The 57,939-nt window shown below is 38.2% G+C and overlaps 1 pseudogene; it reads right to left on the reverse strand.

Annotated features, from left to right (window-relative positions):
- Nucleotides 1-2,756: 2,756 nt before the first annotated feature.
- Nucleotides 2,757-20,343, reverse strand: LOC143855450 (sucrose-phosphatase 1-like; annotated as a pseudogene).
- Nucleotides 20,344-57,939: the final 37,596 nt, after the last annotated feature.

Below are 57,939 nucleotides of genomic sequence, written 5' to 3' on the forward strand. Positions count from 1 at the left end.
ATTACAACAACTAACAACAGCCTACTTGCAGATAACTAAAAGAGATACTACTCTCGAAAGGATGTGTCTATCCTTAGCTAACATTACTGTCACATGTTGGCATCGATTGGATGCAAACATTTCCCCCCTGTTTGGTGGAAGCTTGTCCACAAGGCTGAAAATTCAGTAAAAGACTAAATGGCTGTTGAAAAGTGTCCCATTATTCAAGAACTTCCCTACCATTAGGATATGTTCCAGTAAGAATAAATACAAGAGGGTAAGCCATTTTGGGGTAAACCCTTTTGGAGAAATCTCCTTTCCTCACATCGATCCATCTTCGAACTAATTTCTGATTATCGAATGTGCAGACTAAACTAAGAGGGGTATTTTGATTTTCAATGTTCCAGTGACCACATGTTGTAGGGGTAAAGCCGTAAAGGTATAATTTTTTTTGAGCTATCCATTTTACACCAAGGCTCTGTTTCTTTCAATGTAAAATTGGCGTAAAACAAATTTTATGGCCAAGTACATCAGAAAGCTAGGATCATTTTCTCGAGAAGAAACAATCTATTAACAATGAGGACCCCTAAATGAATGGTTTAGAGCATTGAAGCCACTGCATGATCAAATCCTAAGCACAAGGCTAGCTGTAAAGAGGGTACATCAAGAAAGAGAGATGTGGAGAGAGGTGTGAAGAGTGAGAAAATGGTGGTGGAGAGAGAGAGAGAGAGGACATGAAAAGAGGAGACGCAGAGAGAGATGGAGAGAGAGAGGATCACAGCCATGCCGTCCAATCGATGTTGATCGCCGGCGACAGCCAAAAATTGGTTGCTACCAAAAAAGACATTTAATTTCAAAGAAATCATATTTTTCTGATTCCGATGGCATTCAACGAGGATCCAAGTACTTGCATGTGTGATTATGAGATTAACAACAATGACGTATTTAAAATACCCACCTTATGATGAAACTCCACTAGAATACATGAAAATTGCTAAACAAGTAAAGGAGCATCAAGGTAAAGGAGCATCAAGTCCCAACCCATAACGGAAGAAATTGAAATCTTAAACATCAACACTAAAACACAACTTAGTGAAATATTGGAAAAAAATTCATCTAATGTACATGAGGAATTGATAAAGGTACTAAAGGAGTTTAGAAATGTCTTACGAAGACATGTCTTGGCTGAGCGAGGAGATTGTTCAGCACAAGTTAACCTGTTTTGGGACGCAAAACCTAGAAAGCAAAAGCTCACGAAGGGCAAGTTCGGTTGACGTACTTATCATAGAATCCTGAAGGAATCCCTCCCTATTTTCCATCAAAGGTAATTGAATGGGTGCTTTCCATCAAAGGGCATTGAATGGGCGCTTTGTTGTGTTCCACGCTCCAGCATGGAATCTCCATCATTTCCGTTGAACTTCTAAAAAATCTGAACTGGCTTCCTTCGATATTCCTTCCTGCATGAGCGGATTTTAGCTTGAAAACATTCCGAAAATGACGAGCTTCTCTCCTCTCTCTCTATCTCTCTCTCTCTCTCTCTCTCTCTCTCTCTCTCTCTCTCTCCCTCTACATATGGCCTGTTGCCCGTTGCCCACCCTAGCTCACCCTAGGCCGTTGCTGCGCAGTACACAGCCCCGAAGAGATCCACCGCCCCTCTTTGGTTTATCCCTTTTCATTACAACATAACAAAAAAATAAAAAAAATAAAAATAATATATATATATATATATATATATATATATATATATATATAAATTTGTTCCCTATTCTTTTCTATTTTTTTCTATTTTTGCCATGTTGGTTCGTCGGGTTTTCCGAACCGACAAATGCAAACAAACTGAGCCGAAGGTGAGGCTTGAATGAACTCTAAAGATTAAGGAGGAAGTCACCAAATAATTAGATGTTGGTTTCCTCGCAAGACAATACCTAATTTAGGGAAAATCCTACACTCCTAGTGGGATTAAGACTTTAGGACAATTTAAGGCTTACGCGGAAAACTAAAAGAACACTTAACAACTTACCTAGGGCCGAATTAAAGCCTAATTAATCTATGGGCAAAAGCAATAATGAGACTTAAATAGCATACATAATTGTAAAGATTGCAATTAAGCATGAACTAAACCTTATACAAATCAATCAAAGCGATAATGATTTGTTAGATGAATTGATAATAGAAAGATTAGTCCAAAACTAAGCCTACGCATGCAACTAATTAAAAGAAGTAAAAGCTAATGCAAGTACCAATGAAAGTCAATAAGAGCTCAGCCTAGATAAAAATGGCTTGATTGACTAGGTAAGACAAAAGCCGGACTTGGGTGAGGACTCGGCCACGGTAAAATGGAGCCAACTCAGGTGAGTCGATGAATGACATGAAGTTTTCAAACATTGTCTAAAGGGATCACTTTGTGATTTATCTAAAGCCAAAAAAAAATAGAGGTCAGGAACTCAGGATTCCTGATCAATGGGAGTTTACAGGTCATCAGAAATCATAGGCTGCACTTCCCATTAGGGAAATCAGTGCAATGCATGTCAACCACCAATTGGAGTTGGTTGACTTAACTCCGCACAGATCAGCTGTCCTTTTCTGATAAAAGCATATCATTCTGGAAGACGTTGCAAAGATGAAATAACAGAATACATTAATAATCCATCCTCCAAAGCTGTGATTCCAAGTCACAAGTATGCTTGGTGTGGGATAAAATTAATAGAGAACAGAAACTTATTCTATCAGAAGAAAAACAATTACCCGATATTTGACATCGAACAAGAACCCAACATCTATAAAAGGCAGGCAATCTGGTTTCTCGGACCAAAACCATCCAACCATGTCTAATGCATGTGGAACCAAATAAACCCGTTTGCTATCTCGGGTTGCAAAATTACAGTTCGGTCATGTCATTCTAGGCCATTTCACAATTCACATTTTGTGGCCCCTCTTTTTCAGAGGAGAAGAGCCACTTACAGAATGAACTAAATGAATAAATTAAGGCCAGATATGAGGTAGCTCTTCTCTCCTGTAAAGAGGGGTTGCAACAGATGCTCTCATAATAATAATGATTCTTTTCTCTCTTAATGAAATAAATGGACTAATGCATAAAATCTTTTACCTTTGTATTCAGTAAAACACTGGTAAGACAACAGTGGCTCCCTTCATCTGCAAGAAGAGTACATTGGAAGCATTTAGAGCAAGGCACAAAAGCAACTCCAAAATATTAAGAATTAGTATCCATGGTGAAGAATTAATTGACATGGAGAAGGATGCTCCACTATTATAGAAAACTTTAGCTTGCCATTTTTTCATGTTTTCTGGTATTTTTTATAGGGAAATGATTTCAGCACTCCACTCTTTTCATAAGATGCGCGAAAGGATCTTATCGTTTAGTATTTAAAGGGCTTGTAAAAGCTTTTTGAGAACTGTGATAATCGTCTGACAGCCCTTTCAATACTATACGACAAGATGTGTCGCGCATCTTATACAAACATAGGAACGTTGATATCATTTCCTTTTTTATATACTATTAACATGTTTTTAGTTATTTAGTTGCATTTTTTTGGGTTTCTTAGAGTGACCGCGACTGCAGCTTCACTAGAGAGGGCTTGTAAAAGCTTTTTGAGAACTATGATATTCTTCTGACAACCCTTTAAATACTATATGACAAGATGTGTCGCTTATCTCATAAAAACATAGGAACGTTGATATCATTTCACTTTTTATATACTATTAACATGTTTCTATTTATTTAGTTGCATTTTTCTAGGTTTCTTAAAGTGACCGCGAGTGCAGCTTCACTAACAGCAAAAGGTACAGTGGGAGCTACAAATCGAAGGGTTAGGATTAACCTATGGAATCCTTTTTTGGGGCACGAAATATCTACAGTGGGGACAAACACTTGAATGGTTAGATCATCCATACATGTCTACTCTGCTTTACTTTTTGTTGCTAGTGCAGTTGCAAAGAGCACACAATATAAATAGTCACATTTTCTATATCTTAATGCTTTTATAAACTAAGATTCTTATAATCTTATATCTCTTAAACATGCTATTTAAAGTTTAAACACTAAATTTTATCAGAGTTCAATATTTAATGGCAGACTTGCAACAATTAAGTTCATGTTCTCTTAGAGGTTACGGTCCCAAGGAATGTCATATATTTAAGCCATGTAACAGGAATGATAATTTGTTAAGAAACTTTCGTGCTACAGACGTTTGGGCATGCACGTCAGACACATTGATGTGGTTTCAAAGGGAAAAAAGAGAGAAAAAAGCATTTGTTTCATCTCATTCTTGATTTTTAGGGTTAAATTGTACATAATTTATGTAATTTTGATGTACTTATATTACTAGGGCGAGCCTTGGCGCAACGGTAAGGTTGCTCCATTGTGACCTGGTGGTCACGGGTTCGAGTCACGGAAACAGCCTTTCTACAAAGCAGGGGTAAGACTGCGTACATATAGCCCTCCCTAGACCCCGCAATGGTAAGAGCCTCGTGCACTAGGCCGCCCTTTTTTATGTACTTATATTACTCAGCATACTGTTTTCCAGATTTGGCAGATATGTCAACTAAAATTTATGTAGTAATATATCTTTCAATATCATGATACAACTGCCCCCCTTTCCCCTATCTCTTACTTCCCTTGATCTTATGTTTTTCCCTTGATCTGGTTTCTCCACTTGTTTTCCTCTCTTACATTGGTTGTGATCAGCCCGTCATTCCCTCACTCTAGCTTTCGCTCTTTCTCTTTTTGAACACAAGAAGCCTGATACACCATAGCCCACCCCCAAAACCCTTTGAACCTTCCCCTTTCTTTCTTTCTACATAGTTAAACCTTTCCCTTCAGTTTAATACTCTTATTTAACCTAATCATCCCTACCCTTGTCAATCATAAAATCCTACTATTATCATAACCCATTTTTTTTCATACCTAGATTTGATATTAATGGTTTTAAATTTCCCTGAAATTTCTCCGAAATGACCGAAATGTTTCCATTTCCATCCCTACCAAAACGAAATCTACATGATTCCCTTTTACATCATTATTTCCTCGAAATTTTGACAGAAATTCGTCTGAAATTTCCAAAATTCAACCAAAAAAAAACTCTTGCAAATTCGACCGAAATGGTCGGAACGACAAAAAAATAAAATGGAAAGATATTATTTGCATTTCATTTCATCTATTAGTGTAGAGAATGATATTTGGTAGGCAACATCATTGAATTGCACATCAAAGTAACTACATCTTATGCATGGAATGTCAGATCGACATGGGACCAATAATACCTCGTAACTCTATGTGGTAGTGGCATACAGTTAGGGTCTCTAGAAGGGAGACTGGTCATGTACTTTATTATACTTCATTACAACGTACTTCGTTATTGATTGTGTCTATTCTAGCATCTCCCAAAGTTTCATCTTAAAATTTCATCATTTGCACATTTTTTTAAAGATTTAAAAATTTCATCATTTTCATATGTTTCCATACGTTTATGTGATTTCCACCAAAATTTCCACCGAAACCGAAATGTTTCCATTTCCATGTCGACCGAAACCGAGCTGAAACCGAAATTTAAAACCTTGATAAAGTTTGAGACGTAGTTGGGTATCTATTTTAGGATAGATTTTTATAATAGAATTAATTGAGATCTAAATTTGTTATTCATTAGTTAGCTCATTTATTTTGGGGGATTATTGTATGGAGCTTGGATGGATTAATTTCATTTGACGGTTGAACTCTAAAGCCCAGAATTTCCTTGAAAACCCTCGTTGAGTTTGAATATTTATGCTAATTTGGGAATGGATGTTTCTGTTTTAATGAACCAGAACCTATGACTGTGGACCCAGATTTATGTGTCGAGTGACGATGTGTCAAACCCTAAAAATCTAGAAGCGGGGGCACACTCGTATGGGTACTTACATATAAAATTATTGACTGCTAATAATAATTTGTAACAATACAAATATGTCATTCATTTAACAAACTAATAAATCTTAAGATTAAGCAACTATACGTCTCAAAGAAAGATGAGATTATCAAATTACAGTGCACTTATCAATATCATTAGCTATCTTCAGTATCCAATATACATCGACAAAGAGAGACCAACATGATACAATGAATATAACATTAGAAGAGTGTTTGCTTAGTGTTTTAGATTTAGGGGAGGGAGATAAGAGCAAATATTAATGATAAAAGAGGAGGTAGAAAAAATATTCGGTCATAAATAATATTTCACTTGACATGGTACAATAACATCTCGATGCGCCCACATTAAGTCTGAAAGTTAGAAGTACATTTACAAGTGTCGAAAGGAGTGTCAATATGTGTCGACACACGACGACATGCATGTCTTTTGAAAATTCAACTGTCAGCTAAATAATTGGTTAGAACTCATATTGTGCTCCTAAATTACCAGAAAGTAACTTGCAAAACCCGAGTACCAGGAAGTCAAATGAATTAATGATAGGCTTGGTAGGGCCAAAACTGGATAAATTCAGGTGAGTCAATTATAGACTCAGCAAAGTCTTTAACATTAGTGTAACGGTTTATCACAGACATGGGTTATACAAGATGATTAAACATACCAGATCATCAATTTATCATCAATTTTTTCAGAAGGATGACATGTAAAAACTTTGCAGTTGAAAAGAAACAAAATATCAAAATTATTAGATGAACCGAATTGTACCAGTCGTCTCCCACTTATCAAACTTCACTAGCCATGTATCTAAACCAATCTGTGCAGAAGAAAGTCTATTGAAATACAAGGTGACAACCCAAGAGGGGGGGGGTGTGAATTGGCTACTTTAAAATTTGGGGCTTAACTAATTGGACTACTAAAATCAATTTACTAATTAAGCCTTAACATGTTTAACCCTTGATCAATTAATAAAGATATTAAGAGTTAGGGTTTGGATGTTACTTTAAGCATGCATTCACTAACCCTTGTTTAATTAAAACATAGATACATGTTGGGTTAGAGATTACCAATTACCACAATGTGCAAATGAGAAGGAGAAGAAGAAAGCATCCACAAGGCACATGATTTATAGTGGTTCGGTCACAACTTGACCTACTCCACTCTTCCAAGTTTTCCTCCTTGGGATTCTTCACTAACCACTAAGATTCTTCAAAGGGAGAATCTCAAAGCCTTATACCAACTCCTTCTTCAAAGGGATCACACCCTTCTCTGCACGAAGCCTTTCCGAGGACACCTTCCTCGTACACTTGATTTACCTTTCTTTCCGGGCCAAATCGGAGACCCTCAAACATAGAATGAAGCAATAAAAAGAATGAAACTCTCAATGCCTCTTGATAGGCGGATTACAAAGTTGTAAGCTCACAAACTCTCCAAAATATATACAAATGTAAAGTCTATGGAGATCCTCTTGATAGAATGTAAAAATCAAGTTCAAAGAGGTTTAACCTTTCATATAAAAGTTTAAGTTCAAGAAGATGGGATTTGATCTTGCAAAAGGTTGTTGTAGAAAGATTTTGATAGTGTATATATAGCCCACAAGGAAATATGACCGTTTGGGGTAAAACTGTAATTTATAGGGTTGAAAAAGTCAGCCTGCGAAAGCCCCAACGGATCTATTTCCCAGTCACGGCGGTCGACCGAGGCACGGCGGTTGCCCGCCCTTATCGGGCTCTTCTTTTGAAATTCAAAATTCATACTGGAGCGGTCGACTGGCCCAATGGCGGTCGCCCGGCGAGGGCTTACTGTTTGAATTAAATTTTCGCTCAAAACACTATTGTAGTCGACCGGACCCATGGAGGTCGACCGCACACCATACTGGATTGTTTCTGTTTGAAACAGAAACGTATCCGCGGTCGCCCGGCTTTCCCCGGTCGACCGGCCCGAGAGAATTCAAGATGGCCTGGATTTCCAGGTTCCATCCCGCGGTCACTCGGCCTAGCCCGGTCGACCGGCCCTGAGTAAAATTCCATTTTAACTTTAAAATACAGGGGCTTTTGGGTTATGGTCTTAAGGCTTTAGTCCAAGGTTTTCAAACACATTTTTGGGTGTGTTGATGGTTTTCAAAGATGTAAAATGTTAAGTGTAAAATCCATTTTGAAAACCTTTTGAAATAGCATTTTATATAAAATCAAGAGGACTCCAAATACATTCTAAAAATAAGAACCTTGAGTCTTGTTGGAGTGTCTTGGCTCCTTTGCACTTTCTTGGATTTCTTCGGCTTGAGTGAACATCTTGACCTTGTCTTGGCTCTTGTGATATCCTCTAATCTTCACTGCATGTTGTAAGGTGAATGAGGTGTCACCAATGACTTGCTCAACTCCAAGCTTCTTCTTGACACTTGCTTAGGAACTTGTGGGATCTTCATGATGAGCTTCTTTACTTGAGCATCTTCAAATGAGGATGACTCCAATGTAGGTGCAAGCTCTTGGTTTCTTTGATCCTTGATCCACAAGTCATGTGTTGTGTTGAGTTGTGTAATGACGATATAGCCTATCAAATTCTTGTGTAGAGTACAACATCTCAAAGTAACACATTAGTCTGACAATGCTAATCAATTTGTGTTTGCTAGCATCAAAACAAGAAGGTAAGGTGAATGATTGAACCCATGTGCACCCTTGGGCTTACATTCTTCCCCTTTTTTATGATGGCAAACAAATTGATTAGGGAGGTAAGAGATATCAAGATAATGGATATTTAAACATGAATATGATATACACAATAGAGCATAGCTCCCCCTCACTATATGCACAAATATAATTAATATCTGTAAAACATATGGTGCCTATACAATTGGACTAACTAATCAATTCCTAAAATTCTCCCCCTTTTGGCAACAACAAAAAGGTAGGAATCAGCAAGTGAAAGTGCATGTGGGGTGTCAAGATGAATAATAGCTTTGCTAAGCTATGTGCCTTGTATATGATAATACATTGAAGCTCTAAAAGGATGCTTATCAAAGAAAAAACAAAAGTGAATTGCATGATAAGCCAATTTTTTTTTGATCAAATGATTTGGAAGTTAAGCACAGTAATAGGGGCAGTAAACCATGTGAGCAAATCACATTGATCTATATAATCATGAATATATAACCATTGAGTACTCCCCCTATGAATTTGTCAGAGGCCTTAGGTGAAACCTGTGTTGGAGGACACAACAAGGTACAATGATGCAAGGTGAATGATTTGAAACACTTGGGCTTTATTTATATCTTTTGAATGTAGATAAGTATCTATCTGAACAAAGATATGCTCATATCTATGACTTAATCATTTAAGTTCACAAGTTGCATTTTGATGGGGATTTCTTATTATAGGGTAGAGAAGTCTCTTCCTGAGCATGAACATGCTCAAAACCATAACATAACTTTTGAGTTTAAGTTTGTTTGACCCGAAATGATTTATATTTATAAGAGACAAGCTCCCCCCCTGATTATGTGCCATTAATCTAAATCTATTTGACTCTAGCACATAAGCCCATGATTTTAATCACCTTACTCATTTCAATTTTTGCTCCATTCAAATGAGAGAAATACTTTGAATGGATGATTATTAGACATAGGATTATAAAGTTGAAACAAATACGGTCTAATAAACACATGGATACCAAAATAATAAACAATCACAGGAGAACATATCCATGGGAACCAAAAGAACTCATGTATATATATAAAGATGAGACATGAATAGATCCCATATACATGAATGAATGATGGAAGAGACACACCCTCTTCTCATCATGAGTCATAAATAAAAATAAAAAGAACAGGCCCCTTGCTGGGCAGATATTCTATTACATCCATAATCATGCCTCACAAGGCATATCCATCAATATATCATAAAGCCCATACTGGGCATCCAACCATAATACCCACAAGCCTATCTAAGGCAACATCCACATAGTCATATGAGCCCATACTAGGCATGTACAAACTAAAATAAAAGCCCACATCGAGCATAATCATCATCCATGAAGAAAATAAAACATAATCCAAAAGCCCAAACTGGGCGAGAAGAAGGAATAAAAAATATGATCAAGCAGCTAAAAGATGTGATCAACTGCAGCTGCTGCCGAGAAGGTACTGGTCATCTGTCAATCCTGAGGAGGAGGATGAGGTGGATGATGCTCACGGGGTGGAGACCGAGAGGTGTAGTATCTGGTGGACTGACTCCTCTGATAAGTCTGCATCATCTCCCTATGCTGTCTCGCCATAAGCTGCATAAGACTCTCATGATCAGAGGCTCGCTGGCTCTCTGTAGTCGTAAAGGTAGTAGATAGGGTATCAAACCCAGTCGTGAGAGTCTCCAGTCTAGTCGAGATGGTATCTAATCCAGACCTCAAGGATGAGATATCTCTGGCGAAATCCTCATATAAGCCACCGGTAGGAGCCTGATGCTGTGATCTCTCATGTGCTCTCCTCTGCTGCTGTACCTGGGCACTCGTTCGGCTTCATCTACCGCATCATTAATCTCGTCTCTTGAAACTGCACTAGGATCTTCTTGACCAGCAGGTGTAGGGATCTTCATAAGCGTAATGGTGGTTTGGTTGAGCATTGGATCAGGGTTTTTGTAGGGCTCATTTGATATATCAATTTTCCAATATCTTACCAGCTTAGTAATGAGCATCCCAAAAGGTAGTCCTCCGTGTCCTCTCTTAATCGCCTCATCCATATACCCAAAAATAATATATCCTAAATTCAGTTTAATCTTCTGCATAATGCAGTGGATCACTAAGGCTTCTAAGGTTCTATAAACCTCTGTAATGTCGAAATGATTGTTAATCTCATTCTTATTCCAGAAGAAAATTCTTTGACCATCATTGTGTACCTCAATGATTCTACAAAAAATCAGGTAAACTTAGCCCAACAGCCTTTTTGAGATATGTGTTCATCACAACCCTGTTTTGTGAAATCTCAAGATTAGAATAGAAATATTTGATTAATTCGGGATAGATTATAGCATTATATTCAAGAAAGAATTCCCAACCTTGATAAGCGAAGAGTGGCCTGAGTTGGAATTTTTCGAAGTCTCTAAACATCACCCTTTTTCCAGAAATGAGAACACGCTTTGAATATTCTTCATAGCGGTCCATTGCTCTTTTGTTGAAGAAGCCCTCGGTGGGAAACACTTGTTCTTTGGGTTCGGTTCTCACGCGCTTGCCCTTACTTGTGGTGGTTTTCCTTGATGTTGACATTTTAAGGAGCTAGGGTTTTGAGAGGGATGAGAAAAACACAAGAAAAATGAGAGAAAAAATAAAAAAAAAGAGGGATGACGAACAATGAATGAAGAAGATGAAATATGTGTGGATTAGAGAGAGGTATGATGAGAGACAACCAAGAGAAGAAGGAATGGAGTGAAAAAATAAAAGGAAAGACGAAATGAAAAGGAAAAATGAAAGAATGGGGAATGAGAAATGGAAGAAGGGAAGTGGATCAAACCTCAATAGAATCCCTTGATCTTGATGATCTTCAATCGAAAAATAGCTTGGGAACAAGGGGGAAGAAAACCCTAGGAGAAGACAAGAAATGGCGGGAGTAAAAAATGAAACGGCGGAAGCCCTTTAAAAGCAGTTTTCGATCGTCGAGGTCGACCGGGCTATCGCGGTCGCCCGCCGTGACGCTACTGTCCGTTTTTATTTTTCACTCGCGACCGTTCGCGGTCAACCTGGTTTACGCGGTTGACCTGGTTCACGCGGTCGTTCGCCTCGACGCTACTGTCAATTTTTCATTTTTGTCCAGATTGCCTTCTGCGGTCGCCCTCTTATGCTCGGTCGACCGCCACACCCCTATTTTCCATTTCTTGATATTTTTCAAGGGATTTTGTGGATAAATCGATTTTCTCCTATTTTTCTCGCATTCATGGGATTTTAATGAACATGTAAACTCGATCCCTAGGCTATGTGAGGACTCCTAAAAATTTATTTATATTTTTCTATCATTTAAGCTCAAATGGATGAATGGACATATGTTTTCCATGAAGTCATTTTTGGATGCACTAGAAGAATTTTGCTAGATACACAATATGAAACATGTTGGTCTATATTTAGCAATGTTTGACATGTTAGCTCTTCTAGTTGTGGATGCTAAGTGCATATATGTGTGTTTTTGCACTTATATGGATTTTTTAAAAAGATTTTTAATAAAGTACAAGCATAGTCTAGAAGTGTATTTTCTTGTTTTCTATATAGACTATGAGATATATGACATGATCATGAAGCTCAATAAGCAAAGATACATTCTATTAAATACATGACTAATGATATGTATCTATACTTGATTATAAAATGTATGTCATTTAAGCACGAATGATCTAGATACAATGAATGCAACATTGAAATAGTATCTAGAAAGAATTCATATGATATAACAATGGAAGCACAACCCCATATTAATAATTTTAAATAATGAGTTGAGAGGGGAATTTTGGAACCCAAATCCATTTGGTTCTAATCAAATTTGTGTGTGGGAGTGTATCTTTTCTTATCCACACAAACTTGCTTGATTTCACAAATCTAAGCCTACATCTAGATTTGTGATGCCCTAATTTACCACAATATGAACATGAATAAGTGTGGGTAGATGAAGAGCAGCTAGAAACACAAAGAATACATATGATGACAAACATGTTTGTCATTTTCTTCTTGTATTCTTCTTTATTAACTAATTTTATCTCATTCATTTGACTTTCAAAGCAATTTGTTTGTTGAGAAAAATTAGCTTTTAGTTTTTCTTCATTCTCACAAACAAGTTTATATTCTTCATTTAAATTCTTATTTGTGGTTTCAAGGCTTTCTTTTTCTTTTCCAAGAATATTACATTGTTTAATTAAGTCATCATTCTTGTTTATCAAGATTTTGCTCAAATGACTTAATTTTTCATTTCTTTTCAAACAATCATTAACTTCCGATTTCAATTTTTTAATTTATTTTTCTAAATCGGAAATTGAATGTTTGAAAGAATTTTTCTTTGTAAAAGATTTTTGTTGATTATCTTTTTGTTCAAAAATAGTATTTTTATTATTTAAAAAGAGACTTTCATTTTTCTCATAAAAAAAATTTCAAGATTAGTCCAAATATCTTTTGCATTGGAACATGATAATTTTCTCAAGAGCATTAGGACATAGTCCGCAACATATTATAATAATAGCTTTTGAATTTAATGAAGATAATTTTGTATTATTTTTAGTGCAATTCCTTGGAATAGAAATCCCCTTTCAATGACATCTAAGATGTCAAAGTCTATGGATTTGAGATAGACAAGCATTCTAATTTTTCAACCTCTAAAATTTGTTCCATAAAAAAATGGAAGAATTATAGCGGATTGGCCTAGCTCAAAATTCATTGAATTGTCACGGATCTTTATCTCTTGTAGATTTTGAATTTAAAAATCTCTTTAAGAGAGTATGCTCTGATACCAAGTGAAATACAAGGTGACAACCCAAGAGGGGGTGTAAATTGGCTACTTAAAAATTTGGAGCTTAACTAATTGGATTACTAAAATTAATTTACCAATTAAGCCTTAACATGTTTAACCCTTGATCAATTAATAAAGATATTAAGAGTTAGGGTTTGGATGTTACTTTAAGCATGCATTCACTAACCCTTGTTTAATTAAAACATAGATACATGTTGGGTTAGAGATTACCAATTACCACAATGTGCAAATGAGAAGGAGAAGAAGAAAGAATCCACAAGGCACATAATTTATAGTGGTTCGGTCACAACTTGACCTACTCTACTCTTCCAAGTTTTCCTCATTGGGATTCTTCACTAACCACTAAGATTCTTCAAAGGGCGAATCTTAAAGCCTTACACTAACTCCTTCAAAGGGATCACACCCTTCTCTGCACGAAGCCTTTCCGAGTACACATTCCTTGTACACTTGATTTACCTTTCTTTCCGGGCCAAATCGGAGACCCTCAAACATAGAATGAAGAAATAAAAAGAATGAAACTCTCAATGCCTCTTGATAGGTGGATTACAAAGTTGTAAGCTCACAAACTCTCCAAAATATATACAAATGTAAAGCCTATGAAGATCCTCTTGATAGAATGTAAAAATCAAGTTCAAAGAGGTTTAATCTTTCATATAAAAGTTTAAGTTCAAGAAGATGAGATTTGATCTTGCAAAAGGTTATTGTAGAAAGGTTTTGATACTGTATATATAGCCCACAAGGAAATATGACCGTTTGGAGGTAGAACTGTAATTTATAGGGTTGAAAAAGTCAACCTGCGAAAGCCCCAACGGATCTATTTCCTAGTCGCGGCGGTCGACCGAGGCACGGCGGTAGCCCGCCCTTATCGGGCTCTTCTTTTGAAATTCAAAATTCATACCGGTGCGGTCGACCGGCGAGGGCTTATTGTTTGAATTAAATTTTGGCTCAAAACACTATCGCGGTCGACCGGACCCATGGAGGTTGACCGCCCAAACCATACTGGATTGTTTCTGTTTGAAACAAAAACGTATACGCGGTCGCTCGGCTTTCCCCGGTTGACCGGCCCAATAGAATTTGAGATGGCCTGGATTTCCAGGTTCCATCCCGCGGTCGCCCGGCCGCCTTGAGTAAAATTCCATTTTAACTTTAAAAACCTGGGGCTTTTGGGCTATGGTCTTTGGGCTTTAGTCCAAGGTTTTCAAACACATTTTTGGGTGTTGATGGTTTTCAAAGATGTAAAATGTTAAGTGTAAAAACTATTTTGAAAACCTTTTGAAAGAGCATTTTATATAAAATTAAGAGGACTCCAAATATATTCTAAAAATAAAAACCTTGAGTCTTCTTGGAATGTCTTGGCTTCTTTGCACTTTCTTGGACTTCTTCGGCTTGAGTGAACATCTTGACCTTGTCTTGGCTCTTGTGACATCCTCCAATCTTCACTGCATGTTGTGAGGTGTCACCAATGACTTGCTCAACTCCAAGCTTCTTCTTGACACTTGCTTAGGAACTTGTGGGATCTTCATGATGAACTTCTTTACTTGAGCATCTTAAAATGAGGATGTCTCCAATGTAGGTGCAAGCTCTTAGTTTCTTTGATCCTTGATCCACAAGTCATGTGTTGTGTTAAGTTGTGTAATGACGATATAGCTTATCAAATTCCTGTGTAGTGCACAACATCTCAAAGCAACACATTAGTCTGACAATGCTAATCAATTTGTGTTTGCTAGCATCAAAATAAGAAGGTAAGGGGAATGATTGAACCCATGTGCACCCTTGGGCTTAGATCAATCCACCCACACCCGGAATTGTTTTCCTTGTTTATCACCATAGATTGAACCCAACGCATTTATGCATTCATTAAGAGATCGTTCAACTCCTGAGGGATGGACAATTATTCCAGTTGGGCACTGTCAATCACATTGCAAGCAATTAGAAGTCTATAAGTAGCTGCAATAGAACCAAATAGCAATAGCAAAAAGTCAATGTCAACCACATCTGAAAAGGTTGATAAGAGCACTCAAAAAGCTCTGCATGCCAATTTGAGTCAATCAAGGCTTTCTTTAACTCAACGGAAAACTCAGTTTTTTTAGAACTCAAGTCCTTGGAAGGGGAAAAAAAACTCAACGACTCTAGAAAACTCATCAATTGAGTACTCAGAACTTAAAAAACCAGACTAAAGATAGGATTCTATAAACCCAAACAACTAGAGTTGGTACTCTACATAGCTTTGAGTAAGTCTAAAATTCATGTCCTCATCTATGTCACAAATATCATTTTGATAAAACGACAAAATCTAGAGATTTTAAAAATATAGCTATATTTAAATTTTTATCATTAAATAGCACGATATTATCTTGATATTTTCACGATATTTTTATTTTAAATTTTTTTCTTAAATTTTATATATTTATATATTTTTAAATAATTTTATTTTAATCATTTTTTCCGGTATAAACCCGAAAAAAAAAAAATACATCCCGAGATTTTTCCTTGCCGAGAAATTACTGAGAATGATATTTGTGTTATAGGTCCTCATCAAGTCTGAGTCAAGTAACCCACAAATGATGATTTCATAGTTAGCATCCCTTCTATCCTAACCCAAGTCAAACGAATTTAAATTTAAAGCAAAAAGTCGAAAGACATACATAATTTTTTTTCAAATTCTGGATATGCAGCTCAGAGTTTGCAATTTCAGCAAGACGCCATCTCTCGTACAACATGTAAACCTTCACTATTTCATGCCCAGGACTTAAGTTCTCTGGCTTGCATCTTGAGAAGTCTATAACATCTCTTGGGGATGTATTTGTACCTAGCCTAAAATGTCCAATAGCTTGTATAATACCAGCTGCACACTTCTCGGTTGCATGAATTATGTTAGGATTGTCTATGGCATTTTCTTCACGCCATTGTAGTAGTTCTTCCCGTGCATTGCTGACCTGGACATTGAGTAGATGAATGACATCAAGTTGCGTGTACGACAAAAACTTTATAATCCCAGCAGTGCAAAGATTTTATTTATGGAAAAGGGAATCTAAGAGTTTGCTTACCTATGCTAACTCCCCAAAAATACGGTACGGCCAACACCATAAGATGATCCAAACCGTCCATTTGATGGGCCACAACGTAATTAGGTATTGCCCAAAAATCATTTCCATAGGATGATCTCAACCCTCTGTTCTATCTATTTTTTATGACTACCCGTTTTGAGATTTTATATGATGTGTGGCCATGTAAATCAGTGTTTTTCGAAAAGTAAGGTACTGCCCATACCATAGGATGATTCAAACTGTCCATTTGGATGGCCACAACGTAATTAAGTTGTGCCCCAAAAATCATTTCCATAAGATGATCCCAACCCTCTGATCTATAGAAGTTTTCACAAAGTGCAGTCCCTCTATAGATCTCTATAGATTAGAGGGTTAGGATCATCCTATGGAAGTGAGTTTTGGGAAACCACCTACTTACAATGTGGCGATCCAAATGGACGGTTTAAATCATCCTATGGTGTTGACCGTACCGTATTTTTGGGGAGTTTGCATAGGTAAGCTCCCTATGCAAACTCTTAGATTCCCTTTTCCCTTCTATTTAACTAAATAAATTAAAAAGTGTCTTTGTAGCTACTGACCATGACACCATAAACTTCTGGAATGCTAAACAGTTCCGCGTCGTTGCCAGAATCACCACAAACAAGAGTATTTGTTGGTGGCTTTCCATTAGACTTGAACTTTTGCAGCAAATATGCAAGAGCCTGCCCTTTTCCAGCACCTTGTGGTAATATATCCAGATCCATTCCTCCACTGTAAATAATTTTGACGTCTAACTGATTGGCCAAGATACACCCCGCCCACCACACACACACCCACCACCCACACCCACACCCACACACAAAGAGAGAGAGAGAGAGAGAGAGAGAGAGAGAGAGAGAGAGAGAGAGAGAGAGGAGAAATGATATCTTTGTTTGCAAGTTAATAGAGGTTACCAAATAGCTGGTGAAATTGTTGAAGAGAATACGGTCTTAGCAATGCTTTACACAATTCTCAAAAAGAATATTTCAGTTTCATTATTAATTTTTTTCTTTTCTTTTTTAAGGTAAGCAAGACCATAGTTTTAAATTTCGGTACATTGAAACGGATTTTTATCATTTTCACCCTCATTTACAAAATTTACCGAAATTTAAAGATTTCCACCGAAATTGCTGAAATTTCCACCAAAATTTTATACATTTCGGTGAAAATTTTAGAAAATACAAAATTTTTGTCAAGGTTTTATGTGATTTCGGCCGAAACTGGAATTTTTCAGTTTCGGTGGCGGCTGAAACAGACATTTAAAACCTTGAGCAGGGCCTTAATGTTATAAACTCAGCCATCAGTGTGAAGCAAAGGCTCAAGTTCATTTTTCTGTTATCCAAGCAATAATTATCCAGTCTATGTAATAATCTTACCAAAGAGCTTTCATCACTTCTTGGGCATGTTCCTTTTGTACATAACAGCTAACCTTGTGTGGCCGTTGCTCTGTCTCTGACTGCATCAAAGTAAATGAAATTCAAATTACGACTAAAATAGACACTAGCTTTGAAAATCGTCTAATAAGTTAATTATCCCATCTTTCATGCTCTTATTACAAAGATAATAAAAACTGACAGCAACAAGCCTTACCTGAAATTTTAGTTGGGGAAACTTGGCTGTTTCTTCAGTGACAATGTTTCTATCCCATTTCTGATTTAGAACACTTTCCCAACCATCATCCGGCACCATTGATTCGCCGTATGTTATCTTAGTTCCCACAGACATTATAGTTATAACAGGGGTTAACATTGGCTTCTCTTTCCTCAACTGTTTGTAAAGTGTATGTGACCTTCCAGTTGAGAAAACTAGCAGAGAGTCATGCCGGTAATTGGCTTCCCATAAGGCATTAAACCGAAGCAGTGATAGATTCTCGGGATCATGATGATCCACCTGAAAATAGAAAACAACTCAGTCTAAATATCACAGGGTGGATAAGCATGTGCAAAAATCAAAGCATCCAAAGCATCTTGGAGCCATTAAAACCAATGTAAGAAGGTTTGATGGAAAAACATGTACCAAAGAAGAGTGTAAAAGCTTTTGTTTGTGAGCCCAAATCTGACGTAGATCGGGCCCACATCATTACAGAGCTTTGAGGCAATGGGGCCCATTCCACTTCAACACAGATATATAACTTTATTTCAGGTTTGGAGGAAGAACATGAACCAAAGAAGAGTGGAAAAGCTTTTGATCTTGAGCCCAGTCTGACGTAGATGGGTCTCACTTCATTATGGAGGACATAGATGGAATGGGCCCACTCCATTCCCACAGCTATATATGACTTTATTTTTTCTACTGTTAGTATATTTTTGGGCAAATGATGAAAAAAATGCAAAGTTTATTCGAAAATCTTAATAAAGGGTAGTAATTTGGAAATTATAAAAAAGGGGTGTGAGGTGAGAGAAAAACCGTATGAAGACAAATATACCCTTAGTTTAGGTTTTAACCTTTTACACTGTTTTTATTTTATTACTTTCATTTTTAACCTTTTACACTGTTTTTTTTTTTTTTACCTTTGTCTTCTCCGACGAGAGTTCTCACCGCCGGTGGAGAAACGCCCTTTGTCACCGTCACGTCCGCGTGAATCTCGGTGACGCACCACCTACTCGCCGGAAAGCATCCCCTCTTGCCGGAAATCAGCTTCGTCCACTATTCAAAGGTAATTTTTAAACATTTCATCTAGGGCTTTGTTAATTTTGGGTTTTTTTCGTGATGGGTTGGATCTCACGTATCTGAAGCTGTTTTAAGTACCTCTTTGGTAATTTGTGAGAGGGATTTGCATGAGTATGTAGTTTTGAAGCATTTGAAATGCTTTGCAAGGTGTTTAATTTATATGGATTTAGAAATTTTTGGGTTTTAATGGGGTGGAACCATTAATTGTTAGAAACAAAATATTTTGATATAGGGTCTATAGGTTTTGAATGGTTGGGCTTTGATTTTGTGTTTGAAAGGGTTTGATTGAGGGCTTTAAATGGGAATAATGAGTAGAAAAATCAGAGGAGATCCAAATCCCACGGGAGGAGAGAAGAGTATGGGCATGGAATAGTCCTGACCAATTTCCAATCATGTCTTTTTATAAAGTCCCATCTCCTCTGGAGCAATCTATAACCTGGTGCCAAAGTGTGGCATGTCCGTATCCCTCAAAGAGGAGAAGCTTTTAGTTGGTGGGAGCAACAAATAACATGCTAACTTGCAATCATAACCAAAATAGGAAGATCCACCTGGGAAAGTGGTGAACTCTTGTACGAAGGCAGCATAGGTGATGAACCAGTTCTTCATTCACTGTTCAATCGTAAGAGTTGTTCAATTTAAGAGATTAGTTTTTTTTCTCAATCTTTCCGCATGAGATGATATATCATCAGTAGGATGGTTGAGAGGACCACTAACCGTATAACAAGGCGCATCTTTAGGAAACTATATCATATGCTAATATGTCATTTTGTTTAAAAACTTGAAAAGAGAATGGAAGATCGTATAGCGATAAAGGTAGATCCTTACTGGAGATGAAGATGTTAGTAATTCATGTGAGTTGGTAAGCATATTGAAGTAGTGTCATGTTGGTGAAAAATTCACTCCCAAAAAGCATTCAAAATATTGCGGCAGGATCCACCATAGAATCCCTGAAATTAGGGAACTGGTTAATGTGTTGAGTGTATTACATAAAACCGCAAAGGTGCCTTTCTTATATTGGCCTTAATATTCCTCTTTCCAGTATTTGAAACTAGAAAAAATGGGAAAAAAAAGACAAAAAGACATTTAACCAGTAAACATGATAAACTTGATGCAATGAAATGGACGGCGTAGTATCTAAGGAACAAGTGTTTCATGCGTGCCCCTTTCGCACTGTGGTGGTGCTTGTTCGTGTAAACTTACTGTGATACACCGGCCTTTCCATGCTTGTCATATGCTTCACGTTTTCCAGGGTCACTTAGAACTTGATAAGCCTCACCAAGTACCTTGACACATACAACAATATTGGAAAATTAAAAATACGCACCGATAATATAGAGGTCATGTAACGACTGAGAAGATTAGGCTTGAGGGGAAAATATCTAATATCCGAAGGAATATATAGCATAACAACTTGTGACTGTTCCAGCCTGTATGTGCCTACCTGAAAATTATGAGCTGCCTGGGGATCTCCAGGATTTTTGTCTGGGTGAACTGACCTTGCCTGCATTATAAGGACAAAATAGTTAATTAAGTAAAAGAAGTTGACATAACATAGCAAAGGCTTATTAGCAATAAATTATGAGAGTTAAATTTTTTATTAAAAGAAAGATAGTGATGGTTTAGGGAAAATGTCATTCATATATGTGTTGGCCCCAATAAACATGGATCGATTATATTGTGTTGAGGTCAAAAGAGAAAGGTAAGGGGGCTTGGAGATACACGGCCAAAGGGCACGTGTAGAGCTCCACCAAAAACAAAAAATGTAACACCAAAATAAGAACTCTTTAAATGGATCAAAACAACTTACAAAAGATTTCTACACTTGTTCTCCCTTAAGCCTTCACCCTTGAAGCTTCTCTCTTAACTTTCCCTTGAAGTTCTTAAGCTTGCAATCTCTACAACACTACTCCATATTTGTAGACTCAAAAGACTCCTAAAAATAGTAAATACATTAAACCATAGTTGTAGTTCCCATGAGTCATCTAGGAAGTCTAAGCAACTATATAGGAAATCCACATTTGTCTCTATGATAAATTAGCTACACAAAAAGACTTACATTTTCCATGCATAACAAATAACCTAGAAGACTACATAGACTTTCCACAAAACCATACTAATATTAATTTTGATTTACTATTTCCAACAATATGTACAATGAAACCACATTTTTGGGTGAATTTGTTTACAGAAATAGCATGTCAAATCGGTGAGGGAACATGGACTGCTGATATGTGGAGGGGAATATATTCATTTCACAACATTCAGAAGGGAGTGCTAAAATAAGAGAAGTAGAAATCAAATGGAGATAGATAACCAACAGAATTAACAATACAGAGCAACACATAAGATCCTTAGATCCATCAAAAGTATTGAAAAGCTAGACAGGAACCTACCCACGTTAAGGAAGTTAGCAACTTAACATTGAATTGCATAAGTTGAAGGTTCTAAGCAGAAAGAGGTTGTTCTAGCAATTGCGAAGTGCAAATATTGAGAAGAAATTTCAGACTTGGATAAAAAAAGAAGTAAAAAAGAATTAGAATGATGGCAATATATTGCTGTGCACATTACGAAACAACTACTATTTAATGGCTAAGGCACGAAATGCATTTTCATTCCTTGATCATGCAGGTCTGATACCAAGTTATCTACCAAAATAAAGAAGTACCGGGGATGATGATTTCTGCTTATACCCATAATTTGCAAGAAAACAGTAAATCTCTATGCTCATGTTAGTGGTTGCATATTAGGGCAATAAACAAAGGAAGAAGAAAGAGGAAGATGGAGAAAAGAAGAGAGGATAGAATTGTGATAAGAGTACCTATATAACCCTCACTCACGTTGCGTATTTATATACTAAAATTGCGATGAACAATAATGCGCATACACTTATAAACATATTCTAACATCCCCCTCAAGCTAGGGAATATATATCATATAATCCTAGCCTAGCACAGATAGTATCCACACACCCCCGATTCAACGACTTGGTAAACAAGTCGGCTAACTGATCCTCTGACTTACACAAATGGTGTAGAAACATCTCCAGTTCTCCACCCATAACCTTCTATCACACAACATGACACTACTTCAATATGCTTAGTAACTGACATGGTAGACCGCGTTTCGAGCCCCCCACTCCCATCAGTTGGTGAAGTCGCGGGTTGCCTATTCACGGATTGGCGGTTTGAATCCTCCGCTCTATCTTGAAAAGGCTGTCATGTAAGGTGTTCGTAGTTGGAGTCTAGTGTGGAAAATCTTTGAAGGAAATCATTCATCAGTTGAAGCTGTAGAGTCAGTCCCCACTGTATTCTCATGGTGCTCTCCTTCAATTCTGTGACTGGCTCATCCAATTTCGTGAAGCGGGTTCCGTCCACCAGACCAGAACCGTTTAGCTTTGATACGAAATCTGTTACGTTCTTTTTGTTGGATTTTTCTATCCTCAAATATGGGTACTTCGAGGGAGCCAACCTGCAGGAAAGAGTATACTTTTTAGGAGAAGAAAGTTGTCTGCCTTTCATTCATGAGAAAAGAGTTTAAGTACAATACAATTCTCCAAATGACAACTACCACAACTCCACAACTGACTCCACGTACTAGTAACAGGACTCCATAACTGACACCACAATCACTCAAAACTAACTCCATTACATACATGGGAGTGACCCTACATATACTTAACATAAAGGAAAATAACTAAATAACTGGTACAGATTCTGCACGTAACAAGGATCCTCTATTTCGGCATTTTTCAATAGGTTCATCTAGTTTCTTTTTTTGTATATAGTTGGAACCAATTTTGGTTCCAAAGGGTTTCAATAGTTGAATTTTTGGTTTGAAAGGGTTTCAATGGTTTAGGCTCGCATTTATGGTTTCAATGGTTTGGCTGGTTTCATTTAGGGTTTCAATGGTTGCATATAGGTTTTCAATGGTTTGAAGGGTTTCATTTGGGGTTTCCATGGTTTTCAATGCTTTTCAATGGTTGCAATGTTTTGAATTTGTTTGAAGGGTTTCAATTAGGGGTTTGAAAGTTAGAACCGTTATTCCATGGAAGTTGGATCCATGAAACCACATATTCTGCCCAAGTTGGAACCAGTATTCCATGGACCCTGTATCCAGTATTAGTGGTTCAAACTGTGTAATTTATGGTTCCGTACTTCCTCTATCCAGTTATTGTGGTTTGAACTTTCTAATATGTGGTTCCACCAATCGTATTTGTGAACTTTCTAATATGTGGTTCCGTAGTTCCTCTATCCTAACATTGGTTTGAAGTGGTTCGAAGTCTCTAAATAGTGTGTTTTGTACGAACTTTCTGAAACATGGTTTTCTTCGAAGTATCTTTATTTTCAACTTTTCAACTATCTTCTACTTGAAGTATCTTCCCCTCCAAGTTTATTCTCCTGCTTTCTGCAGAAAAGGACCGGAAGCGGCTCCCCTTTTACTTTGTGAACCCCACTAAGCACCTAACCCAAAACCCCTATAGTCATGTAGCGCGCGAAGCAAAGAAAGAAGAATGTGAATGTAGATGAAGGGTCTTCCACCCGCAAACGGCGTGGGAAGGCTATCCGTGAGCCCTCCCCTAGTCCTCCTGCCTCTGACGAGGATATGGGCAATGAGGATGCAGATGTAGAGGTTAGGTCCCTCGGTCGTATAGAAAGGAAGGGCATACTCCGAGGTAGGAAAGTCATTTTTAAAGATGTCGAAGTTTTTAATGTGAAACCCTTATTTCTGGCCTTTGGATGGGTCAATTTTCTCGAAATTCACTGTGACTCGTACCCGACTCTCGTCAAGCAATTCTATGCCAATTACAGATTCGACAGAGATTTGAAGGTGTTCCAATCCAGAGTAAACAATAAAACCATCCATATGACAGTTCACAAGTTTTGTGAAGTTGTCTCTCTTCCCACCACAGGCGACGAAATCTACTTTTGGCTCGGAACCATGGATGACATTAGTGCCTGTATACATGATTCGGTCGCCGCCTATGGGGAGCTTGGTTGCGAAGGCCCACCTACTGACGGGTCAACCAACGTATCCTACAATTCCCTCAGCCCTATGTGCAAAGTCCTACACAAGATTCTGACGAGCAATATCACTCCTCGCAGAGGCAATGCTGACATGGTCCGGCCTTTTGAGGCTTTTATTATGCACCGACTTCTTCGCGGCACGCCCCTTCACCTTGGCTATATCCTCCTTAGGTTCATGGAGGACACGAGGACGAAGGCCTTGGCTAGTCTACCATTTGGGATGCTTCTCACGCATGTCTTCAACCATGAGAAATTGATACAAGGTGGTGAAGAACGCCTTAGTCCCTCTACTGTGTTCAATGCTAAAACTATAAAGGCCATGTGGTTTGATATACAGGGCCCTGCTCCCCCTCCTCGTCAGCCGGCTCAGCGTTTTGCATCACAGGAGTTTGTTCGCAAGAGCTTCGTGCACATCGTCAGTACCTTGACGGGCAGTTTACCGCGGTTCATCAGCTTCTACAATCCCATCATCAGGACCAATTGGCGACTCAGCAAGCTTTGACTGGGGTACGCACCGAGGTGTCCACCCTCCGCCAGGACTACGACACAGCGGTCACCTCACTCACGGAGCAGGTTTCTTCCCTCACCAACTTGGTCCGCCGTCTGTTGCTCCTAGATCATTAGAGCGTTGCTGTGCAAATTTTTTTCCCTTTACTGTTTTTGGCATTTATATGGATCGTATGTTATTATGGTTGTTGTGGTTGATTTATGGATTGATGGATGTTATGTTATATACGGGTTTCATATGTTATTATGGATGGATGGATGAAATGTTATTATGGTTATATTTCTGTGTCTTGCTTGCATGGTATGTTTCTGATGGTTCTTATGAATCTGATTCAAGTATCTATATAGCTATGGTTGTTTTAAGTGATTTTTGGTGGTTTAAGTTTGAATGGTTTAGGTTGAGTCTCGTACGGTTTGTTATGGTTGCTATTAGTTGGGGAGCCATATGTTGTTTGAACTGATGTTTGATTGTTTAAATTTGAAGGGATTAGCTACGGTTGTCATATATGGTGTTGATGATCTTTACGTATGGTTGTTTCATGTTAGTTGAGGAGCCCTGTGTTGTTTAAAGTGATTACATATGGTTTCTCTATCCTTGTTTCAATGGAGTAATACTGTGTTTGAATAGACTAATATTGTGTTTCAAGTGATTGTTGCTGGTTTCGACAGATACAGACGAAGTTAAGAAAATTGTTGATCTTTCCCATCAATTCTTTCCATCTTCGTCATGGTGAGTAACTGTTATATTTTCCGTCTGCATCTCCTCGTGTTTCTAGCTCAACTGTTTAATAGTGGCATTTTTTGCAGGCTAAATATGTCTTATCTAGATGCTGTCCGTCACGCTTGCACGAGTCCCTACAAAATATTCGGTTACGGGATGTGCATAGGGATTTCATAAAGGATACTCCATTTACAGATTTGATTCTGCATGAGGGCCTCGAAGATGTGGAGTTGCGGAAGAAGATTTTGACGACAATGGTAAATAAATGGGTTCCCAAACGGAAAGCTTTTTGTTTGGGCGGCATCGTACTCCCATTTCTAGTTAGTGATGTAGCGAAAATATTAGGTTTAAGTATGATTGGGGAAAGGCCGCAATTTGATTGGTCTAGCAGGGATACTGTGGATGGTTGGAGGTTTGGGGGTCCAACCGCCACCTTTGACGAGGTGGTCAAGGTTATTCATGCCGATATGGATTCAGACGAAGAAGACTTCGTGAAGTCGACTGTGAAGCATTTGATATTGTTATTCTGCAGCACTGTCTTGTTTGCGCAGAGGGACCAGAAGGCATGTTCTTGCCTCTTCCCGTATATTGATCTGCAGACTATAGGAAATGTTGCATGGGCTTATCCCGTTCATGAGTTCTTGGTCAGATCATTAGATTCACATACTGCACTCCGTGGAAAGGGACATATATTGGGTGCTCTATCCTTTTACAGGTAATTTTCCATTCATTGCATATAGTTTTTTTCTTTCTATCTTATGCGGATCTAATCTAGTTTGATATCAAGTATGGCTATTTGAGCATACCAAGTTATGGGCACCTAATTCTCCTCATGCGTATCCGCGTCTATTTAAGTGGACCGCTCAGATGAATACGAAGAAGATGGAGCATCAACAGTTGATTAACTGTATTCTTCATGGGAAGGTGAAAGCCTCAGGGGTGAGAGTATAATGCATGTTGGTCGTTGTATGTCTTTCGTGTTATTTTTACAGTCGTATTTGTAATTAACAATATGGAATGTATTCCAGGTGGTTAGGAGGGTCGAAGCTATGGCAAGGGAAGAATCTCTACTTCGAGTCGATGTTCAACACGACGATGGTAGTATTCGTTGCGATTCAGTCGGTTCAATTGTGGTTGTAGTGGGGGATTGCATGGGTCCAACTGTGCCTGTACTGAGGGATCCAATGAGGCCAATTGCGACATATCAGAGGAGGGAACGAAGGAGGAGAAGTAGGAGAGGAAGAGGGGAACATGGGAAATCTGAGGTACATGACTCCGTTACAAAGAGGTCAGTGGGGGATGGCATGGGTCCAATTGTGCGTGTAGTGGGGGATTCAATGGCGCCAACTGCAGCAGAGTAGGGGATGGAAAGAAGGAGGAGGAGTAGGAGAGGAAGTGGGGCACATGAGAAGTCTGAAGTAGATGAATCTGTTACAAAGAGTTCATTGTTGGAGAGGTTAACCAAAGTTGAACGTGAAATGAGGGAGGTAAAAACTCATTTGTTCGGGAGAGATTCCAGAAAGAGGGAAGGTTTGGAGTCAGGGAATAATATCCCAACGAAGATAACGAGAAAGAGGGAACGAGAGGCCGACGATATGGATGGGGAAGCCGAGATAGTGACTGCGAAGGGGGAAGTAGGGGATGGTGTTTTGGAGATGATATGGGGAAACACATAGTTGATGATAGCGTAGAACATATCTCTATTGATAGCCTAATTACTAGGGATGTCAGGGATGCTGCAGCGAATATGGTTATCTTGCTTGACAGTCCTGATTTGAACCTCAATCAGAGTAAGAAAGCAAATAAGAAAGAAGATGAAAAAGTGATTGGGAGCATTGAAAAAAATGTGAAGCAACGTCGAAGGAGGTTACAACCTAGTAGAGCACTCAGTTCACCGTATGTCATAAGCAACCGGAAAAGCATGTATGCTCTTCGCAATATCACCGGGCCTGCAGCGATGAAGGTGGATGCATTGGCAGCGCTAGAACCTAGGTAAATTTTTGTACAACCTACATTGTTTTGGAATTCTAATTTCTCCGATTAATTTCATACATAGGTTGTTTCAGTACAATTATATGACCAAAGGTCCATAGAGGTAGGTGACTTTTTACTCCATTTGCAGTGAGAGAGTCATTCACAATGATGGGTACCACATGTGTAAAGAAGACTTGCTTATACTAATCGATCGTAGAGGGTGGTTATCATCTCCGGTAAGATGTTATATGGTTCAGTTAGTAACGTAAAGAGTGAATAATGCGTTGGTACACATATCTTCTTAAATTCCTTCTCGTTGACCTACGGTCTGTTCTGTAGATTATTAATGTATATACGGATTACTTGAACTTGCGGGACGAATGTTTGCGAGCAACAGAAAAGGGATCATGCATTTGCCTTATTACCCATCTAGCTGTGAGATTAAATTCACTTATAAGTAATGGTTTTTATTTTTTAAGCTGCGGGCAATTCTAACATTTCTTTTTCTGGTTGCAGCAACTTATTCTTGACGAAAGATGTGAACGTCCCGATGCATGTTCCAGATTCGTAACTCGTGTACAAAACATCCCTCTTCAAGAGATACGAAAAGTACTCATTCCGATTAACATAGATATGGTTCATTGGGTACTTCTAGTGTTGGATATGGGGCATCGTACCTTCCTTCTTTACGATTCTCTTTACAGTCGCACGGATTCTAGGAGGGTCCAACCCCTTGTGAGTATTACTCTTAACTTGATTCGTATGGCAATTATTAATTAATTTTTTTTACTACTGCCCTAACGTACGGAATTCTTGATTTGTAGGTCGATTACCTTGTTAAATGGTTCAGAAGGGTCAAAGACATTGATATAAGTGCATTCCCCATTGATGTAGTGGTCGATCGGCCCCTACAAGGTAACAGGTATGTTACGTGCAATTACTTCACTTTACGAATCCTCCGTAAACAATTAATTCTTCTTCTTGCATATTCTTCATGTTTTGCAGCCACGACTGTGGCCTGTTCGTTTTGAAAGAGATGGAATACATTACCCGTGACGCTAGCCTCGATTTCACCCAGAAAGATATTACGGCTATGCGAGCTTCGCTACTTTCAGAAATGTTGAATGGGGTCTATGGGAAAGTATCCCTATAAGTTGTTGACATTCTTACCTGGGAGTCATTGTTGTTGGTTGTACATGTATTAGACTTCAATTGCTAGGCGGCTGATCCGATACTTGCTCTCTTCATTCCAGAAGTAGGTGGCGAAAATGAACCTGCTAGGGTGAGTGGATATTTTGCAAATAATTGGGAAACATCAAAATGTTGTAGTAATTCATTATGATAATTGTGCTTGTTTGCAGGTAAGCCTTGTTCGAAATCCTGGCTCTCTTTAGCGTTAGTGCCAACTTGAAGAAGTCGTGGATGAGGAATGGCTTCAACATCTGCTCCTACAATAGCAAGCTTCTGAGTGACCATGATCGGGAAAAGCGGAAGAAGTTGCAGGAAGAATGGGGGAGATGGGAGAAGTACTGGAGACAGTTGCATGAGATGGCGAAGCTAGTGATGAAGAGGAAGAATATGAAGCCAAAGAAGTGGAAGTTGAAGAAGTCGTGGATGTTACAGAAGAGATTGTCTCATATGATTTTTTAGTAGTAGTAGTCATTGTGCACACTGAAATTTGCGTTCTTTTTAACTTCTAAATGTTGATTGTATCTTTATGTTGAACCCATAACTGACACAGCTGGGACTTTTTGTAGCTCTCATATATTCTCGTATGCCACATTTACATGGATGTATATCTTAGGCACTCTGTAATTCCGACTTTGTTGGTCTATCTGCGGATAGACATTCACTTTTCACCCTTAGCATATGATTTCAGCTTATATATAGTTTTGTTGATGCAGTGTTTTCAAAGGCACCAAAGTTGTACGCTTCAAAGCGTGCCTCAAGGTGAAGTGTTAAAAAAAATGCCTCAAAACGTGAAGAAAATGATGTTATTCCATGAAGCCATAAGCCTTGTGAGGAAAAGGCATACGAAACATGAAAGGCGTACACATATCACTTAAGACACATGCATCCTACAGAAAGCATAGACCTTTCAAGCCTGCAACAAAAAGCCAACATTTTTACCACCTGAACCCCCAAAATTTATATTTTCACCTTTCTACTGGTCTTTTCTTCCCCTAAGCACCTACTAATGTTTAAGTTATGTTAAGTATGGTATAATAAGACCCATTTGAAGATCTAATATTTGTTTTTTTAGAGATTTTGGAGTTTTAGGGGACGTTGTACTGGTCTTCCGTTGGAAGTTCGACGCATGTTTCGGACGTCCGATACGGACATCCGACTAACCTTTCGGATTTCCGATTGAAGCCAGTTGAATGCCAAATCAACTGGATTTCCTTCGGATTTCCGGACCTTGTTTCAGAATTCTGACACGGAAGTCCGAACCATGCATCGGACTTCCGATTCACTTTCACCAGAGTTGCTTTTCTACTGGACTTCCGACGAAAGTCCGAAAATGTGGGCGGACTTCCTAGTCGGAAATCCGAAAAAACATCCGGATTTCCGAATGAAGTCCAGTAGAGTTGCCATTATACTGGGCTTCATTCGGAAGTCCGAAGCTGTTATCGGAATTCCAACTCGGAAGTCCGAAACAACGTCCAGACATCCGAAGGAAGTCCAGTAGAGTTGCCATCCTAGTCGACTTCCTTCGGAAATCCGAATATTTGTTCGGAGATCCGAGTCAGAAATCCGAATAAGTTGTCGGACGTCTGAATGAATGCAATGGCAACTCCACTGGACTTCCTTCGGATGTCCGGCCGTTTATTCGGACTTACGAGTCGGATTTCCAAACAACGTTTCGGACTTTCGACTGGATTCCAGTGGAATTGCGCTTCCGCTGGAAGTCATTCGGAAGTCCGACGCTGGGTTCGGACTTTCGAGTAATCGTACGTACACTTTGTTCGTCGACAGATGGAAGGATTACGATCATTCGATGGACCTGATTATTTGAGCACACCCTACATATGTGATGGCGCATCAAATGAACGCTTTCGAGGATCCAAACAATGTGGGGCGACTTACTTTTCGGTAGAGAGTAAAAACCAATGATATTTCCAACACCAATGATACATTAATGATCACTTTTACAACAGTCACGATCAGCTGTACAACCAATGTAATACTATAAGTCTATAATAACGTTTTATTTATACAAATTATGTGTGAGTAAATATTTATGTGCAGTATGAAGTGTCCCAAAATCAATGCCACTTTGTACAAACAAACCAACAACTCCATCCCTAAGCAAAGAAAGGAGGTGCGAATGAGACACCAGACCTACAAGAAAAACATGTAACAATCAATAAAATTATGGGTTTGATAGAGAAATCATATCGAGTGAGTAATAATGGAACATACCTATTTTCTGTAGGTGCGGATGGACCGATGGGCGTCATATTTAGCTGACGATTTACAAGGGGGGGATTTTTGCACGTTCTTTTGTTGTGTCCAGGTTCCCCACATGATTTGCAGTTGTGATGTTGTCCAAATTGTAGCCCTCTTTCCATTCGTACTTTTTTGGGTCGTCCAGGCTGTCTTCTTACTCGTGGTGGCAACAATACTTCTAAAATATGGGATGGCTCCGGCCATTGTGTGCGATCTAAAGTAGGGTGAATCACGTCGTCATATGTAGTCCGATAAGTTGAAGCCAAAAACCAATCCTGGCAGTACCCAAAATCAATGCCACTTTTTTGGAAAAGACCACACGTACACGTTCTCTTCTCTAAGTCCACACGATCCGTATTAGTTGACGATATCACTTCATATTCATTCCAACTACACGGCCGGGGTGTAAACTTACTGCCATACAGACATGATCTGGCTAACCATTTTTCTGCATTATGGGTCAAAAGCGTTTTCCATTCAGAAGCAGCCTTGCGGCGAAGGTGGAAGTACTCTTGTACTTTCCATCTAGTGTGATCGACTAGAGCCGCGATCGGTAACTCCCGTGCGCCCTTTAATACGTTGTTGAAGGACTCCGCTACATTAGTTGTCAACATATTCCACCTAGACCCTTTAAAGTATACATTAGCCCACTTTTCTTTAGGAATCTCAGATATCCATTTCTCTGCTTTTGCGTTCTTCGCTTTAATACATTCTATCGTCTCCTTATAGTCTCTCTCCCTTAAAGCATATGCGGCTCTCGAAAAAAGTTTGCAAAGTATTTGGCTCTTAAAGGTCTTCAGGAAATTGGCATTGAGGTGACGAATACAGTAGCTATGGTATGATCCCGGCAATGCTTCGTCTATAGCTCTAGGCAAACCCTTCATCCTATCAGAGGAAATAGTGAATTCGTTGTTGTTTTTTCTGCTGGTATCACCCTTTGGCGGAGTAAACGAAGAAACCATAGCCAGCTCTCATACATCTCATTCTTAACCACTGCATATGCTAACGGAAATAATCCACCGTCACCATCTACTGCAGTCGCAGCCAATAAAATTCCTTTATACTTGCCTCGTAAATGTGTCCCATCAATTAGTATCAGTGGTCTAATCGTTGGACTGAAGGCGCATATACTAGGGCCGAATGACCAAAATAAACGACAAAATGTATTATCTCCACCCGTCCATAGCTGCCGACTTCGATATACACACATAATGGTGCCAGGATTGCTACTCTCCATCTCTTCAGCATATGCAGGAAGGATGCGGTAAGACGCTTCGGCATTTCCACACATTTTTTCGTGTATAATAATGACCTTCGCATTGAAAGCCTTCACATAGCTTATGGTTATACCCCACTTATCCTTGATGTATGCTCTTATCAAAGTAGGCCTCATGTCTCCTGGGCAGGGAAATAACCCAAGACAGGTGTCTGCTGCCCAAGTTGCTGTGACAAGGGGATGGTCATTACCCCTCATAGTACCTAAGCATGTATGCTCTGGCACAAACCTTTTTACCATAACATGATCCAGAGAAATTATCCCACTGATTCTTAAGGGGCAACTTTTATCCTTGCATCTAACAGCATACTTTGTAGGCTTTGAATCTACTGGGACGAATACAAACTTCCGTTCAATTGCGTACTCTTTCACTTTGTTCTTAAATACTTTGAAATTCGGGAAGATTCCCCCCACCTTCATCTCCTCAAGTCCTATACGTCCCTCATTTAATTCATCTACAACCATCTCATCTACTTCCAACCGCTCCCTTGTATACGTATTACACAACGGGTCGCCCACAACGTTCTGTAGACCAACGAGGGGGCGTACAGCTTCGCACTCATCTTCCTTACCAAAGTCACCTTCGCGCACACTGTCCTCAACGAAGTCATCATCACCAAATGAATCATCACCCTTTATACTGTTACCATCCTCGCATTCAATGCCATCACTAACATGCATAGCACTATGGAAATCCTTGCTGAACTCTGCATCGTGCCTGCACAGTAGGGAGTACGTTAGAATGAATATTGTATGAGAGAAACATAGAACTGACGAAGTAAATGTAATTAGTAATTAGAAGAATACATGGCAGTGCTCATATGTTGAGTTGTATTTTCCTCTGTCTCATTAAAAATAGGGTCCTCATAGTCTTCGTTCAAGTCCACTGAATATCTTTTCGGATTCCGAGGCATATTGGTATCTTCTCGGATTCTGCCCAATATTTGTATGTTCTTCGGACCACCAACGTCATTTCGATTAGGTGTTGCCGACGCTGCACGGATGGATTTAGTTATGAGGTTCAATGGCGGTTCAAGAGGACAACAAAAAGGTTCACAAATATTTCCATATAAAATAGGTTCTTCATAATGTTGAATTCCATCTGTCATATTCCTGAGCAATGACAAATTTCACATCACCTAATAGTGTAATCGAATGAGAGTTCAAAGAATGAAAATTTCCACCTCATTGAATATTTTACCTCCGGTTGGGGATCGGTGCAGAACTAATTCCTCCTACTCTGTACTCTTTGGTTATGTACAGGCTCATACAATTGAAGAGGCTATTATCAAAAAGCATCATCACCATAGCTAGGTCATCATCATTTCGAATGTCGTACAACACGATTTGATATGGATCCACGACATATCGACATTTTATAGATTGTGAGATACCGATAGCTGTGGTCTGAATTTTTTGGTGAACTAGAGACTCAAATTCTGCAAATTTTATATGCCGATTCACAATTAAAGACATCTTCGTCCCGCCAATATACTCAAATGATACTTTATCCTTCAAGTACCCATCAACGTGAAACATAAAAGAAGCCCTTCTTTCCACTATTTTCACAAACCCTATTAGGATAAGAACCATTATTAAACCCTCATAAAATTTGAATACAAACTAATATATGAACAACCATTTACAATGATACAACCACTTTAGAATGTGAGAACCACAATTGGAACAATCAGTTAGACTCTTCGAACCACATTTTATTCATTCGAACCACTGCGGATCCACATTTTATACCTCGGAACCACTAGGGAACCACATTTTATACATCGGAAGCACTACGGAACCACATTTTATACCCCGGAACCATTACGGAACCACATTTTATACCTCCGAACCACTAATGAAGCACATTTTCTACTCCGGAACCACTTGGGAACCAGATTTTCTACTCCAGGACCAGTAGGGAACCACATTTTCTATCCCGGAACCAGTAGGGAACCACATTTTATAACCCGGAACCACTAGGGAACCACATTTTATACCTCGGAACCACTATGGAACCACATTCTATACTCTTGAACCACTACGGAACCACATTTTTATACCCCGGAACCATTACGGAACCACATTTTATACGCCGGAAACACCAGCGAACCACATTTTCTACCCCGCATCCGCTACGGAACCACATTTTATACCTCGGAACCACTAGGGAACCACATTTTATACACCGGAACGACTTCAAAACCACATTTTATATGCCGGAACCACTAGGGACAACATTTCATACTCCGGAACCACTAGGGAGCCATATTTTATACCCCTGACCCACTACGAAACCACATTTTATACCCGGGAAGCACTACGGAACCACATTTTATACCCCACAACCACTACGGAACCACATTTTATACCTCCTAACCACTAGGGAAATACATTTTATACCTCGAAACCACTAGGGAACCATATTTTCTACCCTCGAACCACAAGGGAACCACATTTTATACACCGAAACCACTAGAGAACAACATCTTATACCCCGGAACCACTTGAAAACCACATTTTATACGCCGGAACCCTTACGGCACCACATTTCATACCCCGTAACAACTAGGGAACCATATTTTATACCCCTGAACCACTGCGGAACCACATTTTATACATCGGAACCACTAGGGAACCACATTTTATACCCCAGAACCACTACGGAACCACATTTTATTCCCCACAACCACTATGGAACCACATTTTATACCTCGTAACAACTACAGAACCACATTTTCTACCCTGGAACCACTAGGGAACCACACTTCATACCCCAGAACCACTAGGGAACCACATTTTCTACCCCGGAACCACTACAGAACCACATTTATTATCCCGGGACCACTCGGGAACCACATTTCATACCCCGGAACCAGTAGGGAACCGCATTTTATACCCCGGGACCACTACGGAACCACATTTTATACCTCAAAACCATTAGGGAACCACATTTTATACCCCGGAACCACTAGGGAAACACATTTTATACCTCAGAACCACTAGGGAACCATATTTTCTACCCTCGAACCACAAGGGAACCACATTTTATACACCGGAACGACTTCAAAACCACATTTTATATGCCGGAACCACTAGGGACAACATTTCATACTCCGGAACCACTAGGGAACCATATTTTATACCCGTGACCCACTACAAAACCACATTTTATACCCGGGACGCACTACGGAACCACATTTTATACCCCACAACCACTACAGAACCACATTTTATACCTCCTAACCAGTAGGGAAACACATTTTATACCTCGGAACCACTAGGGAACCATATTTTCTACCCTCGAACCACAAGGGAACCACATTTTATACACCGGAACCACTAGAGAACAACACTCTTATACCTCGGAACCACTTGAAAACCATATTTATACGCCGGAACCCTTACGGCACCACATTTCATACCCCGTAATAACTAGGGAACCATATTTTATACCCCTGAACCACTGCGGAACCACATTTTATACATCGGAACCACTAGGGAACCACATTTTATACCCCGAAACCACGACAGAACCATATTTTATACCCCACAACCACTATGAAACCACATTTTATACCTCGTAACCACTACGGAACCACATTTTCTACCCCAGAACCACTAGGGAACCACACTTCATACCCCAGAACCACTAGGGAACCACATTTTCTACCCCGGAACCACTACAGAACCACATTTATTACCCCGGGACCACTCGGGAACCACATTTGATACCCCGGAACCAGTAGGGAACCGCATTTTACACCCCGGGACCACTACGGAACCACATTTTATACCTCAAAACCATTAGGGAACCACATTTTCTACCCCGGAACCACTAGGGAACCACATTTTATACCCCGTGAGCACTCGGGAACTACATTTTATACCCCGTATCCACTAGGGAAACACATTTTATACCTCGGAACAACTAGGGAACCATATTTTCTACCCTCGAACCACAAGGGAACTACATTTTATACACCGGAACGACTTCAAAACCACATTTTATATGCCGGAACCACTAGGGACAACATTTCATACCCCGGAACCACTAGGGAGCCATATTTTATTCCCCTGGAACCATAAGAGAACCACATTTTATACCCCGGGACCACTACGGAACCACATTTTATACCTCAGAACCATTAGGGAACCACATTTTCTACCCCGCAACCACTAGGGAACCACATTTTATACCCTGTGACCACTCGGGAACCACATTTTATACCCCGGCACCACTAGGGAAAAACATTTTATACCTCCGGACTAATAGGGAACCATATTTTCTACCCTGGAACCACTACGGAACCACATTTTATACACCAGAACCACTAGGGAACCACATCTTATACCCCGGAACGACTTCAAAACCACATTTTATACGCCGGAACCACTAGGGAACAACATTTCATACCCCGGAACCACTAGGGAGCCATATTTTATACCCCTGAACTACTACGGAACCACATTTTATACCCGGGAACCACTACGGAACCACATTTTATACCCCTCAACCACTACGGAAACACATTTTATACCTCCTAACCACTATGGAAACACATTTTATACCTCGGAACCACTAGGGAACCATATTTTCTACCCTCGAACCACAACGGAACCACATTTTATACACTGGAACCACTAGGGAACAACATCTTATACCCCGGAACCACTTGAAAACCACATTTTATACGCCGGAACCCTTACGGCACCACATTTCATACCCCGTAACCACTAGGAAACCATATTTTATACCCTTGAACCACTACGGAACCACATTTTATACATCGGAACCACTAGGGAACCACATTTTATACCCCAGAACCTCTACGGAACCACATTTTATACCCCACATCCACTATAGAACCACATTTTATACCTCGTAACTACTACGGAACCACATTTTCTATCCCGCAACCACTCCGGAACCACATTTTATACCTCTGAACCACTACGGAACCACATTTTCTACCCCGGAACCACTAGGGAACCACACTTCATACCCCCGAACCACTAGGGAACCACATTTTCTACCCCGGAACTACTAGGGAACCACATTTATTACCCCGGGACCACTCGGGAACCACATTTCATACCCCGGAACCACTAGGGAACCTCATTTTATACCCCGGGACCACTACGGAACCACATTTTATACCTCATAAAAATTAGGGAACCACTAGGGAACCACATTTTATACCCCGTGACCACTCGGGAACCACATTTTATACCCTGGAACCACTAGGAAAACACATTTTATACCTCGGAACCAGTAGGGAACCAAATTTTCTACCCTGGAACCACTAGGGAACCACATTTTATACACCGGAACCACTAGGGAACCACATCTTATACCCCGTAACGACTTGAAAACCACATTTTAGACGCCGGAACCACTACGGAATATGACACCTTTTTATATGCGCTACCATGATCTATTGAAGAGGTTTCCAGATTCAAACCTTGACTGACTATATCAATAATATGACACCTTTTTATATGCTTATAATAACTTAAGGCAATCGCAAACACCTTTCTATTTTGCCTTTCTACTATCTTGCGACAAATTTTAACTCCTACCTAGATGTCAATGGCTTTCTAATATCAGTCCCATTCACTCTTGGGAAGCATGTTATTTTCTAACTTACCTAATATCAGTCCCTAAAGATGCACCTTGTTATACGGTTAGTGGCCCTCTCAACCATGCTACTGATGAAATATCATCTCATGCGGAAAGATTGATAAAAAAAAAAAACTAATCTCTTAAATTGAACAACTCTTACGATTGAACAATGAATGAAGAACTAGTTCATCACCTATGCTGCCTTCGTACAAGAGTTCACCACTTTCCCAGGTGGATCTTCTTATTTTGGTTATGATTGCAAGTTAGCATGTTATTTGTTGCTCCCACCAACTGAAAGCTTCTCCTCTTTGAGGGATACGGACATGCCACACTTTGGCACCAGGTTATAGATTGCTCCAGAGGAGATGGGACTTTATAAAAAGACATGATTGGAAACTGGTCAGGACTATTCCATGCCCATACTCTTCTCTCCTACCCTTGGGATTTAGATCTCCTCTGATTTTTCTACTCATTATTCCCATTTAAAGCCCTCAACCAAACCCTTTCAAACACAAAATCAAAGCCCAACCATTCAAAACCTATAAACCCTATATCAAAATATTTTGTTTCTAACAATTAATGGTTCCACCCCATTAAAACCCAAAAATTTCTAAATCCATACAAATGAAACACCTTGCAAAGCATTTCAAAGGCTTCAAAACTACATACTCATGCAAATCCCTCTCACAAACTACCAAAGAGGTACTTAAAACAGCTTCAGATACGTCAGATCCAACCCATCACGAAAAAAACCCAAAATTAACAAAACCCTAGATGAAATGTTTAAAAATTACCTTGGAATAGTGGACGAATCTGATTTATGGCAAGAGGGGATGCTTTTCGGCGAGTAGGTCGTGCGTCAGCGAGATTGACGCCGATGTACGACGGTGAGAGAGGGAGTTTCTCCACCGACGGTGAGAACTCTCGTCGGAGAAGAGAGACGAGAAAGGTGTAAACGAAAGTAACAAAATAAGAAGTTTAAAAAGGGTATATTTGTCTTCATACAAATCTTCTCTTACCTCACACCCCTTTTTCTATAATTTACAAATTACTACCCTTTATTAAGAATTTCGAATAAACATTGCATTTTTCTCATCATTTGCCCTATATTTTTTAATAATTAAGACTGTTAGCTTTTGTAATACCCAACCCTGTCGAGGGTGAATAATGTAAATAAAGGATTAAATAAAAAGGAGAAAGTGGAATTTTAGGGATGAAATTCTTTTAAGGAGGGGGGTGTAGAATGTAATGCCCGACCCCACCAAAGGTCGGTGAAATTGGTAAAAATATAATTTAATCTTGGATAGATTTTGAAATTCCAGGGGTAGGCCCGTAATGGCAACTTATGAGGAGGTAAAATTAGGTTGCTAACAAGTTTTAATCTTTTGAAAATTTCTAACCCAATTTTGAAGATTAAGAGATCAAAGATGAAAATTGAGCACACAAGTTAAATCCTAAGTGCAATGCAAATGTAAAGCAAGAGATAAGAGAGAGTGCACCCGAGATTTAAAGTGGTTCGGTCCTCCAAACGCGAGGCCTACTCCACTCCACCAACCAAACCCGTTGATGGCTTCATTATTTGATCTTCTTAACTTCGGCGAAGATCGATGCCGATTACAATTCCAATTGCCTTTAACCTTGGTGGCAATCCTCACCACGGAGAGTGAGCTCCGCTTCTCCGAACACTCGCCCGAATACAATCTTCTTGATAAGAAAGAAAGAACAAAAAAATCCCTCACAAGGGTTTACAAGATTTGTAGAAGATGTACAAATTTGAGCCTAATGATCCAAATCCTAAATCTAGAGGATGAGAGGCATAAACAAGCTTGATTTACTCTTAGGATATTCCAATAGGTTTTTTGAGTGTTAGGATTGATGTTTAGAAGTAGAGAATACCCATATATATAGAAAAATCAAATATCACCGTTTGAGGGGCATAGTCGTAATTCTGGCAAAGTTTCAAACGATCACAATTTCTTCCCGTTATAGTGTTCTCGGAGTTCCGAGAGATTTTCTCAGAGTTCCGGGAATTGAAACAGAAGTTGGAAAAATGCTACTGGACCATATCTCGGAGCTCCGAGGAATATCTCGGAGTTCCGAGCTCGGAGCTCCGAGAATTCTCTCGGAGTTCCGAGAAGCCTATGTCAAGCAGATTTTCAATTCTTGTTTCTGGGCTTCCAACTCTACACCAAGTTGGGATTATTATGAGGGTTCCAAAGTGTTGGAACACCACAAGGACAATCTCTTAAACATTTAGGGTGTGTGAGATTAACTTTATTTATGCCTCTAAACACCTAAACTAGGATTTGATCTTTACATTCTAAATCGACTTCGATCTTCAATTGTGATTCTACAAGTCTTCTTTCGTCTTGGATCTCCAATGTCTTTGGGCTTCATAATGTGGTCCAATGAGAGCTTCTTGGCCTCAATCCAAGCAATCTTGTCTTTGCACACTTATGATCTACAACTTAGACAATCAAACACATTAGTGATATAAAATCACTTGTGTATTGGAATCATTAAAAAGAAGATGGGAATGCCAAGGTGGGAACCATTGGGCTTACAATCTCCCCCTTTTTGATGATGACAAGCACAAGAGATTTTCCAATAAAAGAACACATACATTTCCTTACACTAGATTTCTCTCCCCCTTTGGCATCAATAAAAAAGATGGGGTATAAGAAGATCAAAGGGATAAAATTTTCAATTTTAAGCTTCCCCTTTTTCAAGGAAAAAGACAAACATAGAACTCCCCCTATTGGGAAAACAAATTCAATATAAGAGGGGATTTTGAAATTCAAGGATAAGGATATACAATTTTAAGTGCAAGCCCCTAATCTAAAAACACATATGAAGAGAATCATATGGGGGCTTTGGGAACCCAAGCTTTCTTGGTTCCACCACAATCCCTAATCTTAGATGCACATTGAAATTGGTAATGACCATTGATTCCACAATAATGACATCTAATATGAGGGTTAGATACACTAGTCCTATCATAAGATACATGATTAGATCTATGACTAGCTTTCTTCAAGATTATGTCAATAATTTTATCACCATTGAGGAATCCATGGAGACATAATCTTAACCTTTCATTTTCATTATGAAGATGGGTTATTTGATTTAGAAAATCATTAGTGTCATCTTCATAAGATTTGGAAGAGCTTGCCACATATTGGAGTTTAGCAATTTGGTAAGTTTTCTCATCCAAACAACCTTTAAGGGTTTCAATCTCAAGTTTAAAATTTTCAATTTGTACTTTACCTTGAGATTTGGAAGAAGAAGATTCATTTTTCAAAACATCAAGTTCATTTTCTAATTTTGAAATAGATTTCTTTTGAACTTTATTTTTTCACTATCACTACTTGATGAATTATAAGAGGGGTTAGAATTTACCTCATCTTCATGGGTGAGTGCCATGAAGCAAAGATCATCTTTATTAGCTTCCCCTTCACTTGAGCTCTTTCCCGAGGTGCTAGAGGCATCCCAAGCAGCAACAAGACCCTTGTTCTTCTTCCAATCCTTCTTTCCCTTGTACTTTGAGGAAGATGACTTGAGAAGTGGACACTCTGGTCTTTTGTGTCCCGTCTTCTTACAGTTGTAACACCTTATTCCTCCTACTTCACTTTCTTCTTCTTTTTATCCTTTTTGTGCTTCTTTCTCCATAAGTTTTTAAATTTTCTTAATGCTTTTTCCTCATCACTATCCTCTTCACTTGAGGATAATGAGTCCGTCTTGGAGGTCTTTAGAGCTAGAGATTGACTTTCTTTTTCTTTTTCTTTCGGCTTCTTCTCTTCTTGACGGCTAGTGAGGAGCATCTCATGAGTGATAAGAGATCCTACAAGCTCCTCCATAGTTAGCGTCTTGAGATCTTTTGATTCTTGGATGGCGGTGATCTTTGGATCCCAATAAGGAGGAAGTGACCTAAGCAACTTACTCACAAGCTCATCAGTAGGTTAAGATTTACCAAGATTAGCTAATTCATTTGATATTTTAGAAAATCGGGTATACATTTCGGAAATACTTTCATTTTGACCCATTCTAAACATTTCATATTTGCTCTTTAACAAGTTTATTTTGGAATCCTTGACTTGTGATGTTCCATCATGGGTAACGGCAAGAGTATCCCAAATAACCTTGGCAGAATAAAAAAGAGCTACTCTATTAAACTCCTCCGTAGATAAGGCGCAAAACAAAGAGTTTATAGCTTTGTAATTTAAATTTGCATGCCTTTTCTCTACAACATTCCATTTTTCAAATGGCTTGGAAGGCAAAGTGTATCCATTTTCTACAATATGCCAAAGCTCCACATCTATCGAAAGAAGATAGATGCGCATCCTTGTCTTCCAATGTCCATAGTTGGACCCATCAAAGAAAGGAGGTTTAGTTGTGGAATGGCCTTCCGGAAGTCCGATTCCATTTATGTTTGCCATTTCACAAATAGAAAGTTGCCAAAGATCTTAAGATCTTTCCCTTGTTAATTTTTTTTTAAAATTTACCAAAGATTTTAAGAAAAGAAAATCTTTTAAGAGCCAAGGCTTTGATACCAAGTGAAATTCTAGGGGTAGGCCTGTAATGGCAACTTATGAGGAGGTAAAATTAGGTTGCTAACAAGTTTTAATCTTTTGAAAATTTCTAACCCAATTTTGAAGATTAAGAGATCAAAGATGAAAATTGAGCACACAAGTTAAATCCTAAGTGCAATGCAAATGTAAAGCAAGAGATAAGAGAGAGTGCACCTGAGATTTAAAGTGGTTCGGTCCTCCAAACGCGAGGCCTACTCCACTCCACCAACCAAACCCGTTGATGGCTTCATTATTTGATCTTCTTAACTTCGGCGAAGATCGGTGCCGATTACAATTCCAATTGCCTTTAACCTTGGTGGCAATCCTCACCACGGAGAGTGGGCTCCGCTTCTCCGAACACTCGCCCGAATACAATCTTCTTGATAAGAAAGAAAGAACAAAAAAATCCCTCACAAGGGTTTACAAGATTTGTAGAAGATGTACAAATTTGAGCCTAATGATCCAAATCCTAAATCTAGAGGATGAGAGGCATAAACAAGCTTGATTCACTCTTAGGATATTCCAATAGGTTTTTTGAGTGTTAGGATTGATGGTTGGAAGTAGAGAATACCCATATATATAGAAAAACCAAATATGAACGTTTTAGGGGCATAGTCATAATTCTGGCAAAGTTCCCAACGGTCACAATTTCTTCCCGTTATAGTGTTCTCGGAGTTCCGAGAAAGTATCTCGGAGTTCCGGGAATTGAAACAGAAGTTGGAAAAATGCTACTTGACCATATCTCGGAACTCTGAGGAATATCTCGGAGTTCCGAGCTTGGAGCTCCGAGAAGCCTATGTCAAGCAGATTTTCAATTCTTGTTTCTGGGCTTCCAACTCTACACCAAGTTGGGATTGTTATGAGGGTTCTAAAGTGTTAGAACACCACAATGACAATCTCTTAAACATTTAGGGTGTGTGAGATTAACTTTATTTATGCCTCTAAACATCTAAACTAGGATTGGATCTTTACATTCTAAAACGACTTCGATCTTCAATTGCGATTCTTCAAGTCTTCATTCGTCTTGGATCTCCGATGTCTTTGGGCTTCATAATGTGGTCCAATGAGAGCTTCTTGGCCTCAATCCAAGCAATCTTGTCTTTGCACACTTATGATCTACAACTTAGACAATCAAACACATTAGTGATATAAAATCACTTGTGTATTGGAATCATCAAAAGAAGATGGGAATGCCAAGGTGGGAACCATTGGGCTTACAAATTCCTCGATCGAAGATCAAAGGTTTAGATCTTCGATTTGATCCTTTCGATCCGTTGGACCCTTAGGATCGTCGATCGAACTCGAGTGGACATCAGATCATGTCACTCGAGCATCGATCTCCTTTGATTTTACAACATCAGAAGATTTAATAAATCTATGGACCATATCCAATTATCTTAAAAACCATCACTCAATTTAATCTTGGATTCTAAGGAATTAATTTTCCATGAAAAATATCTTCCCAAATCCACATAGGTTGGACAAATTTCCCATAAGGAGAAAGTGTGCCCAATCATGGGATTTGCCTAAATGGCAAATCTCCCATGGTTGACTTTCTTTTCCTCTTTTTGGTAATCATAGATGTCACATAAAACATTAGAAAAGATATTCAACTTTCAAAATCTAAATTAAAGGAGGGAGATATTCTTTTTAATTTATTTTTTTCATTTTCTTGTAGCTTAAATTTGAGACCTCAAATCTTGTCCGTTTGACTTGATTTTGGTCTCATTAGATAGGTTTTTGGATTCCCTATCCAACGGGCTCAAGATCAAGCAATTTGGACAAGATTTGATGAAGTTATGACCCATTTACCATTATGATATGGGTCAAATAAGAGATTTGTGTTTTAGGACTCTTTTTAAGCAAGTTTAAAGTTGCTTTATGTTATTTAAATTAGAAAATAAATTAGTAAGATTGTGTATGACCCATTTACCATTATGATATGGGTCAAATAAGGGATTTGTGTTTTAGGACTCTTTTTAAGCAAGTTTAAAGTTGTTTTATGTTATTTAAATTAGAAAATAAATTAGTAAGATTGTGTATATCTGCCAAATCTTAAGAGTTGACTTTGCTTTTCTCATTTTAGTAAGCCATGCTAGCACATCATATTTTAGGCACTTTTTGTTAAAACTTAAAATCCTTGGAGGGAAAACCAAAAGGGAAAGCCTACACAATAAATGAGAAATCACTTAAATCATGTAAGGGAATTAGGAATAAAAAAAGAAAGAAAGAAATCTTGAATTTGAAACAGAAAAAGAGAGATGGAAAAGAAAATAGAAAGACATTATAAATAACTAAACTTAAGCTCTCCCCTTAGGTTGGAAAATTCGTCCAACCCAAGGAGAGAGAGGGATGGAAAGAAAAGAAAAGAAAAGAGAAAGAGAGATGGAGAGAGAAAGGAGGATAAGGTGAACAGATCTTCCGTCATCCGGCTTTCGATTTCCAAGTATGTGCATTTATTCTCATGTAAATATGTATAGATCTAAAATGGTTCTGTGGGTTTATCTTCTTGAAAAATATGTGTAGTTTTGAAATGGTTTTACGAAGTATATTTTCATTATAATGGAATCAGTTTTAGAACTATTTTCAGAGGGTATTATTTTTTTTATCAAATCTGGCCAAATTCAGGACTGGTTGTGCGAGAGTTTTTGGCGCACAAAACTGTCCAGATTTGGGACAGTTTGTGTGCCCTATTTTGAAGCACAAAATTGTCCAAATTTGGGACTGTTTGTGTGCCCTAATTTCGATCACAAATCTGTCCAGATTTGGTAATGATTGATGTGAGTTGCTTTCATATACCACACAATCAGTTAAGAGAACTGTTTTGAATGTATTCTTGTACGCAAAATGACCAATTTAAGGAACTGTTTATAGGCTACCTTAATATAGATAATTTTTGCCTATTTTTATATACGAAAACACTCAATATAGATACTGATTATATGTTACTTTCATATGCAAAAAGAATCAATGTTAGTATTGTTGTATGTTACTCAGATGATTGGCACGGGTACTGTTGGTGTGGTTCTTTTCACATACAGAAATAGTAGCATAAGTACTTGTATATATTTTCAATATGCAAAAAATAATCTGTTTCTAATACTATTTATGTGAATGATTAGTTTTGATGCTGATTATGTGTGTACAAGATGATTCGTTTTAACACTAGCTATGTGTGCGTTTTCATGAAAAACAAATGACCAGTTTTGGTGTTGAGGATGCATATATTTCCATGTATACAAAGTAATCAGTTTCTAATACTAATTTATGTGCGTGTATATGTGTTATCAGTACAAATACATATGTATGTAAATCTCAAATTTTGGATGAATTTGTGTAGGTATATAGTAGGGGTATAAATCTGAAATTTTAAAACAAAATATGTACATATATGATACGTATCTAAATCTGGATTTCTAAATCAGTACACATACCTCTATAATATGTATCTAAATCCAAAATTCTAAATTTGCATATATGTGTATATATATTGTGTATTTTTTAAGTCCCAAAATGGGATTGCACTGCGTTGTAAACTTGTGGGTATTTTGAGTCCCATCACGGGACATAATTAAGACTTGTCGTGTGCATGCGTGCTTTTGCCTCATCCCAAAAACAGGACAGAACTTGAGTCGTTTGGTCATGTGGTCTTAACACCTAAATTTGGACAGAAGTTAGCTTGTTTCATTTTGTGCTAGCGATTCGGATTTTGGGATTGGAAATAGAAAAAAATATTGCCCCCAAAAATCTGGGTCGTTACAGCTTTAGAAATGTTAGGTCTTTCTTTATTTTAACTGTTTCTTTCTTTTAGAGAATCTAATTCAATTAGGACTCAAGATGAGCGTCCATATGGGCATATATGTGCATGTGCTCATGTAGTTGCTGGGGTTTTTTAGAGACATTTGACACAAAAATAAACGAAGTTTGGATTTATTTTCTGTGCAGAATTTCTGCATTTTTTTGTTCTTGATCTAATATAGGTTTTGTTCGCCAGAATTTTCTACAGATTCTATAGCAGAAATACCCACAGATCTATTCATGGAGCTCCCTTTGAGGAAATTCCAAACTTTGAGACCCTTGGTGCTGCAGATTTCTGAAAGTTTTTCATCATATATGAGCTATTTTTGTAATCAAGTTATCCTGCAATATATTTGCAACAATTTTTAATCTTCTGGAATTTGTCATCAACCTAAAGGTGAGCGTTATGATTTTACTGCAGTAAATTACTTCTTAATTAATTCAATATTTGGATTATCTTATTGAGATAAGTAGCCAAAAGCTATCCATTGACTCTTGGAATTTTATTTCTGGTATAAATAGTATCACATGAGTGTATCAAAAATTTATACCTGAAAGAAATATCATAAACCTTCCCATTGTATGGTCGAGATCTGAAACGATCATGAGGTGAGCAGGACCACTCAGTTTATCCATGGTTGTGTTATCACCAGAGAAAACCTGCAAACTGGCCAAGTATTGAATTTTTCACTAGAGAAAACCTACAAATTGGCGAAGTGTTGAATTTAGTACTAAGTTTTAAAGAAGTTGTGATGTGAAATACATGCAAAGACACATACAATGACAAGGAATCATTAAACCTCAAGTTGTCCCTTACTCTTTATTATTATTATATCTATACATATTTGTGGAAAAGTTTAGTTTGCTTTGTATGCTTATGCAAGGATTGTTTACCTTGCATGCCAGTGGACTTTGACCCCATGGGTATGCGGCATTGTCATGTGCTTGGCCGCGATCTTGGTTTGGGGCTTGACAATAGTAACTTGGCATTCTTTGGGGCGTGATAATAGTAACTTGGCATTCCTTGCTCAAAAAATAGTTATGCATTGTTTAGGTTTGGAGATGGCAGGCCCTCTATGTTTCTAGGTCTTTTTTGCTAAATTGCATTTTATTGTCTATATAATTTTTTCTTTTAATGAAATTTTGTTTGTTTGAAAGAAAATGCAATTGATCATTGAGTTTTTTTCCAACAAATTTTCAAAATTACGTTAAAAATAGAAGGGTTGTGATTTCCAGCAACTTAGAACCCTAGTTTTGCGTGGGTCTAACGGGCTCGGATTGACCTGAAATTGGAAAAGAGGGAATGCTTTTATTTGAAATTTATGGAATTTTCTGATCAGATGTACGTAGGCATTTAAACCTGACATGCTGAACAAGTTGACTAAGATGTAGAATGTAACAACATGTAGTCTCCTTTTGATCATCATAAGCAATTAGAATAGACAAATCTAACACAACTTCTGAAGAAAATTTCAAAACTTCTAGTTGGACTAATTTTTGAAAGAAAGTTCTAGCAAGCCACAAAAAATAGGAAACTTGTAACTTCCATTTAAAAAAAAAATGGAAACTTATAACTTAGAAAGTTGATATGCCAGAATTAGGAGTCCTAATTGTATTATACCACCACCCACCCACCCCCTGGCCCTGGATGTTGAGGAAGATAATAAAAGTTTTAAACATAGTAGGTGTTACCTCTAGTGTTTAAAAACTCAGATGCGATGCGGAAAGCAGCTGAAGAAAATCCTAGTTGACTCGCACGACGCAGTCGAGTACGCGGCTGAGTACTCAGTTGACGTAGTCATAATTCAGAGAGACAGGATTTTTTATTGAATCTGTAGAGAAAAACGTGCAACGCGGATGCAGCACAGTGCAGAACGTGGCCAAGGTAAAAGGGAGTCGACTCAGAAGAGTTGACGGACACGGGGGAGTTTTAAAACTATGGTTACCTCTATATTGTATCCACTTGTGCATGTGCTTTATATTCCAATCGCTACAACTTTGTTGTCAAATTTCTACTACTGATTATGACTTCACATGGTTCGCTTTTAGTTTATCATGTTGATCTCTCAATTTTTCTTATCTATTTGATGTTCCCTAAAGCTATTGTGTGATATTTGGAAGGACTATTATAATTAAAACAAAATAGTTCTATCTTCTACACTAATCCAAAACTTATAGTTGGCTCCAAGTTATCAAAACCCTAAATTCAAACCATGGTTTTAAATTTCGACATTTTGGATTTTGGTGGGGACTGAAACCGGTATTTGGCGAAATTAGAAATTTTACCATTTACCAAATTTCGGTAATTTCGGCTCGAAATTTTGAGAAAATGCCTTTTTTATTTTTTTAAAAAAAGCGTTACAAAATTTCTGCCAAAAATTCGGAATTTCGGTCCGAAATTTCAAAATTTCTGTCCGGAATTTCGAACGAGAGTACCAAATTTCGAACGAAATTTCGGAATTTCAGTCGAAATTTTGGTTTTTTGGAAGTCCGAAACCGGTACCAAAATCAAAATTTTAAACCTTGATTCAAACCCAGAGTTGGAATAGGTCAATCACCCATCACATAATTCTGATGTTGTTAATGTGATTACACAGATAAATCATTAAAAAAATCAGTTTTGCTAAAGGCAAAAATGTAATCATAAATATATAAAAAATTAAAAAAAAATTCAGAATCAGTTTATAAAGCCCAGAAATGATGGACATAATCATTATAAAAAAGAAATAGCAAATCCCATTAATCACAAACGAACAAAACTGATCAACATAATCAGAACTTAACAAATAACGATTTCATGAATAAATCATACAAAAAAATTATACTCAAGGCAAAAAATGTACTCATAAATAAAAATAAAAATGAAAATAATCATAATCAGATCATAAAACCCATAAATGATCAACAAAATCATTGGCAAAAAGAAATAGCGAATCCCATTAATAACAAAAGGAGCAGAACTGATCAACGTAATCAGAAATTAACAAATAACTATCTAAGCATAAATAAGTGACAAACAGGTATAAAAGTAGGGAAAAAGAAAGCTGAAGAACAGTGGTTGGTGTAAAAGAACAAAAAAAACTAAACCCTAGTTTTAACACACACACACAAAGGGGGAATTGAATAGCCGAGAGAGATGGGGTCCACCATAATTGAGGGACAAAGGCAAAAAAGATGTGTTGGGAGCTAAAATGTACCTACGGAGATTGGAAATTCAGGTGCGGGATGAGTTCGTCTTCATAATTCACCTTTTGCTCTATATTGCTTTGGCTGTCAAAGCGTGGTTTTTGCAATTTATGAGAATGAGATCTGAGATTTGTGAGAAAGAAAACAAGTGGAGGTGAGGTAAAACAAAGAAGGATAAGAGGTTTCGTTACATCGTTACTTTCGTATGATTTTTTTTCCGAGAAGTCATATATTCGTAAATACACTAGAAGGGGCTGCCCCAAGTAAAAAAGGGGGCAAACTGATCACTTTCTTGTGTAAAACATAGAGAAAAATGGTTGAAGATCGTAAGGCCATTTCGGTCCATGTGGCAAATTTACGTACGATTTACCCTTCGTTGGTCCTTTAGAAAACACCCCCTCTAGCACAATATTTCAAGAAAAAATCCACTTTTTTGTCATTTTCCCTAATTATTTGGGACATCCCCCTATAATGTATTTATGAATTGAGGAATGATAGATGCAAGGGAGCCCTTGCATAAAGAGCCTCAAAAGGGCTACGTCATCAAATGTAACTGATTTGTCATCACTGATTTTTCATTTTCTACCGATTTTAAAATGTAACTGAAAATGACGTAGATCCAATGAAGAGCACTTTTGCAGCTCTTTATGCAAGGGCTCACTTGTATCGCTAGAATTGAATTATGACTATTCTTTTAAAGTAGAGGGGCTGTCGCAAGTAGGAAAAAAGAAGAAGAGGAAGAATGTATCATTTCCCTTTTTTCATTTTAAATGCTAAATGCAGCGAGAAATATGCTGCGGATATCCTTCTTATGTAGGGAGTGGATGTGGAAAACATTTCATGGGGGCCACAATAATGGAGCCAATAGAATCAATTCCAATGACATTTGGGCCAATAGAAATACGATCAATTTTGGCCCCGCGTGACAGATGGACATAATTAGCTGCTTATTTGGCCGAGGAACACAAATCTGGCCCATTATCATTGGTCCACCTTGGTCGGATGATCCTAGTCCCTTGATCTCTAAGGCTCTGTTTGGATTGGAGGAGTTTTCTAGAAAAAGTTCAGAAAGGAAAAATATTTCTAAAATTTCCACTTTTTACAAGTAGAAAAAGATAACTTTTTTTTAATGGCATAGAAAAAGATAACTTGAACCTACCCTATTCAATTTTTATCTATGGGAACCTTTAATTTATGTTAATATCTTTCCTTGTTCGTTTAAGATCGTGCCAGCCCAGCTGATTGTAACTCTAAAACCAATTATTAGACTCAAATTTATATTTAATTTTGGGTACAATAAGGTTTTGGACTCATAATCGGTTGGCGTAATCTCAAACGATCAGGGCTTAAATTAGTCATAGAGATATTATTTCCATCTAAATTTTGAAAATAAAAAAATCGAGAAAATATTTTCCATCAGAAATGTTTTTCTTGCAATTTAAACAGTGCGTAAGGTTAGCAAATTTCTTAGAAGGAAAACACTTCTTAAACGGTTCTTGTTTAGAAAATAAAGACCGTGATGAACTTGAACGAAGATTTCATCAATTTCAAATTGATTTTTGGCTTTTGTAGGGAAACATGCCTCGTCTCATTGCGTACTATCACAAGATAGGCTCCCGTCCTTTTTTCAAACTCGATTCCCTAGAAACCCTCTTCTTTGAAAAGCTTTTGTCTGAAGAATGAGTTTTCGAGTGTTTAGCTAATCGATTTTCTTTGAGTTTTATTTCAAAAATTTAAGGGAAAGTGACCTAAAAAAAGTTCTTTCTTGTACTATTGAAGCTAAAGCAGTTCCAAGTTGAAAACGACAAAAAAGCAGTGCTTTTCACTGTTCATTTTTTTAGACCCTTTTACCCTTCACCTTATTGAATATAGAAATAGTTTTTTTTTTTACTTTTACTTTAGTTTTGAAAGTGACGTTTCTCTCTCCTTTGAAAATTAATTTGTAAATCCTTTACCAAATTAATTGAAATAAATTAATTAATTGAAATTTCGACGAAATTACCGGATTTTCCTAATTTTCTGAAATTTCGACAGAAATAAGTTACATTTCGCCGGTTTCGGTCTTGGGCGAAATCCGATATTTTGGATTTCTACCGAAATTTAAAACCTTGACGATGGTGGGTACTCTCTCTCTCTCTCCATATATCTCTGTCGGTCTGTCCATTTTTTTAGTTTTGTTGTATAGTGGTCATGGTTTTAAATTTCGGATTTCGTTGGAGATCGAAACCGAAATTTGGCGAAATTTCGAACTTCGGCCTTTACCAAATTTTGGCCGAAATTTCGTGAATTTCGGTCCGAAATTTTGAGAAAATGTCATTTTTATTTTAAAAAAAAAGTGTTGCAAAATTTCGGTCCGGAATTTCGAGTTAGATTACAAAATTTCGGCTCGAAATTTCAGATTTCGGTGGGGTCTGAAATCGGTACGGAAACCGAAATTTAAAACCTTGATAGTGGTTCAGCTTAATCCTATTGGTTGAGGTAAACCCTTGTTGAGTGGTTGTGAAACACAATGTAGTTGTTCAAACTCTATGTAGTTGTCAATAATTGTTCAGACACTATGTAGTTGTCAATAGTGATTAATGTGTGTAAGTAGTTGTTGAAACTCTTCTAACACTGGTTTATGGTTGTTCAAATGTTGTTCATTGGATTGGATTCCATCTAGTTAAGGATTTCTATCATTGAATTGGATTTCATCTACTTTAATAGTGGTTGATGATTGTCGGAATAATGGTTAAAACTGTGTAATTAGTAGTTGAAAGGGTATCAATAGTGGTTGCAACACTGTCAATAGTGGTTACTGTGTGTAAGGAGTTGTTCAAACCCTTCATAAACTGGTTCATGGTTATTCAAATGTTTCATTGGATTGGATTCCATTTAGTTGAGAGTGTGTCATTGGATTGAATTTCATCTAATTTAATAGTGGTTGATGATTGTTGGAATAGAGGTTAAAACTGTGTAAGTAGTGGTTGAAATGGTATAAATAGTAATTGCAACACTGTCAATAGTGGTTAATGTGTGTAAGGAGTTGTTCAAACTCTTCCTAAATTGGTTCATGGTTGTTCAAATATTGTTCATTGGATTGGATTCCATCTAGTCGAGGGTTTCTGTCATTGGATTGGATTTCATCTGATTTAATAGTGGTTTATGATTGTTGGAATAGTGGTTAAAACTGTGTAATTAGTGGTGGAAAGGGTATCAATAGTGGTTGCAATATTGTCAGCAAAATCTTGATAAATAAGAATGATGACTTAATTAAAAAGTGCACTATCCTTGGAAAAGGAAATGAAGGCCTTGAAAACACAAACAATGATCTAAATGAAAAATAAAAGATTGTTTGTGAAAATGAAAAAAATTTAAAAGTTAATTCTACTCATCAAATAAATCATCTAAAGAATCAAATGAGTGAGTTTGGATTAATAAATAAAGAACTCTCTTTAAAGAACCAAAGATTACAAGAAGATAAAGACAAACATACATGTCATCATGTGTATTCTTGTGGTTCTAGTTGCTCTTCATCTACCTATGCTTATTCATGTTCATATTGTGGTAGATTAGGGCATCACAAATCTAGGTGCAAGCTTAGATTTGTGAAATTAAACAAGTTTGTGTGGATAAGAAAAGACTCACTTCCACACACAAACTTGGTTGGAACCAAATTGATTTGGGTTCTAAAATTCTCCACTCACATAATTGTTTAAATTTATTAATATATGGGGTTGTGCTTCAATTGCTATATCATATGAATTACCTATAGATACTACATTTCAAAGTTGCATTCTTTATATCTAGACCACATGTGCTTAAATGATATATCATATCAATTCATGATCTTGGATACATGCACTTGTAATTGTTTACTAAAGATTGTATCCATGATCTTATGTGCTTAATGATAACATCATATACATGCTATAGTCTAAAAAGTAAATCACTTTTGTATTCGCATTAGACTATAGTTTGTGCATTATCGAAAATCTTTTAAGAAAATCCATCTAAGTGCAAGAACACACATATGCACTTAACATCCACAACTAGATGAGCTAAAATGTCAAATATTGCTAGAAATAGATCTAACAAGTGTCTGATTTTGTATCTAGCAAAATCCATCAAACACACATCCACAAAGAACTTCATTGAAAATATATATCCATTCATTTTCTTGAGCCTAAATGTTGGAAAAATAGAAAAGAATTTTTAGATGTCCTCACATAGCCTAGGGATCAAGTTTACATGTTCATTAGGATCCCATAGATGCAAGAAAAATAAAAGAAAATGGATTAGATCACAAAATCCCTTAAAAAGTATTGAAAAATTCAAAATAGGGGTGTGGAGGTCAACCAAACCTTGGCGGGCGACTGCGGAAGGCAACCTGGAGAAAAATAAATCGAAACAGGTTAGACGAGGCGGACGACCGCGTGAACCCAGTCGACCGCGGATGGTCGAAATGCAAAAATAAAAAGGGACAGGCGGGTCGTGGCGGGTGACTGCGATAGCCTGGTCGACCGCGACGGTCGAAATCTGCCTTTTTTAAAAGGGCTTCCGCGAATCAATTTTTTCACTTCCGCCGTTTCTTTCTCTCCTAGGGTTTTCTCCCCTCCTTGCTCCCAAGTCATTTTCGGTGGAAGATAATCAAGATTAAGGCATTTAAGTGAGTTTTGATCCATCATTCCTCATCTATTTCTCATTTTCTCATATTCTTCCTTGTTTTCATCCATATAATCTTTCCACTCCATTTCTTCTCTTTTTCTCTCGCCATTTCTCCCACAAATCGTTCATTTTCCACTTGTTCCCATCATTTTCATCCAATTTCATCATCTTTCTAAAAACCCCCTTGATTCTCACTTTGATTCATCACTTTTCTCTCAAAACCTTAGAAACTAAAATGTCAAGGAAAACCTTAGCTCAAAAAGGGAAGTGAGCAAGAACGGAATCGGAAGAAGAAGCATTCCCCTCTGATTACTTCTTCAACAAGCAAGCCAAGGATCATTACCAGGTCTTCATAGATCGAGTCGTCATCTTAGGGTGAAAAGTTATTTTTCAAGACTTTAACAAATTGATCTTCTATCACTCTTTTTATGCCAATTTGTATATTTCCTATGAAGGAATAGTTATGAATACCATCTTCAAGGAGACCAATTTGGGTTAAATTTGAAGGATTTCTGTACTTTGCTTAATATACCTAATGCAGGAAAAAGAATTTTCTTTTGGGGGAAAAATGAAATTGGCCTCCACTTCAATATGTCAGAAGTATACCAGACACTAGGCACAGTCCTCCCTCTTGAAGAAAAGATTAATGTCACTGCTATCTCAATGAATGACAAGGCTGGACTGATTCATAAAATAGTAGCCTACAATATCACTCAAAGGGCTGGAAATTTTGATGTTGTGAAGCCGTTTGAAGCCCTTATGATCCACTGTATCATGAAGAAATTTCAGTTGAATTTGGGGTATATTATTTTGGGATACATGGATGAGGCAGTCAAGAGAGGACAAGGTGGTCTTCCTTATGGGGTCCAAATTACTAAGCTCCTAAGGCTTCATAAGATCAATATGGAAAAAACCTTCACAACAATCCCTGATCCACCACTCAACCACTCCACCATTACCCTTATGAGAATTCCTATACCACGAGTAGGTGGTCCTAGTGGGGTCACACAAGATGACATAGAAGAGGCAGTGGATGAAGCTGAACGAGTGGCACTGATGCAGGAGCAGGTAGAGCACATGAGCAGGCACAGACTCAGCAGCGTTAGCCTCCTACCACTGGTTCATATGAGATTCTTGCCAGAGATATCGCATCATTGAATCTGGCATGGACACCCTCATGACGGGGTTTGATACTCTCTACTGTCTTTACGACTACTGAGAGCCAGAGAGCCTCTGATCATGAGAGACTTATGGAGCTTATGATGAGGCAGCATAGGGAGATGATGCAAGCCTATCAGCGGAGTCAGGCCACCAGATACTACACTTCCAGGACTCCACCTTGTGAGGAGCACCAGTCTCCACCTCAGGACTGATCGATGGCTAGCACCTTCTTTGCAGTAGACACAGTCGATCACATTGTACTGCTGATTATCATGTTTTGTTTAGCTTTCTCTTGCACAGTACGAGCTTTTGGACTATGTTTTTATTCTCTCATGGATGATGTTTATGCCCGATATGGGCTTTATGATATGTGGATGATGCCCAGTATGGGCTTGATATTTTGAGTGATAGATGGTTGTGCCCAGTAGGGGCATTTTATGTGTATATAAATATGGATGGATATGCCTTGTATGGCATGATTATGGATGTACAGGAGATCTGCTTAGAGGGGCATTATGTTTTATTTTGGTTCATGTCTCAGAGATTGTATGTCTGTATCCATTGTGGTGGTGTCTATGACATGTCTTTCACACTAAGACATGTGGTGGTATCTCTGATGATGTTTTGACATGATGTGAAGAGGGTGTGTCTCTTCCATCTATTGGCTCATGATACGGAGTTTTATGTGTTCAATAGACACACACACACACACACACACACATATATATATATATATATATATATATATATATATATATATATATATACACACACACACACACACACATGATCTTTTGGTTGCCATGGATGTGTATTCCCTTGTTGTTCATTATTTTGGTATCCATGTGCTTATTAGACTGTACTTGCCTCAACTTTATAATCCTATGTCTAGTAATCATCCATTATAATTCAAATTGTACTTCTCATTAGAACGGAGCAAAAATTAGAATGATTGAGGTAATTTAAATCATGGGCTCTATGTGCCTTGAACTATTGCAGTTAGACTAGATGCACATAGTCAGGGGAGCTTTCACTTGCAAATGTATCTCTATCTAGGGCCAAACAACTTAAACTCAAAAATTATTTTAGTTCTGAGCATGTTCATGATCATGAAGAGACTTGAAAAGCTAGGTCATAGATATGAGGATATCTTTGTTCAGGTAGATACTTATCTGCTTCAAAAAGTTACAAATGAAGCCCAAGTATTCAAATCATTCTGCATTGCATGCCCTATCACATAGGTTTCACCTAGGGCCAATGACAAATAAATAGGAGGAGAGCAAAATGGCTTCTTATTCATGTTTATTGCCCCCATAGTTGTGCTTAACTTACAAATCTTTTAGATTAAAAAAAAAGGCTTATCATGCAATCACTTTTGTTTTCTCTTTGATAAGCATTCCTAGAGCTTGAAGTGTATATCATATACAAGGCACATAGCTTAGACAACCTATTATTCATCTTGACACCCCACTTGCACTTTCACTTGTAGATCCCTACCTTTTTGTTGTTGCCAAAAGGGAGAGAATTTTGGGAATTGATTAGGTAGTCCAATTGTATATGCACCATATGTTTTACAGTCATTAATTATATTTGTGCATATAGTGAGGGGGAGCTATGCTCTATTGTGTATATCATATAATGCTTATTCATCTATTTGTTTGATATATCCTTCCTCCCTAATCAATTTGTTTGCCATCATAAAAAAGGGGGGAGAATGTAAGCCCAAGGGTTCCCATGGGTTAATCATTCACCTTACCTTCTTGTTTTGATGCTAGCAAACTAAATTGATTAGCTTTTATGGACTAATGTGTTGCTTTGAGGTGTTGTGTCATAAACAGAGATTTCATGTCATAATCGCCATTACACAACTTAACACATAGCTTGTGGATCAAGAAAGCAAGGAGCAAAGAGCTTACACCTACATTGGAGTCATCACCATTTGGAGATGATCAAGTCAAGGAGCTCAACATGAAGATCCCACCAGTTCCCCAGCAAGTGTCAAGAAGGAGCTTGGAGTTGAACATGCCATGGTTACACCTCGTGTACCTCAAAAAGCATTGAAGATTGGAGGATAAGTCACAAGAGCCAAGACAAAGTTCAAGTTGTTTACTCAAGCATAAGAAGTCCATGGAAGTGCAAAGGAGCCAAGACATTCCAAGAAGACTCAATGTTCTTATTTTTAGAATGTATTTGGAGTCCTCTTGATTTTATGTTTAAATGCACTTTCAATAGGTTTTCAAATGGTTTTCAAACTTAACTTTTTATATCTTTGAAAATCATTTCACACACCCAAATATGTGTTTGAAAACCTAGGACTTAAGCCCAAAGACCAAAGCCCAAAGCCCAAAGCCCTTTGAATTTAAAGTTGAAAATAAAATTTTACTCAGGGCCGGTCGACCGGGCTATGCCGGGCGACTGCGGGATGCTACCTGGAAGTCCAGGACATCTCAAAATTTATCTGGTCGGTCGACAGGGGTAAGCCAGGCGACCGCGGATAGGTTTTCTGAAAATTCTGAAAACATCCAGGATGGGCTTGGAGGTCGACCGCCATAGGTCCGATCAACCGTGATAGTATTTTGAGCCGAATTTACAAACAGATTGCCCTCACCGGGTGACCGCCATAGGGCCAGTCGACCGCGTCGGTATGAAATTTGAAATTCAAATTGAGAGCCCGATAAGGGCGGGCGACCGCCGTGCCTCGGGCGCCGCTGCGACATGAAAATAGAGCCGTTGGGGCATGCACATGTTGACTTTTTTCAACCCTGTATTTTACAGTTTTACCCCCAAACAATCATATTTTCTTGTGGGCTATATATATACACTATCTAAACATTTCTAAACAACCTTTTGCAAGATTGAATCCTATCTTCTTGAACTTAA

Source organism: Tasmannia lanceolata, unplaced genomic scaffold (genome assembly GCF_043159265.1).
Source record: "Tasmannia lanceolata isolate RefF3 unplaced genomic scaffold, GAP_Taslan_0.1 ptg000021l, whole genome shotgun sequence".
NCBI lineage: Eukaryota > Viridiplantae > Streptophyta > Magnoliopsida > Canellales > Winteraceae > Tasmannia > Tasmannia lanceolata.